Below are 72,089 nucleotides of genomic sequence, written 5' to 3' on the forward strand. Positions count from 1 at the left end.
AATATTTCTAGCATGTGTTTAAGCTAAAGCATGAGGGGCTTCATTTGGATATAAGGAAAGTGTTTCTACCATAATGGGCACTAAACACAGGAAAGTATAATTAGAAGAGCATCGGGAATCACCTTTTCCTGAAGATATTTTTTTAAAGAGTGGAGTCATCTTATGATCAAGATTTTCTTTAATATGTCACAAATCCAGGAGCTGTCAAAAAAATACATACATACATTTGATTACATTAAAGTTTTTCTTTTTTCTTTTTTTTTAATATAAATTTATTTATTTTAATAGGAGGCTAATTACTTCACAATATTGTATGGGTTTTGCCATACACTGACATGAATCCACCGCAGGTATACATGAGTTCCCCATCCTGAACCCCCCTCCCACCTCCCTCCCCATCCCATCCCTCTGGGTCATCCCAGTGCACCAGCCCCAAGCACCCTGTCTCATGCATCGAACCTGGACTGGTGATTCGTTTCACATACGATAATATGCATGTTTCAATGCCATTCTCCCAAATTACCCCACTCTCACCCTCTCCCACAGAGTCCAAAAGACTGTTCTATACATCTGTGTCTCTTTTGCTGTCTCACGTACAGGGTTATTATTATCATCTTTCTAAATTCCATATATATGTGTTAGTATACTGTATTGGTGTTTTTCTTTCTGGCTTACTTCACTCTGTATAATCGGATCCAGTTTCATCCACCTCATTAGAACTGATTCAAATGTATTCTTTCTAATGGCTGAGTAATACTCCATTGTGTATATGTACCACAGCTTTCTTATCCACTCATCTGCTGATGGACATCTAGGCTGCTTCCATGTCCTGGCTACTGTAAACAGAGCTGCGATGAACACTGGGGTACGCATGTCTCTTGATTCTGGTTTCCTTGGTGTGCATGCCCGGCAGTGGGACTGCTGTGTCGTATGGCAGCTCCATTTCCGGGTTAAAGTTTTTCCGAGAAGTCAGTCTGTGGCTTCCCCACTGGCTCAGTTGGTAAAGAATCTGCCTGCAATGCAGGGGACCCAGGTTCAATCCCTGGGTAGGGAAGATCTCCTGCAGGAGGAAATGGCAACCCACTCCAGTATTCTTACCTGGAGAATTCCATGGACAGAGGAGCCGGCACTGTCCGGTACTGTCTGTGGGACTGCAAAGAGTCGGACACCATAGAGCGATTAACTTTCACTTTCACGAAGTCTACAGGCTGCAGATCACCATGAAAAATCAAAATACACATAACGAATCAGGAAATAATGTTTGTGAAGCTTAGCATAGAAAAATGTATGTATAATGTATAAAATCAGTAAGAAAAAAAGCAGACCAATAGAAAAATGGGCAAAAGATAAGGATAATTTGTAAGAAAAGAAATACAAATGATTCTCATACAAATGAAAAAATGCTCTATGTTTTCATAATAAAAGAAACTCAAATTAAAACTGTGTTGAGATGTCAATTTTCACCTATCAGATTCCCCAAATTAAAAAGAACCTGATAATCAACATTGGTTGATGCAACTGTAGGGAAATAGACACTCTCAGTCATCACTGGGGATGGGGTGTAAATTGGTACAGCCTCTGTGGAAGACAATTTGACAAATTCTATTTTTAAAAAGTACATCATTTGCCCACCTATTCCACTTTCATAAATTTATTCCACAATGTAGTCACCCATGACCAAATTACACAAGTATCAGATTATTGACTGCAGCTTGTTTTTAATAGCAAAAGAGTGAAAACAACCCGAGCTATAGCCTCCTGTACAGTGTACTCTGCAGTTGCAAGAAAAGAAATCAGAAAATTCTCTATATACTGAGGACGGAAACAGCTCTAAGATATATATTTAAGAGAAAGTAGGAGGGAAGCAAATAGCAGAAAAGTGGGCATCTTTTATGGTGGAAAAAAAAAAGCAGGAGAGAACATATGTACACACACACAGTTTGGTAATGTATATGTATTTCTAGAATGGTTCGTCTTTTGCCCTGAGGGCAGGGGGCACAGTAAATGGAAGAGTGGGAGACTTTTCACTGTTTATCCCTTTGTGTGTTTTGAAGTTTTAACCGTGAGAAAACATTCAGTTCAGTTCAGTTCAGTTCAGTCGCTCAGTCGTGTCCGACTCTTTGCGACCCCATGAATCGCAGCACGCCAGGCCTCCCTGTCCATCACCAACCCACTCAAAAACCTAATGGAGCCTCTTTTCTACTTCAGAACTTTCTATATAGTCTTCTTTCCATTTTAAGAAAGAGATGCTTTACCTTTAACTTATATGCACATTCACATACACCTGCAAAATCTTCCTCCTGGAAATACCTTGTTTTTCTTCAAGAACTCTGTTCAGATGTGACTTCTTCCAGGAAGTTGTTCCTGATCAGCCCCACCTCCACCACAGAATGGGAGCTCTCTTTGTTATACCCATTCCCAGTACCTTGTGGCATTTATCTCAATTAATGTCCCTTTGTCACTGTTTAATGTCTGTCTCCCTCACCAGAGGTGCCACAAGGGGCTGGTTTACTAGTGGGTCCCCAGCACCAAGCTAAAGATATGCCACATGAGATATGAGTGTATCAGAGGGCTTTTTCCTCTGAGTGGGGAATTGTTATGAACGGAATGTCTGTGTCCCCTCAAAATTTGCATGTTGAAATCCTGTGATGGTACAAAGAGGTGGGGCCTTGGAAGATGAGCAGGTCATGAGGGTGCAGCCCTCATGAATGGGATTAGTGCCCTTATGTAAATGAGGCCCCAGAGAGCTAGCTTGCTCTCTCTCCACCATGTGAGGACACAGGAGAGAATGGCCATCTGCAACCTGGAGGAGGCCCCCCAGGACCCAACCATGCTGGCACCCTGAGGACAGACCTCCAGGCACCAGAACTGTGAGAAATAAATGTGCACTTCTCACTGTACTTATTCTGTAGTATTTTTTATAGCATTCTGACTAAGACAGGAGGGAAGAAAGGAAAGGAAATACTAAACAAAAACCATCATGGCAGACAGTAGTCTAAGTGCTTCAACACATACTAACACATCTAATCCTCACAACAAATGGGTACTGTTATTACCAGCATTTTACGGATGAGGAAAGAGAGGCTGGGGAGAGACAAAGTGATCTGCCCACAGTCACCAGGAAGAGCCAAGATTCAAACACAGGCAGTCTGGTTCCAGAGCCCATGAGCTCAGCCCCTGGAGGGAAGGATGGATAGAGAGAGTGAGAGAAGGAAGAGGGAAGAAGGTTCCCTCACAGCAGTGGCATGGAGCATCTGACCATCCCTCCAGCATGGGGCCTTGCTGGGCCAGCAAGTTGCCTGGTCTTTGGGAAGTTACAAGATCACCGTTAATGAAGATTCTATACTATTTATAAAACACCTGCAAACTGAAAATATTGGACCTCAGCAAAAAGACAGCAGGCCTGAAATATGACCTCTGTCTTGTCTAGAGGAGAAGGCAACACACGTTGTAGATAAATATACTATTTGATGTGGGTTAATAGGCTTCATTGAATTAAGGATGACAGAATAATTACAGCAACAAGCAAAGCAGCAGGGAGACTGAAAGTTCTAATTGAGGATAATTCCAGGGCTGGGCAAGATTGGAAGGTTTAACTTTAGGACCATAGACACTTCCCTGAAATTGGAGCTTTATTATTTTTATTAAGTCAATAGCATCCACTATGGTTTGTATGAGTTCTCTGCAACTCAACAGGAAATCATTTGCAGGACAGGAAATATTAATAAAAGAAACAGAATGAAATGGGAAATAAAAGCAAAGGAGTTCCAATTTCTCAAATAGGATTTGTTTCCTAATCTTAAGGTTCAGACTGGATCCTGGAAAGCATAAGTAAATGAGGATTACATTTGGGTAATCACAACAGCAATAAAAATAGGTATCACACAGTGATAGGTTCCAGCCAGGCTCTTAAGACCTCTTTGATGTCTTAGCCCACTGATTTCCCAACATAATTTTGTGGAGTGGGAATAAATTGTTCCCTTGTTTTACAAGTAAGACAATTGAGTCTCAGAGAGGTAGAGTAACTTGTGCAAGATGACACAGCCAGAAATTACCAAAGGGGGGTTTTAAATTAGAGTTAAGAAAGCAAAGCTTTAGAATAATCCCCAGAAAAGAGTTATTTCTGAGGGAAGAGGCAGATTAAAGAATACATCAGAGGAACAGACCTAGGTATAATTCATTGATATACATGAATTCCATTCAGTTTAATAAAGATCTCTGGATATCCACCATGGATCCAACACAGTGCAAATCTCCTGTTGTGGACTGTTTTTTCCAAAGATGGTCAAGACAATAGTTCCCATGCCACATGATCTTAGAAGATGAACTTAATAGTCTTTGTGCTGAATGAATGATGGAGTCCATGATCCCTCTCCCTTGGACCCTGAACCTCAACTACCTCAGTCAATAGGATATAGCAGAAAAGATACTATCTGACTTCTAGAGCTAGAGCATAAAAACTCTATGCACTTCCTCTTTCCTCTCTTAGGATGCTCACTCTAGGATCCCAGTCACCATGTTGTAAGGAAGTCAACCAGCCCACAAGGGAACAGCAGATGGAGAGGCCACATGTAGATGTTTTTAATAACTGGCTAGCTGAAGTCCCAGCTAATAGTCAGTGTGAAAGACAGACATGTGACAAAAGGTGCCCCCAGATGGCTCCAACTCCTGGCCATAAGTCACCCTCATCTTTTGACCTTTCCCAGTCGAGTTCCTAGACATCATGAAGTAGAATTCTCAACCCAGGGGATCCAGGAGAATAATAAAAATTGTTGGCATTGTCCCTAAACCTCAGTGTTGTTTGTTACATAGAAATGGTAACTGGAAGAGCCCCGACATGAGTAATTTTTTAAGTATATGAAACAGCATCTGCCCTTCTGTCTACTTTGAAAACAAGACTCTTAAGACACAAGTTTAATCAACAGACAGTGAACCCTTACACTAAATGAGATAAGTCAGACAGAGACAGACAAACACTGTATGATATCACTTATAAGTGGAATCCAGGAAGTACAACTAACTAGTGCTGTGAAAGTGCTGCACTCAATATGCCAGCAAATTTGGAAAACTCAGCAGTGGCCACAGGACTGAAAAGGTCAGTTTTCATTCCAGTCCCAAAGAAAGGCAATGCCAAAGAATGCTCAAACTACCACACAATTGCACTCATCTCACATGCTAGTAAAGTAATGCTCAAAATTCTCCAAGCCAGGCTTTAGCAATACGTGAACCGTGAACTCCCTGATGTTCAAGCTGGTTTTAGAAAAGGCAGAGGAACCAGAGATTAAATTGCCAACATCCACTGGATCATGGAAAAAGCAAGAGAGTTCCAGAAAAACATCTATTTCTGCTTTATTGACTATGCCTAAGCCTTTGACTGTGTGGATCACAATAAACTGTGGAAAATTCTGAGAGAGATGGGAGTACCAGACCACCTGACCTGCCTCTTGAGAAATCTGTATGCAGGTCAGGAAGCAACAGTTAGAACTGGACATGGAACAACAGACTGGTTCCAAATAGGAAAAGGAGTACGTCAAGGCTGTATATTGTCACCCTGCTTATTTAACTTATATGCAGAGTACATCATGAGAAACGCTGGACTGGAAGAAACACAAGCTGGAATCAAGATTGCCAGAAGAAATATCAATAACCTCCGATATGCAGATGACACCACCCTTATGGCAGCAGAAAGTGAAGAGAAGCTAAAAAGCCTCTTGATGAAAGCGAAAGAGGAGAGCGAAAAAGTTGGCTTAAAGCTCAACATTCAGAAAATGGAGATCATGGCATCTGGTCCCATCACTTCATGGGAAAAAGATGGGGAAACAGTGGAAATAGTGTCAGGCTTTATTTTTGGGGGCTCCAAAACCACTGCAGATGGTGACTGCAGCCATGAAATTAAAAGACGCCTACTCCTTGGAAGAAAAGTTATGACCAACCTAGACAGTATATTCAAAAGCAGAGACATTACTTTGCCGACTAAGGTCCGTCTAGTCAAGGCTATGGTTTTTCCAGTGATCATGTATGGATGTGAGAGTTAGACTGTGAAGAAGGCTGAGCGCTGAAGAATTGATGCTTTTGAACTGTGGTGTTGGAGAAGACTCTTGAGAATCCCTTGGACTGCAAGGAGATCCAACCAGTCCATTCTGAAGGAGATCAGCCCTGGGATTTCTTTGGAAGGAATGATGCTAAAGCTGAAACTCCAGTACTTTGGCCACCTCATACGAAGACTTGACTCATTGGAAAAGACTCTGATGCTGGGAGGGATTGGGGGCAGGAGGAGAAGGGGCCGACAGAGGGTGAGATGGCTGGATGGCATCACAGACTTGATGGACGTGAGTCTGAGTGAACTCCAGGAGATGGTGACGGACAGGGAGCCCTGACATGCTGCGATTCATGGGGTCGCAAAGAGTCAGACACGACTGAGCGACTGAACTGAACTGAGTGAGTACAACCAGAGAAGGCAACGGCACCCTACTCCAGGACTCTTGCCTGGAAAATCCCATGGACGGAGGAGCCTGGTAGGCTGCAGTCCATGGGGTCGCTAAGAGTCGCAAACGACTGAGCGACTTCACTTTCACATTTCACTTTCATGCATTGGAGAAGGAAATGGCAACCCACTCCTGTGTCCTTGCCTGGAGAATCCCAGGGACGGCGGAACCTGGTGGGCTGCCGTCTATGGGGTCGCACAGTATCTGACACAACTGAAGCGACTTAGCAGCAGCAGCAGCAGCAGTGAATACAATAACAACAACAAAAGAAAGCTAACTCAAAGGTATAGAGAACAAGTTAGTGATTACCAGTAGGAAGAGGGGGAAGAAGCAATATAGATGTCAGGGAGTAAGAAGTACAAGTTATTGGGTGCAAGATTTGCTACAGGGATGGACTGTACAATATGGGGAAAGTGAAGTGAAAGTGAAAGTGAAGTCGCTCGGTCATGTCCAACTCTTTGCAACCCCATAGACTACCAGGCTCCTCCGTCCATGGGATTTTCCAGGCAAGAGTACTGGAGTGGATACAATATGGGGAGTATAGGCAATATTTTGTAATAACTGTAAATATTTTGTAACCTTTGAAAATTGTGTTAAAAATGAAACTTAATAAAAGACAATGTGCCTCCTAAATGTGAAAATAATCCAGATATCCATCAGCCAACGCACAGTGGAAAACCAAAATGGGGTGGAGCCATACAATGGAATATCACTCAGCAATAAAAAGGAACAACGTTCTGACACCTGCTACAACATGAATGAACCTGGAAAATATTGTGTTAAAGAGAGAAGCTAGGGACTTTCCTGATGGTCTAGCGGCTAAGACTTCATGCTCCCAAGGCAGGGGCCTTGAGTTCGAGCCCTGGTCAAGGAACTAGATCCCATATGCTGCAACTATAGATCTTGTGTGTCACCATGACGATCCCTCCTGTTGCAACTAAGACCCAGTGCAGTCAAATAAACGTGTGTTTTGGTTTTTTTGTTTGTTTGTTTGTTTGTTTTTCAAAAAAGAGAGAAGCAAACACAAAAGGTCACACATTATATAATTCCATTTACATTCAGGGTGGGCAAATCCATAGAGACAGGAAGTAAATCAGTGGTTACCAGAGGATGTGGGAGGGGCAAATGAGGAGTGACTTTAATGGGTAAAGCCCTTCTTTGTGGAGTGATTAAATATGTTAGAATTAGACAGTGGTGAGAGTAGAAAAATCTCGTAAGTACACTAAAGCCACTGAATTTCATGTTCTTTAATGGTGAATTTTATGGGCTATGAATTATCTTAAATTTTTTTAAAGCAATGCACTAGGGACAAAGGAGCCTGGTGGGCTGCAGTCCATGGGGTCGCTAAGAGTCGAACATGACTGAGCAACTTCACTTTCACTTTTCATTTTCATCCATCAGAGAAGGAAGTGGCAACCCACTCCAGTGTTCTTGCCTGGAGAATCCCAGGGACGAGGGAGCCTGGTGGGCTGCCATCTATGGGGTCGCACAGAGTCGGACACGACTGAAGTGACTTAGCAGCAGCAGCAGCAGCAGGGACCTCTGCAAGAGTGTGGGCTTATAAGCCTTGTGGGTGAGTGAAAGTCGCTCAGTCGTGTCTGACTCTTTGCGACCCCATGAGCTATACAGTCCATGGAATTCTATAAGCCTTGGGGTCAAGTAAACCTGTGTTGCCATCCAGGGATTTCCAGTTTCTAATTGCGTAACTTGGACAGGTTTCTTGATCCTTCAGGGGCTGGGACTGTGCATCTGTAAAATGGGAAAAAGAAGACTCACTTTGCAGGACTGTTGTCAAGATTAAAACAACGCCTGGTCAAAGACTCTAACAGAAACAGAAATCCGCTCAAGCAGCATCAACTGAACTAAGAATTTTATTAAAGGAATCAAGGACATCTCGTAGGAGCCCAGGTCATGAAGGAGAACTTGGCCTCATAAGAAGCTTGAACCAGAAATTTTAAAGCTATCAAACATCAACACTGAGATTCTTTCTGGCATATATGTAATGAGTAGGGGAATTTCATTAAAATTGTTGATTTGTAGAAAATTGAGATTTTGCATCATATTTTAAAGGTAATCCATTAAAGTCACTTAGTTATTGCAAAATAACATTTTTGTAAAGGAGACAATTCAAATACCAAATAAGAAAGGGCTCAGTATCTTAACTGGAAGAGTTGAAAGGTAGTCAAGGATCACAAGCTTGGAGCAACAAAATCACCCTCCTGTGACAAATTTAGTTTATAACCTTGGAGGACAAATGGACTCGTCTACAATGAGCAGATATAGTTTCTTATAACACATTTTTTTAAATCTCAAGGTTGTCCGTTAACAAACCTAAGAACTCTTAGAACAAATTTTTACTCATTATAGAGAAGCACTTTCCTGTTTTATAAATAAAATTAAAAAGAAAATGAATGTATGTAACAGTGTGTATAACTGAGTCACTTTGCTGTACAGCAGAAATTGACACAACACTGTAAGTCAACTAACTTCAATTTTTAAAAAATTAGAAAGGAACTTAACTTTATGTTGACAAGAGACAAAATTATATATAGATTTACTAAATTCTTTATGGTAGCTACCTTAATATTCAATGGTCTTTATTAAATTGAAGGGGTGGTTCTCAGCCCTGGCTGAAACTTAAAGTCACTGAGTACTTTTTAAAAATATCAGGACCCAATCAAAAGGTCTCATTAATCAGGGACTGGCATATTTGAGGGAAAGCAAGGAGACCAGGCTGGTGGGAGCATAGTGAGTGATGGTGGGAAGGACAGGAGGGGAGGTCATTGATGTAAAGGGGCTAGGATTGTAGGCTCTTATACACCAATGTGAGGACAATAGACTTTAGGAAAAATGGGGAGCCGCTGCAGGGGGTTGGGGTGGGTGTACTTGGCTACACGTAAAATCCGATCGAGTCAGCTGAAAGAGAATGGAAATTATTGGTTTTAAATCTGTGGATGGTGCCCATCTAAGTTTCAACATTATTCTCTCTGTCTCTCCACCACCACCACCCCTACTCATGAGTTTAGTTTAATGAAACAGTTGCCATATTGTCTGCTGCTGTGTGGGGACAGCCACCCAGCAAGGAGCTGAGAGCAGCCTCTGACCAACAGCCAACTAGGCACTGAAGCCCTCAGCCCAACAACTCTCAAGGAGCTGAATCCTGCCAACAATCACGGGATCTCAAAGCCCCACCCCAAGTCCTTCCTGGTGACAGCTGTAGCCTAGCAGACTCCTGACTGCAGCCTGTGGGAGACTCTGAGTCCAGGCATCTCTCACAGGCTCAGTTGCACCCAGAAGCTTGACCCACAGAAGGTATGTCATTTGAAGCTGCTAAATTTGGGGGTGATTTGCTATGCAGTAATAGTAAGCTAATACAGTGACTTAGACCAGGATAAGGATGATAAAGTTGAAGACAAATGAGTAAGTCTCAAGTATACTGTGGAGGCTGAAATGATGGATTTTAGAGATGAATTAAATGGGGAGGAATCAGTGTGAACACTAGAATGCTATCCAGAAACTGTAAATGGTGGTGCCATTTGCTGAGATGGAGAGGAATAAAAATAGAACGTGAAATAATTCTCTTCTCAGCACCTTAGTTTGCCTGTAAGACAAGAGCAGTCAGCTATGCAAGCCTAGAGTTCAAAGAAAACGGGGTGCCTCTCTGTTCACTAAGCCTCAGTTCTCTTTTCTCTCAGTTAGAAAAGGCCTTCCAATCTCCCATCCTCTCTGTTCTCAGGAACGCTTTCCAGAACTGAGGTGAGCCTAACCCCTAGCCAGGTTGTTACTATTCAGTCACTCAGTCATGTCCAACTCTTTGTGACCCCGTGGACTGCAGCACACCAGGCTTCCCTGTCCTTCAGTATCTCCCGGAGCTTGTTCAAACTCATGTCCATTGAATTGGTGATGCCATCCAACCATCTCATCCTCTGATGTCCCTTTCTCCTCCTGCCTTCAATCTTTCCCAGCATCAGGGCCTTTTCTAATGAGTCAGCTCTTTGAATCAGGTGGCCAAAGTATCAGATCTTCTGCTTTAGCATCAGTCCTTAAAATGAATATTCAGGACTGATTTCCTTTAGGATTGACTGGTTTGATCTCCTTGCTGTTCAAAGGACTCTCGAGAGTTTTCTCCAGCACCACAGTTCAAAAGCATCAATTCTTTGGCACTCAGCCTTCTTTATGGTCCAGCTCTTACACCCACACATGACTACTGAAAAAGCCATAGCTTTGACTGGATGGACCTTTGTCAGTAAAGTAATGTCTCTGCTTTTTAATATGCTGTGTAGCCAGGTAGACCAGACAATCTGGAATCACCACTCAGTTCAGCATCTTTAACCACATGCATCTAAAAAGTTGCCAAGAGAGAATGGCGTAAGTGTGCAAAACAGAATCAGAGATGGCAAACACCTCACCTAGAGAAAGAGAAACGAGCAGCTGCCTTGGCCCCTGCCTGCCAATCTGAGCTCTAGTGCCTGTGAGTTCCATGAGATGGCCACGTTTTCATAGAAATTTCCCTTGGTTCTTAAGCTACTTTGACACTATCAGAGCCTTGAAAAGATAGCAATAAAAATAGTTACATATTTGTACCTGCAGAATAGGATTGCCATAATGCCTCACAAATAAGATCAGCTATTTAGAAGTCCCCGGTACAAAATACTGTGCAAAAAGAGCTATTGTCATTACTTCTGTTATGCCTAATCCTATTCTTTTAAAAATATCTTTAGATTCACTAAGTAGCTGTAGTGTCCAAACTTCAAACATCAGAAAAGCTACAGGAGAGTGGACCAGAGATTCAGAACTGTGCTGTTCAGTGCAATAGCCACTGACCATATGCAGCTATTTGAGTTGAAATAAAATAAAACTTCAACTGCCAGTTGAACTAGACACATTCAAAGTGCTCAGTAGTCACATGTGTCTGTGTGGTTACCAATCTGAAAGTGAGTATATATTAATAGAACATGTCCATTGTCACAGGAAGGATGGTTTTTATTGGGTCAGAACACTCTTACCCAGGAATTAAGAACACATTGTCAAAAAGCAATTCCGGAAGATGACATCAATAGACTGGGAATTTGTCCCCAATCAAATCTCAAATTTGCACATAACTCTTTCTAAAAATTTAACATTTTTTAGCTCACCTAGTTTCATTTATATGTACATATTCAGCCTGTGGGGCTTCCCAGGTGACACTCAGTTGAGTTCAGTTGCTCAGTTGTGTCCCACTCTTTGCGACCCCGTGGACTGCAGCACACCAAGCTTCCCTGTCAATCCCCAGCTCTAAGCTTGTGCAAACTCATGTCCATCAAGAAGGTGATGGACTCAACCATCTCATCCTCTGTCTTCTCCTCCTCCTGCCTTCAGTCTTTCCCAGCATCAGGGTCTTTTCCAGTGAGTCAGTTCTTCTCATCAAGTGGCCAAAGTATTGGAGCTTCAGCATCAGTCCTTCCAATGAATATTCAGGACTAATTTCCTTTAAGATTGCCTGGTTTGATCTTCTTGCTGTACAAGGGACTCTTAAGAGTTCAAACGCATCAATTCTTCAGAGCTCAGCTTTCTTTATGGTCCAGCTCTCACATCCATACATGACTACTGGAAAAACAAAAGCTTTAACTAGATGGACCTTTGTTGGTAAAGTAATGTCTATGCTTTTTAATATGTTGTTTAGGTTGTTCATAGTTTTCTTCCAAGGAGCAAGTGTCTTTTAATTTCATGGCTGCAGTCACCATCTTCAGTGATTTTGGAGCCCAAGAAAAGAAAGTCTGTCACTGTTTCCTTTGTTTCCCCATCTTTTTGCCATGAAGTGATGGGACCAGATGCCATGATCTTAGTTTTCCCTCTTTCACTTTCATCGAGAGGCTTTTTAGTTCCTTTTGCTTTCTGCCATAAGGGTGATGTCACCTGCATATCTGAGCTTATTCATATTTCTCCTGGCAATCTTGATTCCAGCTTGTGCTTCATCCAGCCCAGCACTTCTCATGATATACTCTGCATGTAATTTAAATAAGCAAGGTGACAATATATAGCCTTGATGTACTCCTTTCCCAGTTTGAAACCAGTCTGCTATTCCGTGTCCAGTTCTAACTGTTGCTTCTTGACCTGCATACAGTTTTCTCAGGAGGCAGGTAAGATGGTCTGGTGTTCCCTTCTCTTTAAGAATTTTCCACAGTTTGTTGTGGTCCACATAGTCAAAGGCTCTAGCATAGTTAATAAAGCAGAGTAGGTGGCATTAGTAATAAAGAATCCACCTGTCAATGCAGGAGACACAAAAGACACAGGTTCAATCCCTGGGTTGGAAAGATCCCCTGGAATGGGAAATGGCAACCCACTGCAGTGTTCTTGCCTGAGAAAGTCAATGGACAGAGGAGCCTGGTGGGTTACAGTCCATGGGGCTGCAAAGAATTGGACATGACTGAGCGACTGAGCACATTCAGCGTGTACCACTGGTTTGAGTAAAAATCCCAGGTAAGTCCTGCCCACCAAGTGAAATCACTTTCAGTTTGACCTCATTCTATTTCATTTTCCCAACTTAAACCAACATCATCTCATTCCAGGTTTCCAACTACACAAGACTTAATGGCCTCTGCCTGGTGGTATCTGAGACTGGGAATACAGCTAAACTGGACCTCTTTCAGAAATTTCATTCACATGTTTACAAAAATTCCGCCTTCTTCTTTACCCTTTCAAAGGGGGGTGGGGTGGAATTAAGGCTCACAATGAGAAATTCCACCGCTATACAAAGACCAGGCAACAGAAAAGACAAATTAAGAGACAGATAGCCAGCCACACAGAGGTGTTGGGGGAATCACCATACAGCCCCATCCCGGGGAAGAATATTCAGTTTTGACAGTCATCAAGCCCTTTTCTGGAGAAGATGGTGTGAACATTAGAATCTGCCTTTTATTGCGCACTTAATCCATCGGAGCGGTTGTGGCGTGTTTAAGTGCATTATCTCAATCTTCACAGCAACTGTGGATGGTAGTGATTATTTCCATTTTAGAGATGAAGAAACTAATCTTGAAAAGGTTTGTAACTTGTCCAATTTCACAGAGTAAACGGTAGAGCCAAGAATCCCACCAAGGGTCTTTGACTCCAGAAACAGCATGAAAAATCACTAAACCAAACTAACACATTCCTCTCCTGTAACAGTGGTAAATAAACCATAAACTCAGACACTCTGGTGTATGTAAGTTTATATAATCCTTTATACTGAAGTTCTTTCAAAGTTTAATGACCAAGCAAATTATCAACCAGGGGCAGTATTTTCCCTTCACTAAGGCCTGAACACTAGTTTCTATGATAAAAAGAAACTACCGTTAAGACTCCTTTTATAATAGTAGGTGGTCATGATTTTCTTTTTTCTTTCCTGTTTTCTTTTTTCCATTCTGAGGGGAATTGTCTGTTAGTGTTTGGTTTAAAAGTTCAAAAACCACATCCGTGACTTTGAACAATGGGTTAAAAGACTTGCCCACAGATGACATGAACAGAGGAACAAATCATAGGAAAACGTTCAAACAAAATTCCTTCCAGAAATTTTCTTGGGAAAAGTCAGTGCTGTGACTCAATCTGTCCACCCAAAGCCTTCTCTTTTAACATTTTACTTCTGTTTATGTGTTTTACATCATTTCCCAATTGCTTTCATCTTCAATATTTCTTGGTATTTCAATTCCTCCATTTCCTTCTTTATAAAAAAGGAGGCAACAAAGTGTGTATCCCAGTGTCTGGTACATAATCAGGGCTAGCTATGCAGCACTTCAATGATAGAACGGTTGCCATTCATATTAATATTCGTATTCATTCATTCAACAAGCACCTAAGTAGAACACAGCAAAATCAACTCCAATATTCCGTCCAACTACAGTTCTAAAGACGCAGTGGAGGATCCAGAATTTCTATGTATGTGAGCAGTGGAGCTGGAAGAAGAAGGTGGGACTCCTGTCTGGAAACAGTTATGGAAGGGGCAGCTGGTGGACTCTGGAGGGATCTAAAGCCACCCTTCTGCCGCTGTTACTCAGTTCTTTCAGACAAGGCAAGCGCTGTTACCATCATTTGACAGAAGAGAAATTTGAAGTTGGCAGAGCCTAAGTGACTTCTCAAAATTACAAGACTTACGGATGGAAAATCAGACTCACTACAAGGTACTGAGCTGCATTCGGGCAGAGACTTTTGTCCATCTCGTTTAATGCCTATCTCTAGGGCATAGAGCCAGCGCTTGAGCTAAATCAGTTTCCCAAGAAGCCAAGCCTCAAACAGAGATTCTCATACCATGCATTATTAATGGAGTGCTCTCAAGGGAAAGGGAGTGAGGGAGATGAGAGAAGAGAGCAAAAGAGGGTGGGTATGGAGCTCACTTTTCACTTTCATGCACTGGAAAAGGAAATGGCAACCCACTCCAGTGTTCTTGCCTGGAGAATCCCAGGGACAGGGGAGCCTAGTGGGCTGCTGGCTATGGGGTCGCACAGAGTCGGACACGACTGAAGTGACTTAGCAGCAGCAGCAGCATGGAGAACGAAAGAGGAAGAACTGGATTCATTGGAAACCTAGCCTCATTCTGATCCCTTGGGGAGCTCTAGAGCATGAATGACGTCATGGTTTTCCAACCTGCCTCTGGAGACAGCCTTTTGTACGCCCTCTCCTTTGGCAGTGGGCCACCCTCGGGTAGGAGGGGTTCAAGGCATAACGTTCTGGGCATTTCTGAGCATCATCAGCTGAGCACACTCACAGCTGCTGGAGGATGAGTGACTTGGCCTCTTCACTGGGAGCTGGGTAGGAAGCCAGTAGTGTCAGGGGAAAATGCTCAATAAATATTTATTGAATGAATGACTCATAACTAGAACACAATTCTACTCTCTCTCTGTGCTTTCTCTATACATTAGGCGGAACTTTTGCCGTACAAAATTTCACAATCATTGTCTCTAATTTAAGAACCTTCCCCAGCACAACTCAATAGCATCAAGCACAGCTCAGCTGGCAAAGGTCACATTGGACCAGGTTGTCTTGCCATTTTGGAGGAGGAAGAACATAGCTGTTGAGGCTTTAAGCTATGAAATAAGACCTTCACCCATCAGCCAAGGCCACTACAAATTAACGGTTGCATTGGGATTTTGTTTGACAGCTGGATAAAACCAATTCATGTCAAGGGAACAGAGACATAACACAGAAAGTGCTATGAAACTCCCATAGAAACTAGAATTTTATTTCCCAAAGAGGGTATTTACTTCTTACATTCTCTACTGCTCCTGAGCTGAGAACTCAAACGGGGGACCAATATACCTTTCATACCAGGTCAGTAGTAAAGCAGAAAAGTGTGGTATAATCATTTCTGGTAGGAGGAACCAAGCCAACTCTTTCTACCTTTTTTCTTTTAATTACACCCATCTTCCACTAGGCTCTCAAATGCCCTGCCATTTCAGTTAGAGCTGCTCCCTGCCTCCTCCCACAACCAGGCTGTTCTTTCTCTTCTCTGTCCCACAAACAAAAATGGCCCTCAGTGGGAGGGAAGAATCGCAGGGGGATGGGTTACGATGGAGTTCTTTCCAAAAGGAGAGATCAATCCATTCTCTCTCACTGCAGCCAGAGCGAGCTTCTGTGAAACTTAAAGCCCTTCAACCCAAGGACAAAATGAACAGTCTTTAATAGGGCTTATTGAGGTGGCCACTCACTATCTTCCAGCAACACTGGCTTTCTTTCAGTTCCTCAAACACACAGCTCTCCACTCTGCCACAGGGCCTTTGCACATGGAGATCCCACTGCTGGAATGTTTTCATGTCTAACTACTCATGCAGATCAAAGCACAGATGTTCTTTCCCTGGCTTCCCTGTCTCATCCATATTTTGCTCCAGGTTGTCATGGTGCTTCTTCTTCATAGCACATCATGGTTTGTTGCTCTAATTTCATATTCTCCAAATGCAGACACCAAAAGAAAGTTCTTGTTTTGATGACTAGCAAATGCCTATATCTCTTTTTCAATTTCATTCTTAGCTCAGAGGGGAAAGGGATCCACCTTCTTATTTTGGAGATTGGGAGACTGAGGCTCAGGAGGAAACATTATCTGAGGTCCCACGGTTGTTTGGTTGGTTGGACGGTTTTTCAAAGTGGTGTTGGCTGTTTCCTCCTGAAATATTCAAGCCTTTTGCACACATCTTGTGTTGCCCTCACCTTAGCTCTAGAGATTGCTGTCTTTCAGGTTGATTGCAGACCAGGGAAGAGCAGAACTGAATAAAGAACCATATGGAAACCTCGTCAAGGATATACAGATCTGGCTGTCATCACCTCTCCTGGGAATTCCTTTTTGAACTCCCCAAATCATCAAAATTCCCATCCTTCCTCATGACACCACCTCAAAGCATATCCTTTAAATAATAAAATAAAATGACTGATCGATGTAACAGTGATAGTCCATGTTCAGCACTTACTGTAATGCACCAAGCCTCATGCTAAGCACATTATGCATCTTAATCCTCTTGCTTCTTTGCAACAACTCTACAAGGCATGCTGGGCAGAAGCTGTCATTCTCTTGCCAATGCCACACAGCTGCAGAGTGCAGGAGTCCAATTTTATACCTGGTTTGATCTTCCTCAAAAGTCCATGTGTTACTGGCCAGAGACTGAACCAAACTCATTTTCTGCTGCTTATTGCTCAAAAGTCAATGTTCAAGAGGCCAATGTTGGTGGAAAAAGAAAGATGCTTTTTCAGGAAGATGCTTATTCAGGAAACCAGCAACCTGGGAAGATGGTGGACTAGCATCTGTAAAATCATCTCTGGTTGTTGGTTAGAGAGAAAAGGGTTTTATAGGGGAAACTGGGAAGTCTCAGGAATATGCAGGTGGGGCTTTGTGTAGAACAGCACGTTTGGCTCCAATAACCATCTTGAAATTGGTCGGGCCTTGGTCTGGTTAGCATTATCTTCTTGTGCATAGAAAGTAGGGTTTCTCTTTAACTGCAGGGTAGAAATTTCTGAAGTCCTTCGGGCCAATTTCTGGAATTTCTTTTTTTCTAATTAATTTATTTATTTTAATTGTTAATTATTGCTAATTATTTCACAATATTGTGGTGGTTTGGGCCATACATCGACATGGGTCAGCCACAGTGTACTTGTGTCCTCCCATCCTGAACCCCCCTCCCACTTCCCTCCCAACCTCATCCCTCCGGATTGTCCCAGAGCACCAGCTTTGAGTGACCTGCTTCGTGCATCGAACTTGAGCAAGAGGATATTCTTAAGCAACTAACACGTCATAGCTTCCTCAGGCCTAGGTCACAAGTTTTCTAAAATGAAATTGGGGCTTCTAATACCACCCTTATTAGGATGGGATTCAGGCTCCCTGCCTGATTCTTATTTCGGAGCCTGGATTCAAATGGACTCTCCATCGCATCACATCACTCTGATGGGACCAGTCCAGGTCTGGGACAGAATGATCCCTTCAGTCAAGGGAGTGATCTAGAAGGTCACCACCATTCACAACACTCTGTCTTCATGAGCCAAGAGGCCCTAACAGAACAAGCATCAAACTATGAATTAAAAGGCAGCAATACATTTGCAGCAATATGGATGCAGCTAGAGATTACTGTACTAAGTACATCAGAAAGAGAACAAATATCATATGAAATCACTTATATGTGGAAACTAAAATATGACACAAGTGAAGCAGAAACTGAATGGAACAGAATCAGGGACTTTCAAGAAGAGACTAGTGATTGCCAAGGCGGGGGGCGGGGGGGGAGGGTTGGATTGAGAATTTGGGATTAGCAAACAGTATATGCAAAATGGATAAACAGCAAGGTCCTACTGTATAGCAAAGGGATATATATATATATATATATATATATATATATATATATATATAAACTGAGTCACTTTGCTATGCAGCAGTTAACACAGTATTGTAATTCAGCCAACTTCCATAAAAAATACATTTTTAAAAAGTGAGGGACAATACAAAGTCGAAAGGAACTTCCAGATTTTGGTTGAAAATCACCAAACATACACAAACTCATGTAAAGAAGCTCCCTCTCTAACCAGCACTCGTTGGTTTTTTTACTGCACAGCATCCATTCCAGCATCTTCTTTTGATAGCAGCACCCATGTCTTTTTTGAGGTCTTTTTTAAATGTTTTAGTTTGCATCCAGAAAATTCACTCTTGGGAGTGGTCAGTTAGTTCTCCAGGTGTTCACCTGCATGATCAAGACAGAATAGGTCCCCCACCCTCGTACTGCCATTTTGGAGATCCTATTTCTGCTTCTCCCTGTTGGAGCCCACTTGTTGGGTCTGTTATCAATAAAAGGAAAGCAAAAGGAGGGACCTGTGTCCCCTGGGATCTGAAGTTCAGGCAGAGGTGGAAACTGGAAACCATGGGCTTCTCTCTTTCAGCACTGAGATGAGGAAAGTGCTCAGCTCTCCTACCTACAACCCCTGACCAGCCCTGCTATGTCCTGTTCACCCTTCACACAGTAGCATAAAAAAACATCTCTTTGATCTTTGTCCCTGCTTCCTGGCTCACAGCTCCTAAAACCCATGAGTGACAGGAGTGTTTTCTGTTATTTGTAAGTATCTCCTTTGACCACAACTGAACTTATGCTATGGAGTGCTTCTGGGTGGGGTCCCTGATAGCTTCAGGATAAGGGCTGGTCCCCAGGAAGACCAAGGACCTGATTAAAGAGTTGTAACTTTCACACCCACCTCTGACCCTGGGAGGGGAGAGGAGCCAGAGGCTGAGTTCAACCCCCAATGGCTGGTGATTTATCAGTGATGCCTCTGCAACAGAATCTTAATTAAAACCCCTAAATAATGGAGTTCAAGGGCTTCCAAGTTGGTGAACACATCCACAGGTGGGGAGGGTGGTGAACTTGTTCCACAGAAACTGAGTTCCTGACACTGGGCATCCCCTCCCCCGAGACCTTGCTCTATATACTTCATCTGTAGCCTCTATAATAAACTGTAAGAGTCAGGATAGTGTTTTCCTGAGTTCTGCTGAGTCTTTCTAGGAAACTATTGAACCCGAAAGGGGGGATCTTGGGAACCCCCAAATCTGTGATCACTCTAGCAGAAGTGTGGGTAGCCTGGACCGGTGCCTGAAGTATGGGCATTAACCTTTGGGGTCCATGCTAACCTTGGGTAGACCGTGTCCTGTGCGTACCAGTCCAGGCATGTTCCTGGGCTCTGGAGGAAGTACTGCTGGAGGCCCTGCTGGAGTCAGCTGAGCCGCTGCAGAGATCCACGTGCCCGAATCCAGCCCCAGAGCCTGACTTCACTGACTGGAGCTCCTTGGGAGATTTGATGGTGCTGCCAGGGTTGAGAACCTCCATCTGGGAGGAGAGAGCCAAAAGGCCACCCCTCCAATACTCACCACATCTTTAGAGCAAGGCGCTTGAACTTCAGTGTGCCTCTGTGAATCGTCAAGTCAAATGCAGATTGTAGTTCAGTAGGTCTGGGGTAGGATCTGAGACTCTGCTTTTCTCACAAGCTCCCTATGGCACAGATGCTGCTGGTCCAAGAACCAGGCTTTAGGGGAGCACAGTGAAAACAGTGGGAGCCTCAAGGTGCCTCCTGAAGAAACACCTCATATGAGGGACCCTTGCCCATCACCCTCACAGGGGTTGGGCCCAAATACATGATGCCCACTGCTTTAGGTTCATTTGTTCAGCATCTGGGCCAGCCCACAACTGCAGGTCATCACTTCTGCCCAGCTGGATGGCAGAAGGTATTACGAGGGGCATATAAAGAAGCAGACTCTCACTCTGGGCCACCCACAAACTCCCCCAGCCACAAATCCAGTGAGTCTGAGGCCCTCCAAGCCCAGTGATTCCCATTCACCCATTTCTGTCAAGAGCCCAACCCTTGTGCATGGAACATCCTCGCAAAATAAACTCGCTGAGCCTGCCCCCCTTTTCTTTGCACCTGAAGCAATTATTACTTGTCATAAACAAGAACTGCCAGCTGTGAGTAGCATTCAGCTCGCTTTTCTTAAAATGCCTCATAATCGTTTCTCTCTGAGAAGAATTCTCCAGCCCCAGCCCCGCGATGTTCCTGCCTAGCCAATCACGGTATAGTCCTGGGCCCCTGTTTTGATAAGATAATCTGTCACTGTCAGTCAGAGAGACCTGAGGCTCTTGCTGCTTGGAGGGGGTGGGGGACAGAAGTGCAGGTGAGGCCGAATCTCCCAGAAGCAGCCCCAGAAAGGCCTAGACAAATGTCAACAGACAGAATGACACCTGCTCCTTCTCAAACACCTGTAGGCCCCGCCCCGGCCCTGCTTCACACACACAGCCATTTCTTGTTTGTCTCTCTCAAGCGCCATTCAGAGAAAGTGGAGATATGTCTTCCTTTTTTTAATTTTTTTGTACAACTCATGGTTTTATTATATTCAAAATTAGGCAATCATAAGCACCAACTCTAGCACTTTGGTCATCTGATGTGAACAGATGACTCATTGGAAAAGTCCCTGATGCTGGAAAAAATTGACGGCAGAAGGAGAAGAGGGTGTCAGAGGAAGAGATGGCTGGATGGCATCGGCGATGCAACAGGTATCAACTTGGGCAAACTTTGGTAGATGGTGAGGGACAGAGAGGCCTGATGTGCTGCAGTCCATGGGGTCGCAAAGAGTCGGACACGACTGGGCAACTGAACAACAACGAGCACCATCTAATTTCAGAACTTCTCCATCACTCCGAAAGAGAACAGAAACAGCCCTATCCATAAGCAGTCATTCTCCAATCTCCCTTTCCCTACCCCTTAGCAACTACAAATCTACTTTGTGAAAGCATCTCTGTTTTACTTTGTATTGGAATATAGTCGGTTAAAATTGTGATAGTTTAGGTGAACAGTGAAGGGATTCATATCCATTCTCCGCCAAACTCCCCTCCCATCCAGGCTGCTATGTAACACCGAGTCAAGTGCCATGTGCTATATGGTAGGCCCTTGTTGGTTATCCATTTAAAATACAGTAGTGTGTACAAGCCCTTCCCATCCCTTCCCCCCATCCCCACCCCCGACAACCATAAGCTCATTCTCTAAGTCTGTGAGTGGAGACATCTTCTTGAACTGAATTAAGCTGAAGCCATGAGGGAAAAGTTGGAGGACATTTGGAGAAAAAATGAGGCATCAGTGGTAGCCAACCTTGAAGATCGTCCCCAAGGATTCCCACCCCCAGGTAGTCACACCCTTGTGAAATGTCTCCCCAGCATTGGTCCATGTAATAAACAGAATATGGGTGCATTCCCACAGTCCCTCTTGAATCACTCACTCTAGAGCATCCAGTTGCCACATTGCGAGAGGCCCACGTGGGGAGGAACTGAGGCCTCCAGCAGCCATGGGAATGAAATTGGAAGCAGATTCTGCCCCAGTGGAGCCTTGACAGGGCTTCAGCCTGGTCAACAGCTTGACTGGCATCTGCTGAGAAGCTCTGAGGCAGAGTCACCCAGCTAAGTTGCTCCCAGATTCCTGACACACAGAAGCTATAAGATAATCAATACTTGTTGCTGTAACCTGCTCAATTTGGGATGATTTGTTACAGAGCAATAGATGACTAATACAGCATCCATCTCCAATCTAAGTACAAATGATAGCCTGGGTTCCTTCTATGGCAAGATGTGGTGCCAATCAAAATATTATTCTTCACAGCATCAGACTTTATTTTCACAGCCAGACACATCCACAACTGAGCATCATTTCCACTTTGGCTCAGCTGTTTCATTCTTTCTGGAGCTATTCATAATTGACCTCTGCTCTCCCCTAGTAGCACACTGGACACCTTCCAACCTGAGGGGCTCATATTCCAGTGTTAAAATTTTTGCCTTTTCACTCCGTCCATGGAATTCTCCAAGCAAGAATACTGGAGTGAGTTGCCATTTCCTTCTCCAGTGAACCAAGTTTGGTCAGAACTCTCCACGATGACACATCCACCTAGGGTGGCCCTGCATGGCACAGCTCAAGGCTTCACTGAGCTATGCAACTGGACGTGGTCAAGCAGGAGGTGACAAGAGTAGACACTGACATTTTAGGATTCAGTGAATTAAAATGGATGGAATGGATGAATTTAATTCAGATGACCATTATATCTACTACTGTGGACAAGAATCCTTTAGAAGAAATGGAGTAGACCTCATAGTCAACAAAAGAATTCGAAATCCAGTACTTGGGTGTGATATCAAAAACAACAGGGTGATCTTGGTTGCTTTCTAAGGCAAACCATTCAGCATCATAGTAATCAAAGTATATGCCCCAACCACTGATGTCATAGAAGCTGAAGTTTATCGGCTCTATGAAGACCTACAACACCTTTTAGAACTAACACCAAAAAAAAAAAAAAAAAAGATGTCCTTTTCATCATAGGGGATTGGAATGCAAAAGTTAGAAGTCAAGAGATACCCAGAATAACAGACAAATTTGAACTTGGAATTCAGAATTAAACAGGGCAAAGGCTAACAGAGTTTTGTCAAGAGAACACACTGGTCATAGCAAACACCCTCTTCTAACAAGCTGAGAGATGACTACACATGGACATCACCAGATGGTCAATATGAAAATCAGATTGATTATGTTCTTTATAGCCACAGATTGGGCTTCCCTGGTGGCTCTGATGGTAAAGAATCTGCCTGCAATGCAAGAGACCTGTGTTTGATCCCTGGGTTGGGAAGATGCCCTGGAGGAGGCCATGGCAACCCACTTCAGTATTCTTGCCTGGAGAATCCCCATGGGCAGAGGAGCCTGGTGAGCTACAGTCCATGAGGTTGCAAAGAGTTGGACTTGACTGAGTGACTAAGCATAGCACAACACAACAGCACAGCCGAAGATGAAGCAGCACTGTATAGTCGGCAAAAACAAGGCCTGGAGCTGACTGTGGCTGAGATCATGAGCTCCTTATTGCCAAATTCAGGCTCAAACTGAAGAAAATAGGGAAAATCACTAAGTCTTCAGGTATGATCTAAGTCATATCCCTTGTGATTATATAGTGGAGGTACGAAGCAGATTCAAGGGACTAGATCTGATAGAGTACAAGACAAACTATGAACAGAAGTTCATAACATCGTACATCCCAAAGAAAAAGAAATACAAGAAGGCAAAGCAGTTGTCTGAGGGGGTTTTACAAATAGCTGAAGAAAGAAGAGAAGTGAAAAGCAAGGGAGAAAGGGAAAGGTATAGCCAACTGAATGCAGACTTCTAGAGAATAACAGGGAGAGATAAGAAGGCCTTCTTAAATGAACAATGCAAGGAAAAAGAGGGGAAAGCAGAATGGGAAAGACTAGAGATCGCTTTAAGAAAATTGGAGATATCAAGGGAATATTTCATGCAAGGATAGGCACAATAAAGGACAGAAACCGTATGGACCTAACAGAAGTAGAAGAGATTAATAAGAGCTGGCAAGAATAAACAAAAGAACTATACAAGAAAGGCCTTAATGACCTGGGTAACCAGGATGGTGTGTCATTCACCTAGAGCCGGACATCCTGGAGGGTGAAGTCAAGTGGGCCTTAGGAAGTATTACTATGAACAAAGTTAGGGAAAGCGATAGAATTCCAGCTGGGCTATTTAAAAGCCTAAAGTATATGCTGTTAATAACCTGTACTCAATATGTCAGAAAATCTGGAAAATTCAGCAATGGCCATAGGACTGGAAAAGGTAAGTTTTTATTTCAGTTGCAGAGAAGAGCAATGCCAAAAGATGTTTCAACTACCTTATGGCTATGCTCATTTCACATGCTAGTAAGGTTACTGTCAAAGTCCTTCAAGCTAGGCTTCAGAAGTACGTAAACCAAGAACTTCCAGATGTACAAGCTGGGTTTAGAAAAGGCAGAGGAACCAAAGCAAATTGCCAACATTCACTGTATCATGAAGAAAGCAAGAAAACTCCAGGAAAACATCTACTTCTGCTTCATTGACTATGGGAAAGCCTCTGACTGTACAGATTACAACAAACTAGAAAATTCTTAAAGAAAATGGAATTCCAGACCACCTTACCTGTATGTGGGTCAAGAAGTAACAGTTAGAACCAAATGTAGAACAGCAGACTCAAAAATGGTTCAAAATTGGGAAGAGTATGACAAGGCTGTATATTGTCACCCTGTTTATTTAACTTCTATGCTGAGTACAAGTGAGCCAGGCTGGATGAATCCCAAGCTGGAATCAAGATAGCTGGCAGAAATATCAACAAGCTCAGATATATAGATGATACTAGTCTAATGGCAGAAAGTGAAGAGGAACTAAAGAGTTTCTTGATGAGCATGAAAGAGGAGAGTGAAAAAGCTGGCTTGAAACTTAGCATTCAAAAAACTTCTGGTCTCATCACTTCATGGCAAATAGAAGAGGAAAAAGTGGCCGTGGTTACAGGTTTTATTTTCCTGGGCTCCAAAATCACTGTGGACAGTGACTGCAGTGATGGAATTAAAAGATGCTTGCTTCTTGGAAGGAAAGCTATGAGAAACCTAGAGAGCATTTTCAAAAGCAGAGACAACACTTTTCCAAAGAAAGTCCATATAGTCAAAGCTATGGTTTTTCAAATAGTCGTGTACGAATGTGAGAATTGAATCATAAAGAAGGCTGGCCACTGAAGAACTGATGCTTTCGAATTGTGGAGTTGGAGAAGACTCCTGAGAGTCCCTTGGACTGCAAGGAGATCAAACCAGTCAATCCTAAAGGAAATCAGTCCTGAATATTCATTGGAAGGACTGATCCTGAAGCTGAAGCTCCAATACTTTGGCCACCTGATACAAAGATCTGACTCATTTGGAAAAAATGCTGATGCTGGAAAAGACTGAAGGCAAAACAAGAAGGGGGCAGCAGAAAATGAGATGGTTAGATAGCATCACTGACTCAATGAACACAAACGTGGGCAAACTCTGGGAGGTGGTAAGGGACAGGAAGGCCTGGTGTGCTGCAGTCCATGGTGTCACAAAGAGTCAGACACAACTTTGTGACTGAACAACAATAAAAACAACTGGATTGAATGCCTTAACCATTTTAATCCAGGAAGCAGGAGAAACAGAGTGGGACCAAATCTGTTGATGGTAAAAAAAAAAAAAAAAAAAAGCAGCAGCAGCTCATGTTAGTTGAAAGGACAGAACGTTTGCTCATGTCTGTGGTTTGCATGGCATTCTTACTTTTGCACCCAGACGTATTTATCTAGTGCCCTTATTTCTGTCTCATTTCATCACAGTCATTGTGAAGTCTTCCCACGTGGCTGTCCTATGAAATCACTTCAGTAGGAAAGACCACGGCCAACCTGCTAACACCAGGCCGGCTACAACTGATGCAGTCGGCCCTGCATTCTCCCTTTCCCACGCCCATTTTACAGTGGAAAATCTGAGCCAAAATAAGTCAAAAAGTTAAAATGTCAAGGCTGAAAGGGACTTTTTAGAGCTTCTCAATCTGAGCCATTTTCTTTCTTTTTCCAATCCACTGTGGGCCAGCAGTTTCATTATCATACAATATTGATGAATTACTAGAATAATGAGCGTGCACTTGTTAGTGCATTGACATTAAATTGCTAGTAAGTTTTCTAAACATTTCCTCTCAACGTCTGCAATCTGGCTACTGACAAGTAGCAAGTGGTTCTCAGGTCAACACTGTCTGCATCATACACTTTAAACAGCTTTAGAGATAATCTGATTGAGAATTTCTCAAATTTCATCCATTAGTGCATCTTTATTTTTGCCATAACTGTGTTGCACCTCTCCTATAAGTCACTTAACATTAGCTTTAAATATCCTCGCCCTCTATCACCTCATACCCATTAGGATGGCCACCATTAAAAGAACAGAAAATAACAAGTGTTGGTGAAAATGCAGGAAGAAAATGGAAATCCTGTGCACTGTTTGTGGGAGTGTAAAATGGTGCAACCATTATGGAAAACAATATAAAGTTTCCTCAAAAAGCTAAAAGTAGAATTACAGAAGGATCCAGCAATCCCACCTCTGTGTATATGCTCTTGTTGCTGTTTAGTCACTAAGTCATGTTTGACTCTTTTGCGACCTCATGGACTCCAAAGAATAGAAAGAGGATCTCAAAGAGATATTTGCACACCCATGTTCACGGTAGCTATTCACGGTAGCTATTCACGATAACTAAGAGGTGGAAACAACCCAAATGTCCATCAACAGATGAATAGATAAATGGAATGTGGTCTATACATACAATGGAATATCATGTGCCCCTAAAAAAAGAAATGAATCTTGTCACATGCTACAATATAGATTAACCTCAAGGACATTATGCCAAATGAAAAGTTAGTCCCAAAAGGACAAATATTGTATGATTCCATTTATATGAAATAGTCAAAATCACAGAAACAGGAGGGGAAAAAGTGGTTTCCACAGGCCGAGGAAAGGCAAAGGGGGACCTTGGTGTCTAATGGGTATCAGCTCAGTTCAGTTTACTTGCTCTGTCGTGTCTGACTCTTTGCAGCCCCATGGACTGCAGCACGCAAGGCCTCCCTGTCCACCACCAACTCCTGGAGTTTACTCAAACTCATGTCCATTGAGTCGATGATGCCATCCAACCATCTCATCCTCTGTTGTCCCTTTCCCTTTCTGTCATCAATCTTTCCCATCATCAGGGTCTTTTCAAACGAGTCAGTTCTTTGCATCGGGTGGCCAAAGTATTGGAGTTTCAGCTTCAGCATCAGTCCTTCCAATGAATATTTAGGACTGATCTCCTTGCAGTCCAAGGGACTCTCAAGAGTCTTCTCCAACACCACAGTTCAAAAGCATCAATTCTTCAGCACTCAGCTTTCTTTATAGTCCAACTCTCACATCCATACATGACTATTGGAAAAGCCATAGCTTTGACTAGACGGACCTTTGTCGGCAAAGTAATGTCTCTGTGTTTTAATATGCTGTCTAGGTTGGTCATAGCTTTTCTTCCAAGGAGCAAGTGGCTTTTCATTTCATGACTGCAGTCACCATCCTCAGTGATTTTGGAGCCCGCCACAATAAAGTCTCTCACTGTTTCCACTGTTTCCCCATCTATTTGCCACGGAGTGATGGGAACCAGATGCCATGATCTTCGTTTTTTTTGTTTGTTTGTTTGTTTTTAGTTTTTTATTTTTTAAATTTTAAAATCTTTAATTCTTACATGCGTTCCCAAACATGAACCCCCCTCCCACCTCCCTCCCCATAACATCTCTCTGGGTCATCCCCATGCACCAGCCCCAAGCATGCTGCATCCTGCGTCAGACATAGACTGGCTATTCAATTCTTACATGTTAGTATACATGTTAGAATGTCATTCTCCCGAATCATCCCACCCTCTCCCTCTCCCTCTGAGTCCAAAAGTCCGTTATACACATCTGTGTCTCTTTCCCTGTCTTGCATACAGGGTCGTCATTGCCATCTTCCTAAATTCCATATATATGTGTTAGTATACTGTATTGGTGTTTTTCTTTCTGGCTTACTTCACTCTGTATAATCGGTTCCAGTTTCATCCATCTCATCAGAACTGATTCAAATGAATTCTTTTTAATGGCTGAGTAATACTCCATTGTGTATATGTACCACAGCTTTCTTATCCATTCATCTGCTGATGGACATCTAGGTTGTTTCCATGTCCTGGCTATTATAAATAGTGCTGCGATGAACATTGGGGTACATGTGTCTCTTTCCATTCTGGTTTCCTTGGTGTGTATGCCCAGCAGTGGGATTGCTGGGTCATAAGGTAGTTCTATTTGCAATTTTTTAAGGAATCTCCATACTGTTCTCCATAGTGGCTGTACTAGTTTGCATTCCCACCAACAGTGTAGGAGGGTTCCCTTTTCTCCACACCCTCTCCAGCATTTATTGCTTGCAGATTTTTGGATCGCAGCCATTCTGACTGGTGTGAAGTGGTACCTCATTGTGGTTTTGATTTGCATTTCTCTAATAATGAGTGATGTTGAGCATCTTTTCATGTGTTTGTTAGCCATCCGTATGTCTTCTTTGGAGAAATGTCTATTTAGTTCTTTCGCCCATTTAGCCAACTTTCTCACTCTCCTCTTTCACTTTCATCAAGAGGCTCTTTAGCTCTTCTTCACTTTCTGCTCTAAGTGTGGTGTCATCTGCGTATCTGAGGTTTCTGATATGTCTCCCGGCATAGCGTTTCAGTTTTGCAAGATTTAAAAGCTCTAGAGATCTGCTGCACAACAATGTGAATAGACTTAATACATTGAACAGTTGGCTTTAGAATAGTGACAATGAGGACTTCCCTGGAGTTCCAGTGGTTAAGATTCCACATTTCCACTGCAGGGGCACAGGTTTGATCCCCAGTCAAGGAACTAAGATCTCACATGTCACAGACCACATCCAAAAACTTTTTTTTAATTTTAAAAACATGGTGAAGATAGTAAATTTCAACTTCATGTGCTTTTTTACCATAACATTTTTAAGAAGGAAAAAAATCCCTCATCCCAAGCAATAATAACCCAGATTATGTGTTGAGGTGGCTAGTGGCTAGTTGTACAAATGGTTTCCTTATACACATTAAAATAAATTCACAATTGATGGAATAAGGAAATGTTTTCCCCATATACCACAGGAAATTATTTTGTGTCCCACCAGTTAAGCACTCGCCACACTTTGGGAGATACTGATCCTCCTGCTTCTTCCATGCACAGCATCTGAGGATGACCAAAAGGAATGGCTTGCTATGTCAGTGTGAACTGACACGTCATGGGAAGGTTTTACAAAAAGCTGAAAAGAAATCTGTCTGTTCTGTCAAGACTACGTTGCCTTAAGTCGTCTATAGGTCCAGTGCAAGGCTAGGTGGGTTTTGTTCCATGCTCAACACCAAGAGTCCAGCGTGTGCTTCTCCATCACGGAGTCTCAACTGATACTTGCTGGATTCCAGCCAATTAAACAGCAACCAACCAGCACAGGGTAATGAGGTACTAGGCCAAGTTTCCTAAGGTGGACTTTGTGGACAGACTTCAGATGGTCTGAGAACTTGAATGAGAAAATAGTACATCCCCATTTTTTCTTAACTTCTAACTGAACTTGAACATTTGCTTCCACTATAAATGGGAGGAACCAACAACCACAGGACTCACAGTATCTGTAACTTTGTCCCCAGTATAAACCACAGGTATTTTCATGTCTCATGACACTTGCTGAGACATCTCAGTATTATTGACATGCATCACTAATCAAAATCATGGATAGTTGTCAGTCAGTCAGTCAGTTCATTCGCTCAGTCGTGTCCAACTCTTTGCGACCCCATGAATCGCAGCACGCCAGGCCTCCCAGTCCATCACCAACTCCCAGAGTTCACTCAGACTCACGTCCATCAAGTCAGTGATGCCATCCAGCCATCTCATCCTCTGTTGTCCCCTTCTCCTCCTGCCCCCAATCCCTCCCAGCATCAGAGTCAACTCATTTTCCAATGAGTCAACTCATTTTCCAATGAGTCAACTCTTCACATGAGGTGGCCAAAGTACTGGAGTCTCAGACCCACCACTCAAGCTTGTTAATAAAGAAGCACATATTACTATGACACAAATAAGGTGGGGTTTTTCTATTTTGATCATTATATTTTAGTATAATTTGTTCCCTTTGTAATGCTATACACCTTGTGCATGCCTGCTCAGTCATTTCAATTGTGTCCAACTCTTTGCGACCCTGTGGGCTGTACTCTGCCAGATTCCTCTGTCCATGGGGATTCTCCAGGCAAGCACACAGGAGTGGGAATCTTCCTCCACTCCAGGAGATCTTCCTGACCTAGGGAACGAACCTGCATCTCTTATGTCTCCTGGATTGCAGGTGGGTTCTTTACCTCTAGGGCCACCCGGGAAACCCATACACACCTTACTTTCTGCATTTATTACTTTCTGCATAGCTGTAGGAAGAAATCCATAGATGTCACCAGAAGCCATAGGTGTCTGGGACACACACACAGAAACATTAGCAACCACTGTTGGACTGACTCAGTTTCCCCAGTGTAACTGACAACCAACTGGGTCTAAAGAGTAACAGACTGAACAAAGAGCAAGACCATTTTTGCCACTCTGGGGAGACGAACACCAACTCATCATCCCAGGGGGCAGTGAATTCACCAGCTACCAGTTGTGTACAGGAATCCTCTGATAACCATTGGATTTAAAGTTCTTAAAATGTAGGCTGGTGGGCAAGATCAAGGTCTTTCTTAGGAAATTTGGTATTGAAGAAGAACAAGTAAAGAGATCTTACATCTGTAGGGTTCAAAATGGAGACTTAAGAGCTGGACTCCCTGTATTTGTATCCAAGCTCAAATAGTTAGGATCTGTGTGATGTTGGGTAAGTTATTTCACCTGGGTGTATCTCAGTCTCCTCGTCTGTAAATCACCAAACCTGGTTGTGGTTGGCAGGAAAATGGCCCTTTAATGATGCACAGGTCCTAATTCCTGGACCTGTGTATATGTTAGGGTCTATGGCAAAGGAGAATTAAGGTGACAGATGGAATTAAGCTTCAAGTCAGCTGACCTTAAAATAGGGAGATTGTTCTGAAGTACCTGGGTGGACTCAAGGTAACCATGCTGCTGCTGCTGTTGCTGCTAAGTTGCTTCAGTCGTGTCCGACTCTGTGCGACCCCATAGACGGCATCCCACCAGGCTCCCCCGTCCCTGGGATTCTCCAGGCAAGAACACTGGAGTGGGTTGCCATTTCCTTCTCCAAGTGTAACCATAATGTATTTAAATGTGGGAGAGGGAAGAAGAAGAACATCAGAGGGAGGAAGTTAAAGATGCGATGATGCTGACTTTGAAGACGGAAGAAGAGGCCGCAAGTCAAGGAAGACACATGGTCTCTAAAGTTTGGAAAAGGCAAGATTCTCTTCTAGAAGCTTCAGAAAGAAAACTCTTCATGACTACCTCAATGTTAGCCAAGTGAGACATATTTTGGATTTCTGGCCTCCAGAACTGTACCATCATACATGTGTGTTGCCTTAAGTCATGAAATTTGTAGAAGATTGTTACAGCAGCAATAAGAAATTAAACACTACTTCAGAGGGTTTTGTGAAAATTAACAAATGAGCTAATTTGTATAAAGTCCTTAGAACTGTGCCTAACACGATCAGTGTTATATATTATTAGTGGTAAAGAAATCACCCGAAAAAAGAGAAAGAGAGAGAAATTAACCTCTTCCAAAACAAACCAAGTCTGTTTAAGTTGAATTCCTTCCCTGTTTTGTAACTCCCTAATGAATGCATGGACTTCCCTGGTGGCTAAGTAGTAAATAATCCACCTGCTATACAGGAGAGGCGGGTTCAATCCCTGGGTCAGGAAGATCTCCTAGAAGAGGAAATGGCAACCCACTCCAGTGTTCTTGCCTGGGAAATGCCATGGACAAAGGAACCTGGCAAGGGCTACAGTCCATGGGGTTGCAAAAGAGTCAGATATAACTTAGCAACTAAACAACAAAAAATGAAGTCATACATGCAGGCGTTATTCATATAGCAGCCAACATCACAAAACAAGAGAAAGCCAGACATTAGGTGCCTCCTGGTGGACAAGCACATGATCACTTACAAAGCAGTCATGCCAAAAAAAAAAAAAAAAAAATCAGACCTAAACCTGATGTAGAAACTTACAGAGCCAGCTACCAATGTACAGGAAATGCGGGAGATAGAGGACCTTGTCAAATGAACACTGGACTTCCCTGGTGGCTCAGATGGTAAAGAATCTGCCTGCAAGGCAGAAGATCGGATTCAATCCCTGGACTGGGAACATTACAGAGATATAATCAGCAGTATCTAGACTGCAGAGACCTACAGCAATGTTTCTCAAACTTAAATGTGTCCATAAAATACCAGGAGATCATGTTAAAATGCAGATTCTAAGCCAGTAGTTTGGCTACTTTTCTAACAAGGTCCTAGGTAATTCTGATGCTCTTGACCTGTAACCATATTTTTGAGAATCAAGGCTCTACAAGATAAATAACTCATTTTCCAGTAATGGAAGAACTGAAGGAGAAACCTAGAGATGAAAAGATACATCAACTACTACATGGGTTCACGTTCAGACAAATTGGTGGAGGGGTGGAGTCATTATCAGAAATAGGAAATGCAATAGAGGAACACGTTAATTATTTTTAGCTTTGAACAGATTTCATTTAAAATGTCTGTGGTATCGAGGAAGAAGACAAAATTCTAGAGCTATATAAAGCTTCCTTTATTTGAAAACTGAAATTAAATTTATGACTTCAGAAATCTGTGTTCTTTGTAAGTAAGGGATCATTGTGCTGTAATATATTTCCATTAAACATGAGCTACCTTTAAAAAAGAAAAGATATACCAAGCAATCTCAATGTGTAGGCCTTTAGTTGGATCCTGATTCTAAGAAACTAAAATAATTTTATTAGATGGTAGGAAATTTGAACAGTGACTGATATGTGATGCACTAACCCTGGAGAAGGGAATGGCAATCCACTCCAGTATTCTTGTCTGGAGAATTCTATGGACAGAGGAGCCTGGTGGGCTATAGTCCCTGGGGCCACAAAGAGTTGAGCACAACTGAGCAACTAACAGACACGCACTCACACATACACACAAGGAATTATTATTAATGTTCTAGTTGTACTGTAGGTATTGTGTTTATGTTTTTATGATTCTTTATCTTTTAGAGATGTGTATTGTAATATTTACACAAGAAATGTTAGCGGCTGGAACTGGCTTCAAGATAATGTGGATGGGGGGAGGGTATAACTAGAACAATAGGTTAATCATTGATGAAGCTAGCTGAAGGGTACCCGGGGATTAATTATACTTTTCTCTCTTTGTTCATATATGTTTGGCATTTCCTTTAATAAAATTATATTTAATGTATTTAAATTTTTTAATTTTTAAGTATTTTCTAAATGTTTTAAACCTTTAAAATTTTTAAAAATCTTCTCTGTTAACTAACTCTTCACTTGGACCATACTTCTCAAATGTTCTAGAAAAGATTGTCAAGGCAGGCTCCAGAACAGTGCCTGGCATGCAGTAAACCCTCAACAAAAATAGGTTGTTGCTGTTATCATTATTGTTATTATTATTATATTGACATTAATTTCTAAGTGTTAGAAGTGTTATAGAGCCAACTACTTTTAAGTACTTACATACTTGAAATTTATGGGGTTTTTTTTTTTTCATGCTTGCATTCTCTCTTGTTTCATTTTTGCAAATCTCAACAAAATATTCTTGTAAGCACCTAATTATCACTATTTGTAAGGTCGTGCAGTCTTCTGCTCATTACTAAGATGTTCCCTCCACCTGAAATGCTTTTCTACAGACTTCCCATGTATCCTCACCCGTATTCTGTTCTCTTGGGTCCTGCTCTGCGGGGCTCAACTCACCACCCAGTATAAAGAGACAGCCCGCCTCTCCATCACAGTTCCCTGTGGCCATCCTCAAAGCACCCTCACTGTCTGAGATTGTCTTGTTCCTCCACCTGTTTGCTTCATTTTGTCCTTCTTCACATCACCCCATCATCCCCTCTGGAACGTATTCTCCATGGAGGCAGGAACCTTGTCTGCCTCTCCATCACCAGCACAGGAATGAATGAATGAATAACCAAAATGCAGTAATTCCTTACAACAACCAGCCAGCCCCGAGTTCCTACCCAATAGATGTTAGTTTCCTTCTTTCCTTCCAAGGCCAGAAAACTAACTGGCTGTAGATATCTGTGGGTGGAAGGGGAGGGAGTGAAAGAGGAATACCTACAGATCAGCCTCCCTTCCCCTTCTCCTCCAGATTTCATTCAAACAATCAAGTGAGAATGGGCTGAAGGTGCTCAGAAGTCCAGTGCATCTCTTCTCCCCAGTAAGGCCTTCCTAGTTCTGAAATAGTCACAGAAGCAAGAAGTCCCTGGGGCTCATTGCTTGTAGAAACAAATTTGCACAAAACTTAGACAGTTGCTCCACCACCACCACCCATGACTCCAGTAAACAGTGTCTTGCCAACCTAATATGGGGCCTCTGAGGGTTAGAGTTGGGCTGTTTGGGGGTTCTCGGAAGTAAAAAATCAATACTTTTGATGTATGGCCCCATTTACAGCACCTGAAACTGAGAATGTTAGCAGGTTGACTGTTGTCAAATTCGCCTTCATATAACAATGTAAACCATTGCTGAGTCTTGAAAACCACTTTACAAAACAAGCGGTCAACTACCAGAGCCATCCTTTCCAATAACAACCAGCTGAGATGACCTTGTCACTCTTCTGCTGAAAACCCTCCACTAGCTTCCCATCACACTGGAAATAAAGTCCAAACTCCTTTCTCAGAACAGCACCAGCAACAACACAGTCTGGCAGTGCTGATCTCTCCAACATATTCTCAGACCATCCTCCTGCTCACTCACTCCACTCCAGCCAGGCTCACTTCTCTGTGTTCCTTTTGTTACTGTTGCTTTGCTGCTACAACTTGCCTGACTCTTTTGCGACTCCGTGGACTGTAGCCCCCCAGGTTCCTCTGTCCATGGGATTTCCCAGGCAAGAATACTGGAGTGGATTGCCATTTCCTTCTCCAGGGGACCTTCCCAACCCAGGGATTGAACCCGCCTCATCTACATTACAGGCGGATTCTTTACCACTGAGCCACCAGAGAAGGCCCTCTGGGTCCCTTTAAGAGGACAAATGTCCACAGAGTCTTCACACTTTGTATCCTTGCTGCTTGTCTATTTTATGTATAGTAGTTTGTTTGAGCAGCATCCCTTGTATTAGTGGATGCTTCTATGCAGAGTACATCATGAGAAACACTGGGCTGGAAGAAGCACAAGCTGGAATCAAGACTGCCGGGAGAAATATCAATAACCTCAGACACGCAGATGACACCAGCCTTATGGCAGAAAGAGAAGAAGAACTAAAAAGCCTCTTGATGAGTGTGAAAGAGGAGAGTGAAAAAGTTGGCTTAAAGCTCAACATTCAGAAAATGAAGATCATGGCATCCAGTCCCATCACTTCATGGGAAATAGATGGGGAAACAGTGGAAACAGTGTCAGACTATGTTTTTGGACTCCAAAATCACTGCAGATGGTGACTGCAGCCATGAAATTAAAAGATGCTTACTTACTCCTTGGAAGAAAAGTTATGACCAACCTAGATAGCATATTGAAAAGCAGAGACATTACTTTGTCAAAAGAGGTCCATCTAGTCAAGGCTATGGTTCTTCCAGTGGTCATGTATGGATGCAAGAGTTGGACTGTGAAGATAGCTGAATGCCGAAGAACTGATGCTTCTGAACTGTGGTGTTGGAGAAGACTCTTGAAAGTCCCTTGGACTGCAAGGAGATCCAACCAGACCATTCTAAAGGAGATCAGCCCTGGGATTTCTTTGGAAGGAATGATGCTGAAGCTGAAACTCCAGTGCTTTGGCCACCTCATGTGAAGAGTTGACTCATTGGAAAAGACTCTGATGCTGGGAGGGATTGGGGGCAGGAGGAGTAGGGGACGACAGAGGATGAGATGACTGGATGGCATCACCGACTCAATGGACGTGAGTCTGAGTGAACTCCAGGAGGTGGTGATGGACAGGGAGGCCTGGTGTGCTGTGATTCATAGGGTCGCAAAGAGTTGCACACGACTGAGAGACTGAACTGAACTGAACTGAACTGAAGATTCTGGGATGATGGAAACTAAGAAGGATGGTTGGCCTAGAGAGTCTTAGTCAATATTATGAAATTCTCCCACTCCATGGAGTTTAGACAATGTCCCATAAACTCTCTCTCAAAAGCTTTTCCCAATTATTTTAAAACTTCTAAAATTATAATAACACACAAAGTCTCCTTCCCCTTTCCCCTCTCATAACCCAGAGCTCTAACTATATGTGTCAAGAAAGAATGTAAGGTATTTTATCCTAAAGCATAAGATAAGCCAGATGGATGATCCATCGCATCACTTGTCCTAAGAGTTTTCTGAGACTCACATCATAGATCTACACCAGGACCATTTTAAGCACTGCAAGGGTATTTTCTTCTTTAATCCTCACTCCATCTCACAAGAAGAGGAGTGTTATAATCTCTACTTAATAGGAAACAGAAGCCCAGAGAGGTTAAGTGACCTGTCCCTTGAAAATATCTTTTTTTTCAGCTTTATTGAGATATGATTGACCCATAGCATTGTGTGTGTTTAAGGTGTACAACATAATGATTTGATACACTTACATATTGAAATTGATCACCACCACAGTGCTAGCTAATGCATCAGTTATATCACATAATTATCATTTCTTTTCTATGGTGAGAACATTTAAGATCTACTCTCTTAGCAACTTCAAGTATGGAATAAAGTATTGCTAACTATGGTCACCACACTGTACATCAAATCCCCAGAACTCATTCACCTTGTGACTGGAGGTTTGTATCTTCTGACCACCTTCACCTAATTTCACCACCACCCAGCCCCTGGCAACCACCATTCTCTCTCTTTCTGTGAGTTTGGCTCTTTTAGATTCTACACACAAGTGACATTACAGGTAATTGTCTTTCTCTGACTTATTTCATTTGGCATAATGCCATCAAGGTTTATCCATGTTGGTGCAAATAGAGATGGGGAAAAAATGGAAACAATGAGAGACTTTATTCTCTTGGGCTCCAAAATTACTGCAGTCAGTGACTGCAGTCTTGAAATTAAAGACTTACTCCTTGGAAGAAAAGCTATGACAAACCTAAACTGTGTATTGAAAAGCAAAGATATCACTTTGTGGACAAGGGTACATATAGTCAAAGTTATGGTTTTTCCAGTATTCATGTACAGATGTGAGAGATTGACCATAAAGAAGGCTGAGCACCAAAGAATTGATGCTTTTGAACTGTGGTGTTGGAGAAAATTCTTGAGAGTCCATTGGACTACAAGGAGATGAAGCCAGTCAATCCTAAAGGAAATAAGTCCTGAATATTCATTCGAAGGACTGAAGCTAAAGCTCCAATACTTTGGCCACATGATGGGAAGAACTGACTCACTTGAAAAGACCCTGATGCTGGGAAGGATTGAGGTCATGAGGAGAAGGGGGTGGCAGAGGATGAGATGGTTGGATGGCATCATCAACTCAATGGACATGAGTGTGAGCAAATCCAGGAGATAGTGAACGGACAGAAAAGCCTGTCATTCTGGAGTCCATGGGGTCGCAAAGAGTCAGATATGACTGAGCAACTGAACAACGATAACAATCCTCTTTTTATGGCTGAATAATATTCTATTGCATATATATACCACGTTTTTTATCCATTCATCCATAGGTTAGATTGTTTCCATATCTTGGCTATTGTGAATAATGCTGCAAAGAATAGGGAAGTGCAGATGTCTCATCAAGATTCTGATTCCGTTTACTTTAGATACATACCCAGAGGTGAGATGGCTGATCATATGGTGGCTCTGCTTTCTATTTTTTGCGGAACCTCTATACTGTTTTCCATAGTGGCTCCACAATTTTACGTCCCTACCAACAAAGCACAATGGTTCCACACCTTTTCTCTACATCTTCACCAACACTTGATTTCTCTTGTGTTTTTAGTAACAGACATTCTAAGAGTTGTGAGATGATCTCCCACTGTGGTTTTGATTCACTTTTACTTGATAATTATTCATGTTAGCAACTTTTCCTGTGCCTTTTTGGACATTTATATATCTTCTACATTTTTTCACATCCTCTGCCCATTTTTGAACAGATTTTTGTGTTTTGCTTTAGTTGTATGGGTTCTGCATATATTTATAAATATAAACCCTTATCAAATAGATGGTTTGCAAAAATTTTCTCCAATTGTTTAGATTGCCTTTTCATTTTGTATTCAGAGTATTCTAAATCTAACTACATGCTTACATTTACCATTGTGTTGTATATTTTCATGTTTCCATGCTACTAATCATGTCCTCTCATTTCAGCTTGAACTTCTTTCAGACTTTTTTTTTGATCTTTTAAAAATATTTAATTATATCTAATTCAATCTTAACAATTACACCAAATTCTACTGCATATAAATAATTTAAATATTTTCTAAGTTACAATTGCTATATTGCCTATTAAATTTAATACAAATCTTTGACTAAGATTAGAAAAGAATTAAACATTAAGAATCATTTTTATTTTTAATTAACTATACTATTCTTTTTGATTAAGATAAATTCACATTTGACAAGTGCAATCGCACTTGTTGCTCAATGAGCTATAAGAAAACACAGAAGGACAATTTTTAAAAATCAGGAATACCATAAACAACATGAGATGTTTAACACAGAGATAGAAATCATAAAAAAGAGCCAACAAAAACTCTGGAGCTGAAGAATACAATAAATGAATGAAAAAATGCAACACAGAACATCAGCAGCAGAATAAATGAAGCATAAGAAAGTAAATGGCAGCCCACTCCAGTACTCTTGCCTGGAAAGCCCCATGGACAGAGGAGCATGGTAGGCTCCTACAGTCCATAGGGTTGCAAAGAGTCGGACACGACTGAGCGACTTCACTCAGGAAAGTATCGGTAAATTAGAAGACAGGAACTTTGAAATTATTCGGTCAAGGAAAACAAATGAAAAGAAGAATGCAAAAGAGTGAAGAAAGCCTCCTGACCTAAGCATGCATGTGTGTGCGCTCAGTTGCTCAGCGATATCCAACTCTTTGTGACCCTATAGACTGTAGCCTACTAGGATCCTCTGTCCATGGGATTCTCCAGACAAGAATACTGGAGTGGGTTTCCATTTCTTCTTCAGGGGATCTTCCTGACACAGGGATCAAACCAGTATCTCCTGTGACTCCTGCATTGGCAGGCAGATTCTTAACCACTGAGCCACCTATGGATACCATCAAAAGAAACAACATGTGAATTACTGGAGTCCCAGAAGGAGAAGAGAAGAAGAATGGAGCAGAAAGTTCATCTGAAGAATTAATAGCTGGGAAACTCCCAAATCTGGGGAGACATTTTGATATCCAAGCTTGTAGAGCACAGAGGCCACCAAACAGACCGAAAAACGGAATTCTTTACTGGGTGAGTTACATATCTCCACGTCTTTGTGGTCAGTTACTGGAAGATTACTGTGATCCTTCAATGTTGTCATTCTTCCTCTGATTTTTCATGTTCTTTGAAGACCTATATTGCTGTCTTCACATCTGCAGTAGCAGTTACCTCCGCCAGTCTTTACTAACTGACTTCAAGGGAGAAATACTTTCCATCACCCTTGCTAGGGATTCCGAGACTTTCTTAGATTTTCTCTGGATTCACCTGTTCCATGCTTCTTGCTCCCTCTTGTGGCAGAATTCTTACCTCAGTTCTACAAAGCACCAGGCTAGGGTGCTAACATCTCTCTTTTGCTTTCCCAAGTGTGCAATGGAAGCTCAAGTTTTTGGTCTCTCTGGTCTACAGATTCTGGCTTCCTTTCTGTGCGTGTTCACTAACCATCTGTCAACGCTTGCTCTTGCCATCATCAGGAAGGAGCACTCACAGAGAGCCTGCCACAGGATGTGGGGGTGTGCGGGTGAGGCAAGCAGAGGCCTAATGGTACCTGTATGCCAGCTCAGGGAACCTATGGGCAAGACATTCCCAGCAGCTCACTGGTGGGCTTCTTGATAGAGTCCATAACACAGAAGAATCTGCATTCCTTTAATGCCCCCCAGAGTCCTGTTTGCTACTCTTCCAGCCTCTTTCCACTCCAAGTCATACAGCCCACAACTCAGTACTTTAGGTGGGGAAGAGAGAATCTCTTTGACAATGTCTCAAACAGCTGATGCTCACTCACACACTCATTTTGCCCCATAGGAGAAATCACAAGCCAAGAAGGTTTCACTTGAACCTGGGCTGTGTTGCCTTAGAAGAGGGGTGATGCAGCTAAAATCAAGCTCTTCCTCTTACCCTTTCCAATGTGTCTAAACTCATATTTTTTTGCTCCAGTTATGCACTGGAGCTTCTTCACTGGAAAACTGGACTTCCCCAAAGACCCTCCCATCCATGAATGAATGTCTATGTCATTATTCCCCAGGAGTACCTGGATTCTGGCTGAGAGAGGCTGCAGCCAGTTCACAAGCCACTATAGCATCCACAGTCAACTGTCTTCCCATTTCTCCTTACATATGGTCCTGGGTCTCTCAGCTCTCGGGAAAGAAATTGTGTCCATGGAGGATGTCAAATTGTTGATGCTGAGAAAGATACAATGAAGGCCTCTTATTCAGCCATGTTGATGATGTCACTCTTGTTACCCGATTTTCTGGACCACGTTTTATACAAGACCTTGTGTTTTACATATACACCCTTTGGTATTCAAAATAGATTCCTCAGAACTACAGGTCAACCCCAAACATCCTTAATGTCCAAGAGTTTCTGTGCTAATTTAAGAAAAATAATTTGTCTTTGTATACGCATCCCATTTGGAGAAGGCAATGGCACCCCACTCTAGTACTCTTGCCTGGAAAATCCCATGGACGGAGGAGCCTGGTAGGCTGCAGTCCATGGGGTTGCAAAGAGTTGGACACAACTGAGCGACTTCACTTTCACTTTTCACGTTCATGCATTGGAGAAGGAAATGGCAACCCACTCCAGTGTTCTTGCCTGGAGAATCCCAGGGACAGAGGAGCCTGGTGGGTTGCTGTCTGTGGGGTCACACAGAGTCGGACCCAACTGACACAACTTAGCAGCAGCAGCAGCACTCATCCCATTCTTTAAAGAAGGGCTATGACTAGCCTCAAGGCCTGAAGGCTATATTGTTCAAAACAAATGTTCTAAGTCAGGGTTCATCAAACTTCTGCAAAGTTCTGGATGCCTAATATTTGAGGCTTGATGGGTCCCACAGATTCTGCCATTGTGGCACAGAAGCAGTCATACACGGTATGTAAATGAATGACTGTGGCTGTGCTCCAGTAAATATTTACGAAACAGGTGGTGGGTTTGGCAGTTCCTCAAAAGTTACACACCTATGAACTTCTACCCCTACATAATTGCCCAAAAGAATAAAAGCAAGTGTTCAAATAAAAAGTTACACACAAATATGCATAGTATCCCTATTCATAATGGTAGCATAATATTAGTCAGCTGAGGAATGGATAAACAAAACGTAGTGTATCCCTACGATGGAATAGTATTCAGCCCTAAAAAGGAATAAATTACTGAATCATGCTGCAATGTGGACGAAGCTAAAAGCATTATTCTAAGAGGACTAAGTGACAAAAGGTTTCATATTGTATTATCCCATCAGGGTGAAATGTCCAGGATAAAAAAATTCACAGAGAAAGAAAATAGATTTTCTTGTGACAGGGGCTAAGGACAATGGAATGGGGAGTGTCTGACTCACTCTGTGGGGTTTCCTTTTGGATTAATCCAATGTTTTGGAGCTAGATAGAAGTAGTAGTTGCACTAAATGGCATGGTATGCTTTAAAACAATTAAATTTGTGTGAATTTCCCCTCAATTAAAAAATATAAATATATAAACACATACTTAGAGGCCATAGTTTTTGATGCCTTTTTGCTTTTGTTTTTGTTCTTGTTTGGTTTTTTTTTTTTTATTGAAATATAGTTGATTTACAATGTTGTGTTAGTTTCAGGTGTATAGCAAAGCAGTTCAGTTATAGGTACACACATATCTGTTCTTCACAATCTTTTCTCTTATGGGTTATTACAAAATGTTGAGTATAGTTCCCTGTGCTATACAGTAGGTCCTTGGTTATCTATTTTATATATGGCAATGTTTTTACATTAATCTTAAGCTCCTAATTTATCCCTTCCTTTCCTTTCCCCTTTAGTAACCCTAAGTTTGTTTTCTATGTCTGTGGGTCTGTTTCTGTTTGGTAAATGAGTTTATTTGTATCATATTTTTAGATATCACATACAAACAATATCATGTGACATTTGTCTTTCTATGTCTGCCTTACTTCACTTAGTATGATAATCTCTATGTCCATCCACGTTGTTGCAAATGGAAATATTTCATCATTTTATTAGTGAATAATATTGCACTGTGTATACACACCACCTCCTCTTTACCCATTCATCTGTCAGTGGACATAAGGGTTGTTTCCAAGTCTTGGCTTCTGTAAATAGTGCTGCTATGACTATTTAGGTGCATGTACCTTTTTGAATAATGGTCTTCTCCATATACATGACTAGAAATGGGATTGCAGGATCTTACGGTAGCTCTTTTTTAGTTTCTGAGGAACTTCTGTATTATTCTCCATAGTGGCTGCACCAATTTCCCACCAACATTGTAGGAAGTTTCCTTTTTCTCCACAACCTCTCCAGCATCTATTATTTGCAGACCTTTTGATGATGATGGCTACTCTGACTGGTGTGAGGTGATACCTCACTGTAGTTTTGATTTGCATATCTCTAGTAATAAGGAATGCTGAGCATCTTTTCATGTGCCTTTTGGTCATCTGTATGTCTTCTTTGGAGAAATGTTTATTTAGATAGTCTGCTCATTTTTTGATTGGGTTGGGTTTTTTTAATTGGGCTGCACCTCATACAAAGAGTTGACTCACTGGAAAAGATTCTGATGCTGGGAGGGATTGGGGGCAGGAGGAGAAGGGGATGACCGAGGATGAGATGGCTAGATGGCATCACTGACTAGATGGGCCTGAGTTTGAGTGAACTCTGGGAGTTGGTGATGGACAGGGAGGCCTGGCGTGCTGCAATTCATGGGGTCACAAAGAGTTGGACATGACTGAGCGACAGACCTGAACTGAACTGATGAGTTTTTTGTATATTTTGGAGACTAATCCTTGTCAGTCACATTATTTGCAAATATTTTCTCCCAAGCTGTGGGTTGTCTCTTCATTTTGTTTATGGTTTCCTTTGCCGTGCAAAAGTTTTTAAGTTTAACTAGGTCCTATTTGTTTGTTTTTGTCTTTGTTTCCATTACTCTTGAAGACAGATCCAAAAAGATATTGCTGCAATGTATGTCAAAGAGTGTTCTGCCTACATTTTTCCCTAGGAGTTTTATCGTGTCTGATGTTACATTTAGGTTTTTATTACATTTTGAGTTTATTTTTGTGTATGATGTTAGGGAATTTTTAAGATTCATTCTTTTACATGAGGCTGTCCAGTTTTCCTAGCATCCCTTATTTTAGAGACTTTTCTCCATTGTCTATTCTTCCCTTCTTTGTCACAAATTAGCTGACCATAAGTGCATGTGTTTGTCTTTGGGCTTTCTTTTTTATTTTTAATTGGAGGACAATTCCTTAATTTCTGGCGTTTATAATCCTATTTCTTTTATCTATATTTCTCTTTTTGTGCCAGTACCATACTGTTTTGATGACTGTAGCTTTGTCACATGGTCTGAAGTCAGGGATTCCTGAAGTCAATTGATTCCTCCAGCTGTTTTTCTTTCTCAAGGTTCCTTTGGCAATTCAGGTTCTTTTGCATTTCCACACAAATTTTAAAAATTTTTGTTCTAGTTCTGTAAAAAGTGCCATTGGCAAGTTGATAGGGATTGCATTGAATCTGTACATTGCCTTGGATACTATAGTCGTTTTGACATAGTTGTTGACCCTAGTTCTAAGCCAATAAGACAAGAGTTGAGAAGTTGAAGAACACCATTTGCCCATGTGAAGCACATTCAAAGCCATCCTGCAGTCCTGGAGAAGGGAAGGATTATGCAGTCTTCAGTTCAGTTCAGTTGCTCAGTCGTGTCCAACTCTTTGTGACCCCATGAACCGCAGCACGCCAGGCCTCCCTGTCCCTCACCAACTTCCAGAGTCCACCCAAACCCATGTCCAATGCATCAGTGATGCCATCCAACCATCTCATCCTCTGTCGTCCCCTTCTCCTCCTGCCCTCAATCTTTCCCAGCATCAGGGTCTTTTCCAATGAGTCAGTTCTTCACATCAGGTGGCCAAAGGATTGGAGTTTCAGCTTCAGCATCAGTCCTTCCAATAAACACTCAGGACTGATCTCCTTTAGGATGGACTGGTTGGATCTCCTTACAGTCCAAGGGACTCTCAAGAGTCTTCTCCAACACCACAGTTCAAAAGCATCAATTCTTCTGTGCTCAGCTTTCTTTATGGTCCAACTCTCGCATCCATACATGACCACCAGAAAAACCATAGCCTTCACTAGACAGACTTTTGTTGGAAAAGTAATGTCTCTGCTTTTTAATATGCTGTCTAGGTTGGTCATAACTTTCACAGTTTCCTAAAATTGACATCAGGCACTACACATAATTTATGAGGGCAGGAAAGAGTCTAAGAAGATTTGTTGTCTGTTGAGTCTTAAATTACAGAAGAAAGGCTGTTCCATTTACAGCACATGGTTAGTCCAGAGGCGGGATGGCTTAGTCTCTCCACAAAACCAAGACATTTAATACTGGACTCAAGAGGGGGATGGGGTGGGGAGGGACGTGACTAGGCACAGAAATAAGAGTCACAACATTAGGGGATGATAAGAAACTTCGATTTTATCATGAGGGCAGTAGGAATTTTATCTAGGTTTTTAAGCAAAGGAGGTAGAAATCAGATTTTTTTTTTTTTTGGAAGCAATACTCTCAGTGTGTGTAGATGATGGGTTCTGAGAGAGAGATACTAGAAACCAGGAGAGGCTTTGCAAAAAAATGACTTTGAATGACTTACCGCACACAAATAGAGCTTCAAGGCAAATTCTCATGAAAAATAAAAGTTGGCCTATTGAAGGTTTTCCACATCAGACTCCTTTTTCAAACAGGAACAAGAAACATTTTTATTTTTCCAAAAAGTCCAATAAAGACCATCATAAGGATTTAGTGGTCAGGCCTAGAATGAGTTGAGCAAGCAAAAATAATAGAGAAATAAAATATAAAATGAGAATCTATTTTTCACTTTTACTGAGGCCAATATAGACGGAAAGGAGCTTGCAGTTTTCCATGAATAACAACTCAAGCAGGAAACAATGCTAATTATTATTATTATCATTATTATCATTTATGTTCAATGGGACTATTTAAGGAGAGGATGCCTTGAGAGGCAAAGATGGCCTAAGGAATTTCATTTCAAAATTTCATTTGCAGCTCTTATTCTCCTTAGCATCATTAATTAATATTCTCTCCCTAAACAAACAAGCACTGAGGAGGTTGGTGAACTAGTGAAATAGTGCTTATCACAGGAAATGATGGGGAATAAACAGAATGAAAATACTGGGGTCACCCTTGTGATTATTATCATGACAAAATGCTTCTGAGGAACCGCTTGGCAAAATGCACCTGCACCATAATGCCTGGCAGACTAACGGCTTCAAGACAATTGAAAATTAAACAAATCTCAGGTTCAGTCACTGAATTTAAACATTGGGAAAATGTGCATTTTGCTCAAGCCATCAGTTCTTTGGATTTGGTTTTGTTTTGTTTTTCCCTCCCAACGCTGGACTCTATAGACTGTGTTTCCTCACAGTCTATTTCAAATACACACCTAAGGGCACTGAATTCTTGGTGCTGCCAAGGCAGTGACTCGTTAGAACATGGGCTTTGGAGTCTGAGAGATGTGAGTTCAAGTCTTCATTCTGGCATCAACTACATGTGATTAACAGCCACTCTGTCTCAGTTTCTTTATCTGTAAAATGGGGATGATGTGGTTATCTGACCTTACAGAATTTTAAAGGGTTATGGTTCTAAGGTGATGTCAAGCACTTGACATACATTTGAACAAGTGACAGTTTTTGTGGAATGATTATCATGCTGCATCCCTTCTCCTGATCATGGGAGATAAAAGAAACAGCCCATGCTGGTCAGATCCTGCACTTTCAAAAAAAATATGTGTTGTTTGAATGTGAGTGAGTGCAAGATCCTGTCTGCTTGCTTTTAATTCCCACCCAGTTTCTAGAACCACCTGACCTTCCCTTGCTTAAATAGCAAGTTGGTCTTCTTGTGCATCTGTTTTAATAATCCCTGACTCACAGATGGATGAAGTCCCTGAAGTCATAGAGATGGCACGGAGCCCCAGACCATTAACCTTAAGAGCAGGGATCAGAGAGAGGGGAAGTTCCATCTATGATGATGTGTGCTCCCAGAAGCAATTTTTATATTCTGCCTAGTAAAGGTCTCTTTTGGAGTCAATAAATATTGCTGATTATTACTAATAATAATACCACTCATCAAGGGCTTACTACCTGTCAGATATGTGACTTAGCACTTTAAATACATTATCTCACTTAATCCTCATGATGTACTGTAAGGTCTAAATCTCTATTATTCCCCATTTGTTCTGAGAAAACTGAAACCTAGAGATAATAAGTAATATTCCCAGATTACCCAACTAGAATTTAGACTTCAGGTATCTGGTTCTAAAAATCCAAGTGCTTAACCACTATACTATACTGAATGTGAAAAAGTGAAAGTGAAGTTGGTCAGTTGTGTCTGACTCTTTGCGACCCCATGGACTGTAGCCTACCACGCTCCTCCATCCGTGGGATTTTCCAGGCAAAAGTACTGGAGCGGGTTGCCATTTCCTTCTCCAGAGGATCTTCCTAAACCAGGTATCGAACCTGGGTCTCCCACATTGTAGGCAGATGCTTTACCATTTGAGCCAGGGAAGATGTACTATACTGACTCCCAAGCAAATACAGACCTTTAGACAAATATCATAAATGTATCATCTGCTTTGGTTTCCAGTGGCTGCTGTAACAAAAGACCATAAATTGGGTGGCTTAAACAATGGGAAGTTATTGTCTCACAGCTCTGGAAGATGGAAGCCTGAGGCCAAGGTACTGGCAGAGTTGGTTTCTCCTAAGGGCTGGGAGGAAAATCTGTTCCATGCCTCTCTCCTAGCATCTGATGGCTTGCTGGTAATCTTTGGCATTCCTTAACTTAAATTTCTGCCTTCATCTTCACATGGTATTCTCACACAAGTTTATCTCTAAATTTCCCCTTTTTATAGGGTCACCAGTTATATTGGATTAGGAGCCCACCCAACTTCAGGATGACCTCCTCTTAACTAATTACATCTGCAGTAGCCCTGCCTCCAAATAAAATCACGTTCTGAAGTCCTGGAGGTCTGGACCTCAACGATGAATGGTGGGCGCTGGGCGGGGAGGGGAGTTGCAGGGAAGGAGAAAATTAGCCAACTTGGCATGTTCAGGCTCTCTAGCCCCGTGTTTTGTAAACAATGACTGTGTAACAGCTGAGATCATTTATAGCACTAGGGATGTGCGTGATGAGGTACCTGCTTGGTCACAAGCTATGTTGGGCTATATGCATATGTGGGCTCCACCTATAAAGCAGTGAGTCAATTCCTAGGCAGGTTGATAAAAAGTCCAGGGGTCCCCAAGGAGAGAGAGGTCTGGAATTCTCAAGGAGGAGGAAAGGACAAACATTTTTTTCCTCTACATTCCTTGGTCTTAGTCACATAAAACGTTTTTATCTTTAAGTTGTGTAACTGATGATTACACAACAAACAACTCAGTTTAAACTCTGTATTAAGGATTATGTAATAACAATGTATCCTGCTTGAGGACAGTTTCTCCTTCCTGAAAACCTTCTGGCTAATCCTGTTATCTTAAAATGTAAATTATGGGAGTGGGTCTAGTAAGATCTTTACAACCTCCAGACATTCACTGCAGATGGTGACTGCAGCCATGAAATTAAAAGACCCTTACTCCTTGGAAGAAACGTTATGACCAACCTAGACAGCATATCCAAAAGCAGAGACATTACTTTGCTGACTAAAGTCCATCTAGTCAAGGCTATGGTTTTTCCTGTGGTCATGTATGGATGTGAGAGTTGGACTGTGAAGAAGGCTGAGTGCCGAAGAATTGATGCTTTTGAAGTGTGGTGTTGGAGAAGACTCTTGAAAGTCCCTTGGACTGCAAGGAGATCCAACCAGTCCATTCTGAAGGAGATCAGCCCTGGGATTTCTTTGGAAGGAATGATGCTAAAGCTGAAGCTCCAGTACTTCGGCCACCTCATGCAAAGAGTTGACTCATTGGAAGAAACTTTGATGCTGGGAGGGATTGGGGGCAGGAGGAGAAGGGGACAACAGAGGATGAGATGGCGGGATGGCATCATTGACTCAATGGACGTGAGTCTGAGTGAACTCTGGGAGTTGGTGATGGACAGGGAGGCCTGGCATGCTGCGATTCATGGGGTCGCAAAGAGAGACATAACTGAGCAACTGAACAGAACTGAATAACTACTTAAAAAGTATATAACTCCCTTGCTAACACTAGCGGGGAGTTTGGGGGAGGGGTTCTCTTTCTACCCCCTTCTGATGTCTATGTCAGAAGCTTTCTCTATCTCTTTTATACTTTAATAAAACTTTATTACACGAAAGCTCTGAGCGATCTAGCCTCCTCTCTGGCCCCAGATTGAGTTCTTCTCCAGAGGCCGTAATCCCGGCGTCTTTCTGGTTCCGCAACAACCTTTCAGCAGCGGTATTTCTGCTGCATCATGGCTGTGTCTGTTGGGTCCGCCACGAGAGGAGAGATATAGCGTGTCTGCCTCTACGGCTGCTGCGTCAGCCAGGAGGCAGGTTGTGCTGGGTTGGGTTATGCTATGGCTGCTGCCATGGCTGCTGCGTCAGCCGGGCGAGAATAAACGTGTCTGCAGTTCCTGCTGCTCCTCACGTCTTCTTGCAGCCTCTTAGCTTGCATCGTGCCTGTGCTGGGTTCAGCAGACAGCGTCAACAGCGATACAGGAGTTTACACAATTCAACCCATAACATCATCCAAACCCATTTGTCTTCACTGGGTATCCCCTCATCCTCTAACCTGAGGATAGAAGGAGTGGGGAGCAGGGTTTCTACACACAAACATACTGCAGGATGTAACTCTTATTCAAAACCCCACAGAGCCATTTATCCAATGTCAGAAAAGAGGACTGAACGGGATACAGTGCAAAAGATGTCAAAGATAAACGTTTCCTCAGGGGCGATGACTTTCAGAGATTTGAGTAGTAAGTTTTTGAAAACTGGACACAGGCAGAACAAAGGTTAAATTTTGTGAAATCATTGATAACCCCCAAGATAACACCCAGCTTTCCCCCGTGATTACAATTCACGGGGGGTGGGTAGGAGGTTGAAGTGGAACTTCTATTGTGTGGCTCTCGGTGCCCTTGGTGGCCCAGGAGTAGTGAATCATTTCTAAGGTAAAGCACTTCCTTCAAACCCTGGGGAAATAGAAGTAGGCAGATAAAAAATGATAAGGCAGGAAGCAGATTTATGAGCAACCTGAAATCTGAACATGGTTTCTTTATGCTCCTTAAGAGGGACCTGTCCTGTGCCTATGTGGGAATAAGAACCTAGAATTGAACACCAAAAATACAACCGCTCGGCATTTCCCAGACTCACGTAAGAAATCTCATACAGGCCCCACACCAACAAATAATAGATATGATGTAAAATGCAGATTTCTGAGGACTTCTCTGGTGATCCAGTGGCCAAGACTCTGCGCTCCCAATGCATGGGGCCTGGATTCCATCCCTGGTCAAGGAACTAGATCTTGCATGCTCCAAGATTCAGCATGGCCAAATAAATAAATATGTTTAAAATGCGCAATCCTTTGTCTAGCACTGGTCAGAGATAGATGAACATGTGCTCATTCTTTCAACAGTTACTTCCTGAGCAACTGCCAATTGCTGAGCACTGTCCTAGGATCTGAAAACAGACACACCAAGGAGAATTTACAGACTAGGTGGATCCCAGACTATGAGTAATTAAAGCATAGATCTACAAGGGATTTTAGGAGTCAGTTATGCAGACAGAAGGAGGGCGAGTGAGATAGAGGAAGGCATGTGTCTTGTATCTGTCATGAGTCTGCTAACAAATTAATCAGAGCCACCTTTCAAGATGGTGTTTTTCTTGCAAGTGAGGATTTTAGTCTCCTTCCTACCATTTTTTAGGAACCACAGTGACTGAATTCCTCTCCTCTTGGTCCAGCATAATTTGTAGACACACCAGTAGGAACCATCATTTTGCTTTGGAGCTCTTCCATTCTGGTGATGGTCAAAGTTATTCAAGGAACAAGATACGTTCCCTACTTGGAGGACACTAATGGTCCTAAGGAATGTGCAGATACATCAAAACGTTTCCATAACAAATGCAATGAGATCAAAAGATATTTTATTAGGGAAGAGGTTAAAAACTGACAACCCCTATAGGTCACCTCGTGCCTGCAGATATTTTTCTTCGACCTATGCTTTCCCTCCCCATACCCCACCTAACTTCTTATACTGAAAATTCTCAAATCTAGAGAAAAGTTCAAAGAATAGTATAATAATATTCAGAGATCCCTAACACACACACACACACACACATTGTTTCCTGAACTATCTGAAAACAAGTTGCAGACAACGGAAAATTTCACTCTGGAATACTTCCATGTTTGTTGCTGTTTACTCGCTCAGTTATGTCCAGCTTTTGTGAGCCCTTAAACTGTAGCCTGCCAGGCTCCCCTGCCCATGAAATTCTCTAAGCAAGAATATTAGAGGGGGTGGCCATTTCTTTCTTCAGGGGAATCTTCCTGACCCAGGGATCGAACCTGCGTCTCCTGCGTTGCAGGTGGACTCTTTACCGCTGAACCACTAAGGAAGCCTGGACTATTTCCATGGAAATTTCTTAATAATAAGGACATTCTCCATCTCCAATATAGCCACAGTTCCATTATCACACATCAGAAAATGGACAATAGTTCCATAGTAACCTATGACATATAGTTCATACTCCATGTAACATACAGTTCATATTCCAGTTCATGTAACATACAGTTCATATTCTAGTTTCTCCAGCTGATAAAAGTAACATCTTACATATGCTGGCTAATTCATTTTTTTTTTTAATTTGAAGACTCCACATAAGAATCCAGACTTGAAAAATCTGAAGATCCAACAACACTAAGCCTGTATCCTCATGTGAGAAAATTAGCTGGAACTGAGATTCCCTAAGTTAGGAGCTATGTTCTTCCTTTTGCCACCATCTTTACCATTTATTGTTTTCTACAGGCATAACTGGATCCTGGAGAAATTTCCCTATGACCCCTGATAAAGGACTTCCCCTGAAATCAGAGTGGAGAAAGCTAGTACCTCTATCAGAGCAAACATATATGCTTCTATGTGGTTTCCATACTCAAGTCCAGCCATTCCAACTCCTCTCTCTCAGCACTGTACTCCAACACAAGCTCCAGAGACTAAAGTTTAGTAGACATCTAGTGTTGACAAAGCATCTCAAACACATGTCCAAAACTGATTATCTTCTCCCCCTCCCAGACCCCATTCCATCCACACCTTGACCCATCCTAGATGATGGCAAGTCCTTCCTTCCAGTTGCTGATGTCAGACCCTTCAGACTGACACACAATCCCCATCCAATTTATAGAGAAATTCCATTGGCTCTACCTTCAATATATATCCAGAAGCTGACCACTTCTCTTCACCTCCATCTCTCTAACTCTGCTATGACCTACCATCATGCCTCACCTGGGTTATTGCAACGCCTCCTTTTCAAACATCAGTCCTATGATCAAAACCCTCTCATGGCCTTCCATGTCACTGAGTTCAAAAGAAAAGTCCTTAAAATAGCTGTTAAGGCTCCACATGATCTTGCCATTCATTACTTTTCTGATTTCTTCCCTCACCCTGCTTCCCAGCCCCTGCTCGCTCTGTTTCAACCACACTGGCGTCTTCACTGATCTTCAAACAAGCTAGGTGTCCCCAGGACTTTTGCACTTACTGTTCCCTCTGACTGTGACTCTCTTCCCCAATATTCACTTGACTCACTCCCTCACCTCTTCCTAGTCCTTTTTCCAATTTTCCTTCTCAATGAGGCCTGTCATGACCACCCTATTTAAAACTATAATCCATCATCCACAACTCTGTGACATTCCAGTCTTCCTTACCCTGCTTTACTTTCTCTTTTTGGCCTAAGACAGATCACTCTCCACACTGTACATATTTATCTATTATGCTTATATTTAACTGTCCACCTCTCTCTGTTAGAATGTAAGGGTCATTTTTGTTCATGATAGCTCCAAGCAGGTACAAGAGTATTTGATATGAGAATGTAAAATCATGCAACCCTGAAGAAAGTACTTAGGCAGTTTCTCAACAAGTCAAACATAGAATTACCCTATGACCCAACAATTCTACTCCCCAAAGGATCAAAACATAGTCAAACAAATGATATATGAATGTACAGCACCCATTTCACAGTAGCCCAAAACATGGAAACAATTCAAATCAATGGATCAGTGGGTAAACAAAGTATGGTATATCCATAAAATGGAATATTATCTGGCCATAAAAACAATGATGTATGATGCATATTACAATGTGGATGAATCTCAGAAACATTGTGCTAAGTGTAAGAAATCAGACGCAAGTGGTCTCACGTGAATTCATTTATATAAAATATCAAAAATAGATACATCAAAAGAGACAGAGAGCATATTGATAGATATCAGAGGCTGGGGGAACTAATTGTTTAACAGGTACGTGTTTTTATTTTGGGTGATAATATATCTTGGAAATAGATGGAGATGGAGGTTGTCCAACACTGTGAATGTACTAACTGCCATTGATTTATTCACTTTATATTGATTCATTTTGTGTTAAACTCATTCAATTTAACCTCAATAAAAGAGAGCACCTCAAAAAGTAGGTCTTCAACAAATACTTGTTGAATGAATGAACAACAAATAAATTAATATGGATGACCCTGAAAACAATTCACACTAAAATGTAGCCTATGGAAGAGCATTTTGGGGAAATCTGTGGTCCTTTGCCAACCACATTTAAATTACTCTATCTGGGGGGAAAGTAAGCATTGGAGTGGATGTTGGCCGGGGGGGTCTGTGACCATGATTGGTGGCCTTGGCTGTTCATGGAGAATAGGAGACAAAGCCTAGGGTCCAATCAGAGGGAAAGAAAAAAACTTTCTGTCTTGGAATTTTCAGAGCCTACTGTCTTCCTACACAGCAAGACACCTCTCTGATTGCCAGGAGGGAGTAAAGCCAGTGGGAGTTAGTCCCATCTGCCTGCAGAGAGGCAGGGACATTATCTGTCTAATACTGCTTCATCAGAAGGTCTTATGGCTGGGTGCCTTTTCCAGCTCTCACTGCGACCTCAGCCTTAGGACCACATTAAAGAGCATTACCACACCATGGAGAGGGGACAGGAAGGAGGAGACTGGCTGCTAGACTGGAACTAAATTAAAAATAAAGCTCCCCTTATTAAATTCATAATTATTGTGAAGCTGTGAAATCTTATTTTAAACCTCCAGCTCCTTTCTTTTGTCCAGGGTGCAGGCTGCCTGCTTCTGAATCCCTATTTTGCTTTATGGACAATTTCTTTTTAGCATTCTGAGCATTTAACCTTGAAAAATAGTGCTGTTTTGCTGTTGTATTTTCTGATTGTTAGTCTCCAGGCATCTCTGTGGCATCTTTATAAATCTGCAGGAGCTGGTAAATATTTCTTGCCGACCAGCAGCTGAAATCTGAAAATACCAGCTCACTTTTTAGCTGTCAGGCAATTAATGTAATTCAAAGGAAATGAAAGGTATGGGCAACTGGGACTGCTTTTAATAACAGGAGGGTTCCTGGCTCAGGCTCAGAAAGGCAGGAGAGAAGAATCAATAAAGGGAAACAGAAAAGGTAAAAGAGGGCAAGGAGTTTTCCAGAAACATTTTGTCAGCATCCTGGCAACACCGCTAATCTGTGCCAACAGAAGCTGATAAGTGAAGCCATTGGTGGTCAACATAGAGCTGAGTCAACCTTCAAGGCCTAGCCAGGGTATCCTCTAGCCTGTAAGCTACTTTTGTGTAAAATGGAAAATGGTGCCCCACCTGGTAGGTTGATCAGGAGAAAGTGCCCCCTGTGCATGGATACAGCCCCACATCAGGGCACACAGCGTGACGACTAGAAAAGAACTGGATATCAGCCCTCTTTTTCCAATCTTCTCTCTCTCACCAAGGGCCTTTGTGCATTACCAAACTGTACCACTCTACACAGCAGCCCTATCCAGATCACTCACCACTTCCCCCATCTTTCATAACATTAGTTTTCCTTTCTTCCTTGCTAAGTCAAGAATCAGAGCTTGGATTCCAGAGCAAAAAGAAGCACCCTTGGTAATACAATTTAATATGAGTTATGCTATGGAAAAGAGGTGAAGGGAACTCATTCGTAGGTTGAAGGAAGGAAATAATTTCCTCTTAGTCATGAATAGACTAGTCATGAGCCTTTGGGCTCTATGGCAGGGTTGATGGCGACCTCCAAGAGGGCTTACACCAAGGGGCACCTTCTACGACTGCTGCTGCCAGTGCCCCTGTCCCCACAGCACACCACTGCCGGCCCATGTCTCCACAGAAGACCCTTTAACACTAGCAGCACAGCTTCCAAGAATAGGAATCTATTCTTGGAGCTGAGCAACATGAAGACTCACCATTGTTCTGGACAATTGGATCTTGCTAACGCTGCTTCATTCCAAATTGAATGCCAGTAAATTACCTTTAAATCACGTCCTAAAAAATAAATAAGTAGGCTAGCCATTAAAGAGAGGCATTTTCCAATCCAGTGAAGGGTACATCTATCAGCAGCTGCCACCTCTCACTTACTTCTAGTAAGGTAGGCAAGGTTGCACAATGCATAGGGTGCCAACCTCATGCTGCTCTATGGGAATGTGGCCTTCCTTCACTACAGTATGAGCACTGCCCCCGGAGTACTGAGCCCCAGGTGCAGAGAGTGCATCTGGGAGACTCAGAGAAGACACTGAGGCACACAACTCAACCTACCTCCCGTGAGAAAACAAGCTTCCAAAGCCCAGTCTATCCAGATAAACATAAAATCATCAAATATATTTTTATTTACCAGAAAAGATTTAGACAAAAAAATGGTGGTCCAGTGGTTAAGAAATCTGCCTGTAAATGCAGGGTATGTGAGTGTCATCCCTGGTCGGGGAAGATTCCACATGTCGTGCATGAGGCAACTAAGCCTGTGCGTCACAACTACTGAGCCCACGTGCAACTACTGAAGCCCACGCGCCCTAGAGCCTGTGCTCCATGAGAAGCCACTGCTATAAGAAGCCCTCGCACCACAACTAGAGAGTAGCCCCTGTTCGCTGCAACTAGAGAAAGCCGACATACAGCAACAAAGACCCAGCACAGCCAGAATAATAAATAAATAAATAATTTTAAATATCAAATAACTAGAAATAAATCTAACAAAAGATGTGTAAGACCAGTACATGGAAAACTCTAACAGACTGGTTAAAAATTATAAACATCTAAATAAAGGCAGAGACAAATCATAATTATGGATTGGAGGGCTCCATACCATAGTAATATCAAGATTCTGCCAATTGATTTATAAATTTAATGTAATTCCAGTTGAATTCCCAGTTAGTGTTTTTATGGAAATTGAGAAACTAATTCTGAGATTTACATGTAAATACTAAGGATTAAGACTATCCTCACATGATAAATCCCAAATAATTTGTAGATCTAAATGTAAAAAGTAAAATAATAAGCTTCTAAAAGAGAATATGAAGGTATCATGTTTATTTTCAAGTTGAAAAGATTTATTGGACAAGCCACAGAAAGCACTAACCATAAGGAAAATATTGATAAATTGGACTTTATTAAAATTAAGAACCTTTGTGCATAAAAGGAGAAGGCAATGGCATCCCACTCCAATACTCTTGCCTGGAAAATCCCATGGATGGAGGAGCCTGGTAGGCTGCAGTCCATGGGGTCGCTAAGAGTCAGACACGACTGAGAGGCTTCACATTCACTTTTCACTGTCATGCATTGGAGAAGGAAATGGCAACCCACTCCAGCGTTCTTACCTGGAGAATCCCAGAGACGGGGGAGTCTGGTGAGCTGCCCTCTATGGGGTTGCACAGAGTTGGACGCGACTGAAGTGACTTAGCAGCAGCAGCAGCAGCAGCAGCAGCAGCAGTGCATAAAAAGGACACCATTAAGAGAGTGAAATGGCAAGCCTCACTATGGGAGGACATAGTTGCAATATTCATATCCAGCATATAAAAGAACTTCTAAAAACCAATACTAAATTAATGACAATAATTCTATAGAAAAATGGACAAAAGACTTAAGTGTTTTGATTCTTCACCCCAAGAAAAAAAAAAATATCTAAATGGCCAATGGTAGATGGAAAGAGGCTCAGGATCACCAGTCATTAGGTAATGCAAAATAGCTACATGCGACTACCTGGATGAATCTCACATTGGAAATCCCATGTATATTATTTTTTTTAATGGTAAATTTTTATGATCTATAGTTTAGAACTCAGCATAGAAATTACTTTTTGAGAGAAGGGGACACTGGTGCTTTGGGGGTGTTAATGTTTTGAGTTCACATTTTGATAATATATTGAGCTGTATACTTACAACTTGTGCACTTTAAATTTTACTTAAGCATTACATTGACTGAAGCATTTTAAAACCATTTTTAGAGACCTGTTTCATAGATCCTATCTGTGAAATCCTCCCAGAACACCCAGACAGATTAAATTACTCCCTCATCTGTACCTTGGACTCATTTCAGTTGCTATGCTTCCACACTATATTACATTTTGTTTTCTTTCATGCTTATGTCCCGTTACACTATGAAATCCTCGAGTCGGGAGCAGTAATGAGTATTTGTTGGAGTGTTTGATTGCTATTGTTTATTTAGTTGTTCTTCAGCCATCCAGCATTTTTTTTCCCCACCATAACAATGCTAACAGGCTTTTCTTTGGAGGACACATTCTTCTCGAACTCTTAGTCTGCATGGTGTGGGTGGAGCTCTGTTCCTAGTCCTACAGGTGGAGATGACTTGTGCTCTCAACAGCGTTCTAAGTTAGTATCACAAGACCTAAACTGATCTAATCAGATGCAGTCTAACTCAGGACTTAGGAATTTTATGGAGAATACTGGGTCAACGATGCTTGTCTTTTACTACACTGAAAGCTGAATAGTTGGGTTCCAGGAGCAGCTTTCAACCATCCTGAAACCACGAGGAAAAAAAAAGTGTCTACCTGATATGCAGCCAACTCTGAAGACACAGAGCCTTGTTTAAAGGGACAAGACAGAGTCCAGGAAGAAACCAAATGCTCCATCAACTGTGTTTTACAAATGCATGAAGGCAATTTCAGGAATCATAGTCTTTTTTAAAACAAAAATGTGCTGTAATAATTAGGTAGCCATTTACAAATAAATAAATAAAATTTGACACATACTTCATAAAATACTAAGTCAAAATGGATCATAGACCTAAATGTAAGATCTAAGACTATAAAACTTTTGGAAGAAAACATAGAAGGATATTTTTCATCACGAGTAAAGCAAAGATGACTTAGGCATGACACCAAAAATACGATCCGTAAAACAGAAAACTGATAAATTGGGCCTCTTAACTTTTTAAAACTTCATGGGATGCTGTTAGGATAATAAAAAATGCAAGCCAAAGATGTGGATAAAGCAAAACACATTTCTGATAAAGGATTTGCATCCAGAATATGTTAAAACACACACACACACAGAAAACTCAATAATAAAACAACAGTAAAAATTTTTATGACACTTTGCAATTTTATTGCCCCCTGGAGTTCTATGTTATTTTGTGTACTTTATATTTTTAAAAATAGGCCTCTTTATATAGTTATTGCATTTGGTTCCACTCACTCAAACTTGACCTGTGAGAATTCTGTCTAAAGGTTGTGTTTATCTTCAAAATAGGTAAGAATACAACTTTTTAATGGACAGAGGATATGTGCAGTCACTTCACCAAAGAGGTTACACAGATGGCCAATTAAACACATAAAAAGATAATCATTAGTTACTTGAAAAATGCAAATTAGAACCACTTGAGATACCACTGCACACCTATTCAGTTCAGTTCAGTCTCTCAGTCATGTCCGACTCTTTGCTACCCCATGAATCGCAGTACGCCAGTCCATCACCAACTCCCAGAGCTCACTCAAACTCATGTCCATCGAGTTGGTGATTCCATCCAGCCATCTCATCCTCTGTCGTCCCCTTCTCCTCCTGCCCCCAATCCCTCCCAGCATCAGGGTCTTTTCCAATGAGTCAACTCTTCGCATGAGGTGGCCAAAGTACTGGAGTTTCAGCTTTAGCATCAGTCCTTCTAAAGAACGCCCAGGACTGATCTCCTTTAGAATGGACAGGTTGGATTCCTTGCAGTCCAAGGGACTCTCAAGAGTCTTCTCCAACACCACAGTTCAAAAGCATCAATTCTTCAGCACTCAGCCTTCTTCACAGTCCAACTCTCACATCCATACATGACCACTGGGAAAACCATAGCCTTGACTAGACTGATCTTTGTTGGCAAAGTAATGTCTCTGCTTTTGAACATGCTATCTAGGTTGGTCATAACTTTTCTTCCAAGGAGTAAGCGTCTTTTAATTTCATGATTGCAATCACCATCTGCAGTGATTTTGGAGCCCAGAAAAGTACAGTCTGACACTGATTCCACTGTTTCCCATCTATTTCTCATGAAGTGATGGGACCGGATGCCATGATCTTCGTTTTCTGAATGTTGAGCTTTAAGCCAACTTTTTCACTCTCCTCTTTCACTTTCATCAAGAGGCTTTTGAGTTCCTCTTCACTTTCTGCCATAAGGGTGGTGTCATCTGCATATCTGAGGTTATTGGTATTTCTCCCAGCAATCTTAATTCCAGCTTGTGTTTCTTCTAGTCCAGCGTTTCTCATGATGTACTCTGCATAGAAGTTAAATAAGCAGGGTGACAATATACAGCCTTGACGTACTCCTTTTCCTATTTGGAACCAGTCTGCTGTTCCATGTCCAGTTCTAACTGTTGCTTCCTGACATGCATAAGGGTTTCTCAAGAGGTGGGTCGGGTGGTCTGGTATGCCCATCTCTTTCACAATTTTCCACAGTTTATTGTGATCCACACAGTCAAAGGCTTTGGCATAGTCAATAAAGCAGAAATAGATGTTTTCCTGGAACTCTCTTGCTTTTTCCATGATCCAGCGGATGTTGGCAATTTGATCTCTGGTTCCTCTGCCTGTTCTAAAACCAGCTTGAACATCTGGAAGTTCATGATTCATGTATTGCTGAAGCCTGGCTTGTAAAATTTTGAGCATTACTTTACTAGCATGAGAGATGAGTGCAATTGTGCAGTAGTTTGAGCATTCTTTGACATTACTTTTCTTTGGGATTGGAATGAAAACTGACCTTTTCCAGTCCTGCGGCCACTGCTGAGTTTTCCAAATTTGCTGGCACATTGAGTGCAGCACTTTCACAGCATCATCTTTTAGGATTTGAAATAGCTCAACTGGAATTCCATCACCTCCACTAGCTTTGTTCGTAGTGATGCTTTCTAAGGCCCACTTGACTTCACATTCCAGGATGTCTGGCTCTAGACGAGTGATTACACCATTGTGATTATCTTGGTCATTAAAGTCTTTTTTTTTGTACAGTTCTTCTGTGTATTCTTGCCACCTCTCCTTAATATCTTCTGCTTCTGTTAGATCCATACCATTTCTGTCCTTTATCGAGCCCATCTTTGCCTGAAAGGTTCCCTTGGTATCTCTAATTTTCTTAAAGAGATCTCTAGTCTTTCCCACTTTGTTGTTTTCCTCTGTTTCTTTGCACTGATGGCTGAGGAAGGCTTTCTTATCTCTTCTTGCTAGTCTTTGGAACTGTACATTCGGTTGCTTATATCTTTCCTTTTCTCCTTTGCTTTTCGCCTCTCTCCTTTTCACAGCTCTTTGTAAGGCCTCCCCAGACAGCCATTTTGCTTTGTTGCATTTCTCTTCCATGGGGATGGTCTTGATCCCTGCCTCCTGTGCAATGTCACGAATGTCAAGGAGTGGCAGCTGCACAGTCACAGGAGGGCCGAGAGGAGCTACTCCACGTTCAAGATCAGGAGGGGCGGCCATGAGGAGATACCCCTCCTCCAAGGTAAGGAGCAGTGGCTGCGCTTTGCTGGAGCAGCCGTGAAGAGATACCCCACGCCCAAGGTAAGAGAAACCCAAGTAAGACGGTAGGTGTTGCCAGAGGGCATCAGAGGGCAGACACACTGAAACCATACTCACAGAAAACTAGCCAATCCGATCACACCAACCACAGCCTTGTCTAACTCAATGAAACTAAGCCATGCACGTGGGGCAACCCAAGACGGGCGGGTCATGGTGGAGAGGTCTGACAGAATGTGGTCCACTGGAGAAGGGAATGGCAAACCACTTCAGTATTCTTGCCTTGAGAACCCCATGAACAGTATGAAAAGGCACACCTATTGGAATGGCTAAAATTGATGATAGCAAGTACTGGTGAGCATAGGAGCACTTGGGACTCTCATCCACCGGTGACCTGAATGCAAAGTGGTACAGCCATTTTGGAAAACAACTTGGCAGTTTCTTATAGAATTAAATGTAGATTTACTATACGACCCACTGACTCTAATGCTAGGTGTTAAATTAATTTTTAACCACAAAATGAAAACTTATATTTTAAAAAAAGCCTATGCATGAATGTAATTTGATTTATTTTGCAAAAAATGGTAAAAAGACAAATTTCCTTAAATCAGTTAATGGATTAAAAAAAAATGTGTACACCTATAAGATCAGCTACTACTCAGTAATTTTTTAAAAAGTGATTTGATACATGCATTATGCTGAGTGAAACAAACTAGGCTCAAAAAGCAACACACTATATAATTCTATTTTTATAATATACTGAAAAAGGCAAGACCAGAATGTGAATGACTAGAGATCTCTTCAAAAAAGTTGGAGATATCAAGGGAACATTTCACACGAGGATGGACACAGTAAAGGCCAGAAATGTTAAGGACCTAACAGAAGCAGAAGAAATTAAGAAGACATGGCAAGAAGAACTATACAAAAAAGTATATGACTGGAATTATTTTGCTTATAAAAATGACCAGAAAACGAAGATGGTGTGGTCAGTCACCTAGAGCCAGACATCCTGGAGTGTGAAGTCAAGTAGGCCTTAGGAAGCATTACTAGGAACAAAGCTAGTGGGGGTGATGGAATGTCAGCTGAGCTATTTCAAATCCTAAAAGATGGTGCTGTGAAAGTGCTGGACTCAGTATTCCAGCAAATTTGGAAAAACTCAGCAGTTGTCACAGGCCTGGAAAAGATCAGTTTTCATTCCAATCCCAAAGAAGGGCAATGCCAAAGAATGTTCAAACTACTCATTTGAATTGTGCTCATTTCATATACTAGCAAGGTAATGCTCAGCATCCTTCAACCTTGGCATTACATGAACCAAGAACTTCCAGATGTAAAAGCTGGGTTTAGAAAAGGCAGAGAAACCAGGAATCAAATTGCCAGCATTATTTGGATCATAGAGAAAGCAAGAGAATTCCAGAAATATATCTACTTTTGCTTTGTGGACTACACTTAAGCCTTTGATTGTGTGGATCACAATGAAGTGTGGAAAATTCCTTAAAAGATAGGAATACCAGATCATCTTACCTGCCTCCTGTGAAACCTGTAGGCAAATCAAGAAGCAACAGTTAGAAACAACTGTGGGTACATGTGTATTAAGTTGCTTCAGTCATGTCCAAGTCTGTGATCCTATGGACTATAGCCAGCCAGCCAAGCTCCTCTGCCCATGGGATTCTCTAGGCAAGAATACTGAAATGGGTTGCCATGCCCTTCTCCAGGGGATCTTCCCAACCCAGGGATCGAATCTGCATCTCTTTATGTCTCCTGCACTGGCAGGTGGATTCTTTACCACCAGAGCCACCTGGGAATCCCATGGAACAACTGAATGGTTCAAAATTGGGAAAAGAGCACATTAAGGCTGTATATTGTCACCCTGCTTAATTAACGTCTATGCAGTGTGAACAGTGTGATTTCACATCATGTGAAATGCCAGGCTGGATGGATCACAAGCTGGAATCAAGATTGCCAGGAGAAATATCAGCAACCTCAGATATGCAAATGATACTACCCTAATGGAAGAGAGCAAAGAGGAACTAAAGAGCTTCTTGATGAGAATGAAAGAGGAGAGTAAAAAAGCTGGCTTAAAACTCAACATTCCAAAACCTAAGATCATAGCATCCAGTCCCATGACCTCATGGAAAATAGAAGGGGGAAAAGTCGAAGCAGTGACAGATTTTTATTTTCTTGGGCTCCAAAATTACTATGGATAGTGACTCTAGCCATGAAATGAAAAGATACTTGCTTCTTGGAAGGAAGCTATGACAAACCTAGACAGCATATTAGACAGTAGAGACATCATTTTGCCAACAAAGGTCCATATAGTCAAAGCTATGGTTTTTCCAGTAGTCATATAGGGATGTGAGAGTTGAACCATAAAGCAGTCTGAGCACCGAAGAATTGATGCTTTAGAATTTTGGTGCTGAAAAAGACTCTGGAGAGTCCCTTGGACAGCAAGGAGATTAAACAAGTCAATCCTAAAGGAAATCAGTCCTGAATATTCATTGGAAGGACTGATATTGAAGCTGAAGCTCCAATATTTTGGCCACCTGATATGAAGAGCCAGATCATTGGGGTTAAGACACTGATGCTGGGAAAGATGAGGGCAGGAGAAGGGGGTGTCAGAAGATGAGATGGTTGAATGACATCACTGACTCAATGGACATGAGTTTGAGCAAATTTCAAGAGATAAAGAAGGATAGGGAAGCCTGGTGTGCAGTCCACGGGGTGGCAAAGAGTCAGGCATGACTTAGTGACTGAGCAACAAGAACAAGAACAACTAAAAGGATATTAGTGGTTGCTAGGGGCTGAGAGGAGCAGAAAACTTTGACTACAAAGAGATAAAAGGGCTTTTTTTCAAGAGGGGAATGAAATGTTCCACGTGTTCTGATTGTGGTGATGGTTACATAACTGGATATGTTTGTCAAAACCCCCTGAACTGTACACTAAAAGGGTGGATTTTGCCGCATATAATTATACCTCAGTAAGCCTAATCCAAAAATATAAGAATTATAAACAAAGAAATAAAATGCATACTTTAAGCCCTGAACTGAGATTTACTCTTGTACATTCTCGTTTCTTACACCACCTGTGTTAGAGTTTCTCTTGCTTGCCATAAAGAGTCCTAACTCTTACATGGTCCCTGTCTTACCCAGCACTTAGACTTAATGAGGCTGAATAGTCCACCTTCAGTTCAAATTTCCTAGAAAGAAAACAGAGTTCTGAGTATGGGATGGAAAATGTGCATCATGTGCACATAACCCCCTTTTCTGCCCATGACGGTCATCAACAATCACCCCTCCTTCAGAGTAAGTATGGCTTAAGAGATCCCAACAGGTCACTCATTATAGGTTGACATCACTGCTACTCCATCCCTGTAGCAAGCAGACTCTGAGATGACTTCCAATCATCCCCACCTTCTGGTACTCATGTCCTTGGGAAAATCCCTCCATTTTGGCACAGGCAAGACCTGTGACTTACTTCTAATCAACAGAAAATTGCAAAGGTCACTTCCATAATTAAATTACATGAAATTGTGAGTTCCATCTTGCTCGGAGACTCTACTGTCTTCCTGGTTTACGTGCTTTGATGAAGCAAGTTGCCATGCTGGAGGTGTCTCACAGCAAGGCACTGAGTGCCAGCAGTCAGCTAAGAACTGAAGCCCTTTGTCCAATGACCCTTAGAGAAATGAGTTCTGCCAACAACCATAGGACCTTAGAAGAGAGTCTTTTCCCAGCTGAATCTTCAGATGAAACTCCAGCCTGGCTGACACCTTGGTTGCAGCTTGTCAGAGACCCTAAAGCAGGGAAGGCAACTAAGCCATACCTGGATTTCTGATCATGGAAGCTGTGAGATGATAAGTGTGTCTTGTTCAAAGCTATTAATTTTTGGATGTGATTATCATGGAACAATAGATAATTAATACACTGCCCCCTCATAAACTATTTCAAAAGATGCAGGAACTATGCAATTCATAGAAAAAATGTCTCCTCGTATTTTCTTAAATGCATGCTTACTTGAAAAGATTAAACCTCACTCTGCTAACATGCCTGTAGCCTCTTCTGTGGACTGATTTTATTTCCTAATAAAGCAAGCCAATCTTTGGGAACTAAGTGAACATTTCTCATGCAATAGATTAAAGTTACTTCATGGGCCCTGCAGGCATATCCTAGGTCCTGGTTTTGCCTGCCAGTGGGCCAACAATAGCCCCAGCACTTGGACAGGCATCAGCTCTGGAATCTCCTAGACCCCCACCTTCATTCACCAAAGAACCAGTGCCAGCCCTGGGGCCCCCAGAGTTCCACAATCAGCTGCCTCATGACTCGGCCTTGCCAAACAGCAGCCATAAGCCTCTGCACAAGGCATGGCCTGGCATCCAACTGGACTTGGAGCCACCCATGCCTACCAGACTACCCATAATAGTCAGCCCACCACAACAGGACCCACACAGTCCACAAAGAAGACACCCCTGGAGCATATAGCTCCGGTGACCCGAGTGGAATGTGCTGCTGAGACGCAGAATGTCTCCTACAAAAGGCCACTTCTCCAAGGTCAGGAAACATAAACAACCTACCAAATACACAGAAATGAAAACAGGAAGATAAATAAAATGATACAACAGAAGGCTATGTCCCAAAGAAAAGAACAAGAAAAAAAAAAAAAAAACCCAGAACAATAACTAAGTGAAGTGGAGATAGTCAATCAACCCAATAGAGTTGAAGGTAATGATTGTAAAAATGATCAAAGAATTCAAGAGAGAAAAAGAAAAAGAATTCAGGAGAATGGACAAACAGTGAGAAGTTAGAAGTTTCAAACAAAGAGTTAGAAAATATAAAGAACCACCAAACAGAGATTAAAAAAATACAATAACTGGAGTGAAAAAATACATTTAGCCTGAAGGAATCAACAGACTAAATGATGCAGAGTGATAGATCAGCAAGCTGGAAGACAGAGAGGTGGAAATCACCAACAAGCAACAGGGAAAAAAGAATGAAAAGAAATGAGTGCAACTGAAGAGACTTCTAGGACAACAAGCAAACTAATATTCACACAATAGGGGTCCCAGAAGGAGGAAAAAGAGATAAAGGGGCCTCAAATATATTTGAAGACATAACAGCTGAAAGCGTTCCTAACCTGGAAGGAAAAAAGACATGCAAGTTCAGGAAGCACAGAGTTTCAAACAGGATCAACTCAAAGAGGACTGCACCAAGACACATTGTAATTAAAATGGCAATAATTAAAGCTCCAGAGAGAAATTTTAAAGCAGCAAGGGGAAAGCAACAAGTTACATACAAGGGATTCCCATAAGGCCATTAGCTGACTTTGCAGCAAAAACTTTGCAGGTCAGAGGGAGTGGCACAATATATTTAGAATAACAATAGGGGAAAACCTTCAACCGAGAATACTCTGTCTAACAAGGTTCTCATTCAGATTTGATGGAGGCATCAAAACGTTTACAGACAACAAAAGCTAAAAGAGTTTAGCACCAACAAATCAGCTTTAAAAGAAATGTTGAAGGGACTTCTCTAAGTGAGAAACAAAGGGCCACAACTAGAAACACGAAAATTACAAAAGGAAAAAATCTCTTTGATAAAAGCAAATATATAGTAAAAGTAGTAAATCAACCACATACAAAGCTAGCTCAGTTCAGTTCAGTTCAGTTCAGTGGCTCAGTCGTGTCTGACTCTTTGCGATCCCATGAATAGCAGCACGCCAGGCATCCCTATCCATCACCAACTCCCGGAGTTCACTCAGACTCACGTCCATCGAGTCCGTCATGCCATACAGCCATCTCCTCCTCAGTCATCCCCTTCTCCTCCTCAGTCATCCTCTTCTCCTCCTGCCCCCAATCCCTCCCAGCATCAGGGTCTTTTCCAGTGAGTCAACTCTTCGCATGAGGTGGCTGGAGCTTCAGCTTTAGTATCATTCCTGCCAAAGAAATCCCAGGGTTGATCTCCTTTAGAATGGACTGGTTGGATCTCCTTGCAGTCCAAGGGACTCTCAAGAGTCTTCTCCAACACCACACTTCAAAAGCATCAATTCTTTGGTGCTCAGCCTTCTTCACAGTCCAACTCTCACATCTATACATGATCACTGGAAAAACCATAGCCTTGACTAGACGGACCTTAGTCAGCAAAGTAATGTCTCTGCTTTTGAATATACTATCTAGGTTGGTCATAACTTTTCTTCCAAGGAGTATGCGTCTTTTAATTTCATGGCTGCAGTCACCATCTGCAGTGGTTTTGGAGCCCCCCAAAATAAAGTCTGACACTGTTTCTACTGTTTCCCCATCTATTTCCCATGAAGTGATGGGACTGGATGCCATGATCTTCATTTTCTGAATGTTGAGCTTTAAGCCAACTTTTTCGCTCTCCTCTTTCACTTTCATCAAGAGGCTTTTTAGCTCCTCTTCACTTTCTGCTGCCATAAGGGTGGTGTCATCTGCATATCTGAGGTTATTGATGTTTCTCCCGGCAATCTTGATTCCAGCTTGTGTTTCTTCCAGTCCAGTGTTTCTCATGAAGTACTCTGCATATAAGTTAAATAAGCAGGGTGACAATATACAGCCTTAACGTACTCCTTTTCCTATTTGGAACCAGTCTGTAGGAGGATTAAAGGATAAAAGCAGTAAAATCATGTATTGTGGATACAATAAGCCATTAAGGGGTACCTAAAACAAATGTAAAATATGATGCCAAAAACAGTAATCATAAGGGGAAGAGAGTGAAAATGCAGAGTTGTTAAAATACGTTTAAAATCAAGAGATCAGCAAACTGAAATAATCATACATAGAGAGACTGCTACATATAAACCTTAGAGTAACCACAAACCAAAAACCTATAGTAGATACATATACACAAAAGAATGGAATCCAAACATATTCATAACACTAGAGATAGTCATCAAATCACAAGTGAGGCAAACAAAAGATGAAGACAGGAACAAAAAATTAACTAAAAAAGCAACCACAAAGATTAACAAAATGGCAATAAGGACATACATATCAATAACTACTTTAAATGTAAATGAACTAAATGTTCCAATCAAAAGACTTAGATAGGCTGAATGGATACAAAAAACAAGATCTATAAATATGCTGCCTACAAGATACACACTTCAGATCAAAAGACACACAGAGACTGAACGTGACAGCGTGGAAAACATATTTCATGCAAGTGTAAATCAAAAGAAACTGGAGTACCAATACTTAGATCAGATGGAAGAGGCTTTAAAACAAAAACTATTATGAGAGACAAATTAGAATATTACATAATGATCAAGGGATCAATTCAAGAAGAAGATATATATACATATAAACATATATATATATATACACACCCAGCATAGGATCATCCAAATACATAAAGAAAACATTAGCAGACAAAAAGGAAGAAACTGACAGTAAAACAATATTAGTAGGGGCTTTAACAACCCACTCACATCAATGGGCAGATCATACAGACAGAAAATCAAAAAGGAAACACTGGCCTTAAATAACAAATTAAATAAAATGGCTTAATAGATATATTAATATAATTATAATATATGACTATATAATTATCATTTGTATATAATTATAATATAATATTATACTATATATTTATGTAGAACATTCTATCCAAAAGCTGAAGAATACACATTTTTATCAAATGCATCTGGAATATTCTCCAGGTCAGATGACATGAAAGTGAAGTCATTCAGTTGTGTCCGACTCTTTGCAACCCCATGGATTGCAGCTAAAGAGGCTCCTCTGTCCATGGGATTTTCCAGGAGAGAATACTGGAGTGGGTTGCCATTTCCTTCTCCAGGAGATCTTCCCAACCTGGGGATCAAACCTGGGTCTCCCACATTGTAGGCAGACGTTTTACCGTCTGAGCCACCAGGGAAGTCACCCTAGGCCACAAAATAAGCCTTGGTAAATTAAGAAAACTGAAATCATATCAAGCATCTTTTTTGACCACAATGTTATGAGACCAGAAATCAACTACAAGGAAAAAACTGCAAAATAGACTAACGCATGGAGACTAAACAATATACTATTGAACAGCAAGTGGATCACTGAAGAAATCAAAGAAGCAAGGAAAGCATACCTAGAGACTAATGAAAATGAAGCAAAGTGGTCCCAAATCTACGGAACATAGCAAGAGCACTTCTAAGAGGGAAGTTTGTAGTGATACAAGCTTACTTCAGGAAACAAGAGAAACTCAAACAACCTTAACTGATACTTAAAGGAACTAGTAAAGGAAGAAAAACAAAACCCAAAATTCACAGAAGGAAATAAGTCATAAAGATAAGAATAGAAATAATGAAATAGACTAAAAAATAGAAAGGATGAATGAAACTAAGAGCAAACTCTTTGAAATGATAAAGAAAATTGATAAACTATTAGCCAGAATGATCAATAAAAAAGAGGGAGGACTCAATAAAATCAGAAATGAAAAAGAAATTACAACAAACTCCGCAGAAATACAAAGGATCATAAGAGATTACCATGAATAACTATACGTCAATAAGACAAACAACCCAGAAGAAATAGACAAATTCTTAGAAATGTACAACCTCCTAAGACTGAACCAGGGAGAGATACAAAACTTGAACAGACCAATTACCAGTACTGAAATTGAATCAGTAAAAAAATAATTTTTAAAACCTCCCAACAAACAAAAGTTCAGGACCAGACAACTTCACAGGTAAATCAAATGTTTAGAGAAGGGTTAGTGTCTATGTTCCTCAAACTATTCCAAAATATTATAGAGGAAACAACACTTCTGAACTCATTCTATGAGGCCAACATCACCCTGACATCAAAACCAAAGATACCACTATAAAAGAAAATTACAATATCACTGATTAACATAGACACAAAAATCCTCAATAAAATATTAGCAAACAGAATCCAGTATATTAAAAGGATCATATATCACAGTCAAGTGGCATTTATCCCAGGGATGCAAGGATGATGGCTCAATAACTGCAAATCAATGATGTGATACACCACATTAAAAACATGAAGAATAAAAACATATGACCACCTCAAAACATGCAAAAAAAAAAAAAAAGCTTTTGACAAAATTCAACATCTATTTATGATTAAAAAATCTCTCCAGAAAGTGGGCAAAGAGGGAACATACCTCAAAATAATAAAGGCTATATATGACAAGTTTACAGCTAATATGCTCAATAGTGAAAAGCTGAATGTGTTTCTTCTAAGATCAGGGAGAAAACAAGGATGCCCACTCTCACCACTTTTATTTAACATAGTATTGAAAGTCCTAGCCACAGCAATCAGATAAGAAAAAGAAATAAAAGGAATCCAATTTGGAAAAGAAGTAAAACTGTCACTGTTTGCAGATGACATGATACTGAAAATGCCATTAAGAAACTACTAGAGCTCACTGACAAACCAGTAAAGATGCAGAATACAAAATTAGTATATAGAAATCTGTTGCATTTCTATATACTAAAAATAGAAAGAGAAAATAAGGAAACAGCTCCATTTACCATCACATCAAAAAGAATAAAATATCTAGGAATCAACCTGCTCAAGGAGGTAAAATACCTATACTCAGAAAACTTATAAGACACTGATGAAAGAAATTGAAGATGATACAAAGATGACACATGGAAAGATATATGATGATCATCGATTGCAAAAATTAATATTAATAAAATAACCATACCACCCAAGGCAATCTACAGATTCAATGCAATCCCTATCAAAATACCAATAACATTTGTCAGATAACTAGAACAAATAATTTTGAAACATTTTATCAAAATTTGTATGGAAACACAAATAGCCAAAACAATATTGAGAAAGAAGAATAAATCTGGAGGTACCATGATCCCTACCTTAAGATTATACTACAAAACTACAATAATCAATGCAGCAGGGTGCTGGCACCAAAACAGACACTTAGATTAATGTAACAGAATAGAGAGCCCAGGAATAAACTCACACACTTATGGTCTCACAAAGGAGTTAAGAATGTACAATGGAGAAAAGACAATCTCCTTTTTAAGTGGTACTGGGAAAACTGAACAGCTAAATGTAAATGAATGAAATTAGAACATTTTCCCACACCATATACAAAAATAAGTTCAAAATAGATGCAAGACCTAAACATAAACCTAGATAGCAAAAAACTTCTCAGAAGAACATGTAGGCAGAACATTCATGACATAAACTGCAGCAATATTTTTGATCTGTCTTCTAAGGCAAAGGAAACAAAAGCAAAAATTGGACCTAATTAACTTAAAAGCTTTTGCACAGCAAAGCAAGCCATCAACAAAATGTAAAGAAAAACCTACAAAATGGAAGAAAATATTTGCAATAGGCTCCACTCTGCTAAACATCAAAGAAATGCAAATCAAAACCACAATGAAACACCAATTAACACCTATCAGAATGGCTATCATTTTAAAAAAGCAAATGTTCGTGAAGCTGTAGAGAAAAAGGAATCCCTTGTACATCGTTAGTAGGAATGTGAATTGGTGCAGCTACTGTGGAAAACAGCATGGAGGTTTCTCAAAAGAAATGAAACTAGAACTACCACATGATTCAGCAATTCCACACCTGGGTGTAGATCCAAAGAAAATAGAAACTAATTTAAAAATATACATGCACCCCAATGTTCATAACAGCATGTTTACAATAGTCAAGATATGGAAAGCAACTTAACTGTCCATCAACAGGTGAATGGATAGGGACTTACCTGGTGGTGCAGTGGCTAAGATTCTGGGATCCCAATGCAGGGGGACCAGGTTAGATCCCTGGACACCAAACTGCATCCCCCGTGCTGCAACTAAAGATTATGTATGCTGCAACAAAGATGAACAATCCCGTGTGCCACAACTAAGACCTGGCACAGTAAAATAGTAAAAATTTTTTAATTTTTTAAACCAATGAATGGTTTTAAAAGATGTGACGTATATGTATATAAAATAAATAGTCCAACTCTCACATGCATACATGACTACTGGAATAACCATAGCTTTCACTGTATAAACTTTTGTTGGCAAAGCAATGTCTCTGCTTTTAAATACACAGTCTAGGTTTGTCGTAGCTTCCCTTCCAAGAAGCAAGGGACTTAATTTCATGGCAATTGAACAATGAAGAAGGCTGAGTGCCAAAGAACTGATGCTTTTGAATTGTGGTGCTGGAGAAGACTCTTGAGAATCCCTTGGATTGCAAGTAGATCAAAGCAATAAATCCTAAAGAAAATCAACTCTGAATATTCATTGGAAGGACTGATGCTGAAGCACCAATACTTTGGCCTATATATACACATTTATGTGTACCAAGTCTCTTCAGTCATGTCCAACTTTGTGTGACCTCATGGACTAATACATAGTCATAAAAAGAATGAAATTTGCCATTGCAACAACATGGGTGGACATGGATGATATTATGCTTAGTGAAATAAGACAGTTCAGTTCAGTTGCTCAGTCATGTCCAACTCTTTGCAACCCCATGGACTGCAGCACACCAGGCTTCCCTGTCCATTACCAGCTCCCGGAGCTTGTTCAAACTCATGTCCATCGAGTTGGTGATGCCATCCAACCATCTCATCCTGTCATCCCCTTCTCCTCCTGCCTTCAGTCTTTCCTAGAATCAGGTCTTTTCCAGTGAGTCAACTCTTTGCATCAGGTGGCCAAAGTATTGGAGTTTCAGCTTCAGCATCAGTCCTTCAATGAATATTCAGGACTGATTTCCTTTAGGATGAACTGGTTAGATCTCTTTGCAGTCCAATGGACTCAGAGTCTTCTCCAAGCCCCTGGCGTCGCTGTCTGCTGGGTGGAAGCGCGTCCCGTCATCCGTGGGCCTGGCCATGGCGCTGCAACTCTCCCGGGAGCAAGGCATCACCTTGCGCGGGAGCGCCGAGATCGTGGCCGAGTTCTT

General features: G+C 41.6%; 1 pseudogene; it reads left to right on the top strand.

Annotated features, from left to right (window-relative positions):
* Positions 1-71,964: 71,964 nt before the first annotated feature.
* Positions 71,965-72,089, top strand: part of LOC138429747 (mitotic spindle assembly checkpoint protein MAD2A pseudogene) — a 1,329-nt pseudogene continuing 1,204 nt past the window's right edge.

Source organism: Ovis canadensis, chromosome 24, assembly GCF_042477335.2.
Source record: "Ovis canadensis isolate MfBH-ARS-UI-01 breed Bighorn chromosome 24, ARS-UI_OviCan_v2, whole genome shotgun sequence".
Taxonomy (NCBI): Eukaryota; Metazoa; Chordata; class Mammalia; order Artiodactyla; family Bovidae; genus Ovis; species Ovis canadensis.